The 72,089-nt window shown below is 28.3% G+C and overlaps 2 protein-coding genes and 9 non-coding genes across 11 annotated transcripts; 1 reads left to right on the top strand and 10 right to left on the bottom strand.

Annotated features, from left to right (window-relative positions):
- The first annotated feature begins 4,854 nt into the window (after nt 1-4,854).
- Nucleotides 4,855-6,025, top strand: LOC111683394 (extensin-like). The gene is made up of 2 exons (XM_023445478.2): nt 4,855-4,959; nt 5,033-6,025. Exons 1-2 carry the CDS (start codon nt 4,957-4,959, stop codon nt 5,825-5,827), a joined length of 798 nt encoding a protein of 265 aa, XP_023301246.2. The 5' UTR covers nt 4,855-4,956; the 3' UTR covers nt 5,828-6,025.
- Nucleotides 6,026-15,630: 9,605 nt separating this feature from the next.
- LOC111683393 (protein TonB) lies at nt 15,631-19,112 on the bottom strand. Its single transcript, XM_023445477.2, has 2 exons — nt 18,994-19,112; nt 15,631-16,300 (listed from the first exon to the last, which is right to left on the bottom strand). Exons 1-2 carry the CDS (start codon nt 18,994-18,996, stop codon nt 15,938-15,940), a joined length of 366 nt encoding a protein of 121 aa, XP_023301245.1. The 5' UTR covers nt 18,997-19,112; the 3' UTR covers nt 15,631-15,937.
- Nucleotides 19,113-34,575: 15,463 nt separating this feature from the next.
- On the bottom strand, nt 34,576-34,648 carry Trnaa-agc. The gene has a single exon. It is a non-coding gene; the product is annotated as a tRNA-Ala (tRNA).
- A 297-nt stretch (nt 34,649-34,945) lies between these two features.
- Nucleotides 34,946-35,018, bottom strand: Trnaa-agc. The gene has a single exon. It is a non-coding gene; the product is annotated as a tRNA-Ala (tRNA).
- Nucleotides 35,019-35,334: 316 nt separating this feature from the next.
- Trnaa-agc lies at nt 35,335-35,407 on the bottom strand. Its single transcript has one exon. It is a non-coding gene; the product is annotated as a tRNA-Ala (tRNA).
- Nucleotides 35,408-35,558: 151 nt separating this feature from the next.
- On the bottom strand, nt 35,559-35,631 carry Trnaa-agc. The gene has a single exon. It is a non-coding gene; the product is annotated as a tRNA-Ala (tRNA).
- A 295-nt stretch (nt 35,632-35,926) lies between these two features.
- On the bottom strand, nt 35,927-35,999 carry Trnaa-agc. The gene has a single exon. It is a non-coding gene; the product is annotated as a tRNA-Ala (tRNA).
- A 3,417-nt stretch (nt 36,000-39,416) lies between these two features.
- On the bottom strand, nt 39,417-39,489 carry Trnaa-agc. The gene has a single exon. It is a non-coding gene; the product is annotated as a tRNA-Ala (tRNA).
- Nucleotides 39,490-39,850: 361 nt separating this feature from the next.
- Nucleotides 39,851-39,923, bottom strand: Trnaa-agc. The gene has a single exon. It is a non-coding gene; the product is annotated as a tRNA-Ala (tRNA).
- Nucleotides 39,924-44,427: 4,504 nt separating this feature from the next.
- On the bottom strand, nt 44,428-44,500 carry Trnaa-agc. Its single transcript has one exon. It is a non-coding gene; the product is annotated as a tRNA-Ala (tRNA).
- A 219-nt stretch (nt 44,501-44,719) lies between these two features.
- Trnaa-agc lies at nt 44,720-44,792 on the bottom strand. The gene has a single exon. It is a non-coding gene; the product is annotated as a tRNA-Ala (tRNA).
- Nucleotides 44,793-72,089: the final 27,297 nt, after the last annotated feature.

Genomic DNA, 72,089 nt, shown 5'->3' on the forward strand with positions numbered 1-72,089 from the left:
ACTTTTTCTGCTACTATTTTTAGCACTTTTAATTCAAAAACATATTATTTTCATATATTTAGTGTATTTATATTAAAAATAATTTTTTTTTATAAAATAAAAAAGTACTATTTTCTGAGTTCCATTATTAGCACTTTAATTTAAAAACATATTATTTTGATATATTCAATGAATTTATATTAAAAAAAGGAAATTTTCCATAAATTAAAAAAAGTACTTTTTCTACTACTAATTTTTCAAATGCTATTTTTAGCATTTTTATTTAAAAAATATATTATTTTCATATATTCAGTTCATTAACATAAAAAATAAGAACTTTTGAATAACATAAAAAGTACTTTTTCTACTACTATTTTTAAAAGTTTTGTTATTTTAAACCTTTAAAGAATAAATTATTTTTAAAATAATTTATTACTTTTTAAGGAGTTTAAGGCTTTGACGCCGTAAATTTTAAATAAACATAAAATCGTAACGGAACTAAAAAAGGTACTTAATTCCAAAACTTTTAATCACTTACTTAAACACACATAGAGAGTGTCTCTTATAAACCCCAGGTACAGCTATTGAAAATAAACTTGTTATGTTTACAATTTAAAACTTTTTATAATTTTCGTAAATTATTAACATTAAAACAAAATTAAAAAAGATTTTTATCACAAAAACTAAAACACACCCTCAATTGTCATAAAAAAAGAACAAAACTATAAATGATAATTAATTTTCAAAGAATAAAACACAATTATGAAAGTTATAGATATAAGAGATAACACAAAACTTATCAAATGTTCATTTGATCCGTTATATTTATATTCTCGATTACAAAAAAATCCTTCTTATAATTACAATTTTTATTTAAATTTCTCTGCGAGCTTTTGATTCACTAATTAAGCTAATTTTAGAATTGATCTATTTTTTAATTAATAATTTTTTTTAAAAAAGTGTGTCTCAAAAAAACCAATCTGCATCTGTTAACCTGTTCTAACTTGTATATGATGTCAAATTTAAAACAAAGTGATTGTTTTCACATTTAGTCCAATAACTAATTAGATTTGATTGCTTTAGATTTGTTCATAATGTTTTGGTGATTTTGTCATCATCATTTTATTAATTTGTATTAAATACATACATATATTTAATTGAAACTGATTCATTTACTCACCATTTATATTTTTTTAAGAAATAAGAAAGTAGTTGATGAATAACGAATTCAAATTGTTCTATAGCATTGAGAAAAAATGAAAAATATTTATTTTAAAAACTAAAAAATCGTAATTATTTGCAGAAAACGGATTTGAATTCATCATTAACTTCCTAAAGCTAAGCTTAAGTACATTTACTTCTTCGTTTCCAATTATAATCGGTAATGGATCTTACCATCTGTTGGCGCCCTATTGCATTTAATCGTAATACTTAGAACCGACTTTCGCCTGGAAACTAGTATCTATATGAAAAACGTGACAGTATATTCCGTTAGAGGGTTTTCTTCTTAGATATCCAGACCGGGTTTTTTTACACCCTCACTCACCATTTCTTATCATGAATGAAGATCGAGTACTTCTCAAAATTTTTTTTTATTTATGAGATCGGTGACATATCTGTTCAGCTACAATCGGGTCAATTCTACAAGCAAACGAATAAGGACGAATGTAATATAACAATGAATTGTTGGACATGCATGTTCTCGGGTAAGACCCTGTATCAGCGCTGCAGCGTTGAAAAATTGGAAATTAATGCGATTTTACTCAGAAACGAATCGACGACGAATCGTCTAAGGTTGCTGGAATAAAGCTATATGTATCTTATATGTGTTATTTTAGTCATCAGTGCGTTTGTCCGATGGATGCTTATTTGGATAACCAATTTTACCAGCAGTACTGGCTTAGGGTCTTTGGTGTTTTAGTATAATTGTTGGGGCCTGTTTTGACAGTACTTGCAATTGATGCCCTTCTTATTTGGAAAAGTTCAGCAGAACTTTTTTCTGCCGAGATTGTGGTAACTTCCTCGCTTTTAGGATTTAACTCCTCAACGTTATCAACCGTGACTACTGCTGCTGTAGTCTTAGGTACTTTAGGATCCCTTTTGAAGCTCAGCCCTTCCAATCGCCAGCTTCACTATTTTGCATATGACAGCTTTAAAGGCGAAGTAAGCGCAACCTTTATTCTCGGCAAGACTATTCATAGAGTTCTGGTTGATACCTATTACAAATAATGTTCCCTTAGGATTTTATTCGTTTCTTTAAAAGGCATCGCATTTTTTTCCACTGCCAACTCAGCATTTCGACTTCCAAGAATTTTTAGAAGGTATACGTTTATTAGCCAGTTTACAGACCCGTAAGATCAGTGGTAGATCGCTCTTCTTTGCCAGTCCTAGGGAATAGTGATACTTTCCTTAAGGTGCTAACACATTGGAGAGATGCTCGCCAATGTTGTACTCACAACTCAAGCTATCTATTGTTTGCTTGACCTTTGAAGCGATTGCGTGGTCTACTGTCTTATTATTGATCAGATTTTCTATTTTACTCTTCTGGTCTATTGGAATTTTGCCTTTCGAATTACTGGCATCAAAGCCAGTGTCTTCTTCTGACAACTTTGGCTTAAGTTGACGACTTTTTTCCTTTTCCGCCGTCTAGATTCTCTTTTCTCCTCCGGACACTGAATACTCTTCGCCTAAGTTCGTGTAAGAGGTGCGTCCAATTTGTCCTTTGGAGTGTTGTGGGATTGACTAACTATAATTTCCTAAAGCAGCTTTTTCAACTTCTTTCTCTGTGCTCCAGAAAGTATTTTCTTAGTAAAAGGTAATTTAGCCACGCTATCACTCAAATCTTTCACCAGTTGATCTACTCCATGTTTTTTTTTTGGAGATTTGGTATAATGGTATTGTTATTATCATTTGAAGATTCAGAGTCGTAGACCACAGCTATATTTAAATGCCCTCTTCGAGTACATACTACTGCTACAGTAATATGTTGTACTCTTGACGCACTATCTGCTCGGGGACATGTTACATTGATGAAACATCCCAACTCGGTGTTATTGTAAACCTAGGTCAAAGAGGCGTTAAAAGTACCTCTAGTTTGCCGGGACTATAAACTGGTGATGTTACTTCACATCTCGTTCACTCCTTGGAATGATACTGGCTAGTCAGTTGGATAAGGTTTCTATGGATCCACGTATAGGATGTGGTTTAAACCAAAATGAGGGGTATACGTTTATTGCACCCCGTACACTTAGAATGAGTGGGTCAGATGTATGAGAAGTGTGATGTGTTGAAGGAATGAAGGGTATACGTTTATTGCACCCCGTACACTTAGAATGAGTAGGTCAGATGTATGAGAAGTGTGATGTGTTGAAGGATGATGGATGAAAGACCTGTTAGTTAGTAAGTTAGTTAGTTGGTTAGTTAGTTAGTTAGTTAGTTAGTTAGTTAGTTAGTTAGTTAGTTAGTTAGTTAGTTAGTTAGTTAGTTAGTTAGTTAGTTATGAGTTAGTTAGTTAGTTAGTTAATTAGTTAGTTAGTTAGTTGGTTAGTTAGTTAATTAGTTAGTTAGTTGGTTAGTTAGTTAGTTAGTTAGTTAGTTAGTTAGTTAGTTAATTAGTTAGTTAGTTATTTGGTTGGTTAGTTACTAAGTTACTTAGTTAGTTGGTTATTTGGTTAGTTAGTTATTTGGTTGGTTAGTTACTAAGTTACTTAGTTAGTTGATTAGTTAGTTAGTTAGTTAGTTAGTTAGTAAGTTAGTTAGTTAGTTAGTTAGTTAGTTAGTCATTTGGTTGGTTAGTTACTTAGTTAGATGGTTATTTGATTGGTTAGTTACTAAGTTAGTTAGTTAGTTAGTTAGTTAGTTAGTTAGTTAGTTAGTTAGTTAGTTAGTTAGTTAGTTAGTTAGTTATTTAGTTAGTTAGTTAGTTAGTTGGTTAGTTAGTTAGTTATTTGGTTAGTTACTAAGTTACTTAGTTAGTTGGTTATTTGGTTAGTTAGTTAGTTAGTTAGTTAGTTAGTTAGTTAGTTATTTGGTTGGTTAGTTACTAAGTTAGTTAGTTAGTTAGTTAGTTAGTTAGTTAGTTAGTTAGTAAGTTAGTTAGTTAGTTAGTTAGTTAGTTAGTTAGTTAGTTAGTTAGTTAGTTAGTTAGTTAGTTAGTTAGTTAGTTAGTTAGTTAGTAAGTTGTTTGTTAGTGAGTTAGTTAGTTAGTTATTTAGTTGGTTGGTTAGTTAGTTACTAAGTTACTTAGTTAGTTAGTCAGTTATTTAGTTCGGTAATTACACAACGTATAACAACTTTGTAATAAATATATCAGCCAAACAATTCCATTTACCCCTAATATTATATTGACCCCTAAAATTTACATAACAATTACTTATGCAGCACGAAAAAATTAAATCAAATTAAATTTAAATTCTTGTTAAACTGAAAAATTATGATTCTGAGCATCAAAATAAAAAATTCTTCAACCGCAAAAGAGATATGGGTGAGTTTTAATTAAAAATTGTAGCAAACTGTAAACAAGCTTATTAGCCGGGTTAACAATAATATTAAGTGTCTTTTAGTTATAAACATAAATAAATATTAAAAAATACACACATGCAAAAGACCTGTTATATTTGTATTTATGAAATTATATGATGTGAGTAAATATTATTTATTTAATTTTTTTTTTCAAACTGTTCGAAAATGGTATGGTCTAGTCTCTACAACACTCACATCAGCCTTGTTTAATTGTTTTATTTTTTCTTCTTCTTAAAATATTATAGAAAAAGTTTAAACTAGAGAATTAACAGCAGCAAAAAAAAAAAAACAGAACATATTTAAAAATTGTGTTTAAAGTGTGTATGAACTATAAATAACAATATTCACTCAACAAGAGATATCATTTTGATTTTAACAGTCCAAGACTAAAGTAGTTGTTTTATAAGTGTTAATTTAACTAGAGGGAGAGATAAAGTTATAAAACAAAACATCATAATGGTAAGAATTTGAAAAGAAATTCTTTTTTTCAGATTTAATAATGAATTAATTAAATTAAATATTTTATTTATAGAAATTGATGCTGGTCTTGTTGGCAAGTGCTGCCTTAGTGGCCGCTGATGTGTCACATCTTTTCAACAATGAACTTGATCAGGGTTATCCTCATCACGAACATCATCATGAACATCACGAACATCATCATGAAGAGGAGTCAGCACATGGTTATGGTTATGATTATCCTCACGAAGAGGCATCAGCTCATGGTTATGGTTATGATTATCCCAAGCCAGAGCAACCATTAGAATTGCCCAAACCCACCTACTTGCCACCAGAGACACCTAAGCCTACTTATTTGCCTCCAGAACCACCAAAGCCCACTTACTTGCCTCCCAAGCCAGTGCCCACGTACTTGCCTCCTCCCACAACTACCACAACCACTACAACTACCACCACCACTACTACTACACCTAAACCAACAACCACCACTACTAAAGCTACACCAGCACCCACTTATCTTCCTCCACCACCACCACCATCTCCACAACCCACCTACTTGCCTCCTCCACCACCACCAAAACCCACTTATTTGCCTCCTAAACCTGTAACCACCACAACAACTACCACCACTACTACACCACGTCCTGAAACACCCAAACCCACTTACTTGCCTCCTCCTCCTCCACCACCACCACAACCTACTTATTTGCCTCCTGCTCCTGAGTATTTGCCTCCCGCACCCAAACCCACATTCAAAATACCCATTCCCTCATATGCTGCACCTCTCGAACCAGAGCCTGAACCTGTTCCTGAAACTTTACAAGAAGATGGTTACCACTATGAGGCTCCCGCTGCAAAATTTTTCTTCTAAAATAATTCAGTTATTAAACTGAAGTGAAGACTGAGTATTAGAACAATTTTTTTTAGAATTTGGCTTTTTGAAAAAATCTCTCGAGGATAAAGAAGACGAAGTTAAAAGGAATTTATCACATGTTTAGGTTTAAATGTATATGTTTTTGTAATATTGTTAATTCTACTTAATGAAAAATAAATCGAAAAAATTAAAAAAAAATAATTAAAAATTGTGGTTTTATAATGAGTATGAATCGGTGATTACGACCACTAAACCGTTATGAATTAACTCCAAATGGAAGAGCACGAGAAGTCTTTTTAGAAGGAATAAGTTTGAAGACTGAAACGAATGTAGAACATTTTCTCTGTCATTGTGGGTCAGAATTAGATTCAAACGAATTTAATCAAAAGTAGCACAGAACACTTAACATTAGAAATGCTTGAGAAAGCTTAAATTTTTGTGAAAAGTTTTTAGAAAAAACTTTTTTGATTTCATTAGAATTATATTAATAAAGAAATACTTACATTTTTAAAAAAGCTTTCAGCAACTATTCTTTAATGAAAAGCTTTTTAGGTTTTTTTTCGGATTTTTTTGTATTAATAAAAAGCTTTCAAATGATATTTGGTCTATGTAGAGAAAACATTTAAACAAAGAAAAAATAAAGCTTTAAATACAACCCTTATTTTCTAGAAAGCTTTCTTGTTAAAAGCTGTTTTAGATTAAACAAAATATGTTCTAGAAGCAAATAAAATAAAAAGCTTTTAAAGGATATTTGGTCTTTGGTAAGAAAACATATAAACAAAAAATAAAGCTTTAAATAAAATTCTTCTTATATAGAAAGCTTTTTTTTCGAAAATTTGAATTTCCTAAGTTATTTTTTTACTAGTTAAAAGCTATTTTCGATTAAAAATATGTTCTGGAAGAGAACAAACTTTTGAGAGAATATTTATATAAATTATTTGATAACCGCTTTAAGTTAATAAGTTTTGTTGCAAAAGCTTTTATTTTAAAGAAAAGTAGAAAAGTTTTGTGAAAGTTCTCCAGATCAAGTAAGAAGAATTTGTTTGAAAAGGTTTTCTGAAAAAAAAACTGTTCGTGGTGCAAAGTTTTTGTTTGTAAATAATTAAAATATAAATTTTCATGATGATGGTTATTACAAAAGCTATTTTTTAAGAAAACGTTTCTAAAAGCTTTTTCCAAAAGGTTATTTTGGAAAAAAATTTAAAGAAAACATTTTTATTGGTTTAATAAAAAATACAAATTTTTACAAAAGCAACTAAAAATCTTTATGATGAAAAGCTTTTTGTAAAGAAAGTTTTTTTTGGTAGAAAGTTTTTTTTGGTAGAAAGTTTTTTCATTTAAATATAGTTTTGGCAAAAATTAGGAAGCTTTTAGTCATTTTTTATAAAAAATAGATCCAAAAGTGTTTGTGGGTTAAAAACAATTCATATTTTAAAAGCTTTAACTAGAGAAAATTTCTCTTGAAAAGCAATTTGCTACAAAGACTAACAGCCATTTTATGATAAATATTGTAAAAAAGCTTTTCTTAGTATAAAGTTTTGCTGCAACAAAAGATAACATAAATTTGAAAATAGATGGAAAAATATTTCTTGGTGAAAAGCTTTTTTGTGAAATAGTTTATTAAACAAAACAAATTTTCATACAAAGTTTGTTCTATAAACCTTTGATAAATTTCTATGCTTAAGATTATTGATTTTTAAAAGCTTTTTCCCCAATTAATCTCCCCCCTCTAAAACAAAACTACAGCCAACTCTGCTACAATAGCCTATTATTTACAATAATGCTACCAAAAAATCAAATACACGACAGATGGTATCTCCAAAGAAAACATTTATCGAACAATATTCTTTTGTTTTACACATTTAGTTCCGTAAAAATTACCATCAAAATACAAACTCAAATACAAGAAAAAAATGACAAATCACAAACAAAAGAAACTGTCAAGTAATTGGTTTTTGTCTTCTTTTATTTTTGTGTTTATTTTTTTATTGAATTAATATTTTCATAAAATATTCTTTTCTTAAAGTATTAATCAATATTTTGTTTACAGTTTACAATAGTCCATACATTTGTGTATATATAGGCCAGTTACTTATTTGTTATTGAAAAATTATGAATTTATTTTAAAAAATAATTCTATAAACTAGAGGCCCTTCAGAACTTTGAAGGTTTCATTTATTGTTTTGCGGTTTTTGGGTTAAAGTAATGAAAGTTGTTCTTAAAACTAGCTGTTAATAAATGGAAGGGGAAATATATGGTTTTGTTTGATATTGATTAAAATTTTATAGTTTAATCATATTGTCAATTTATATGAAGGTTATTTTTGGTTATTTTGGTTAGTTTAAAGGGAAAGATAGGTTGGGTACTTATTTCATTTGATTTTATGTGGGTTCTTTTTGTTAATTAAATAGTAAAGAATCTTTAATAAATCTTTTTTTTTTTTTGAGGTTTAGCACAATTTAAATTGGTTTATTTTTTGTAGTTTATTTCTGTTTAGATTCGTTTAATTTGATTAAATCAATCTTGTTCAGAGTTTGAAGTCGGTAATTAATTTTTTTTGGTAATAAATGCGTGTGTCTCTAGTCTTTTGTTTGTATATTTATTAAACAATAATCATTTTGAAGATGTTTATTATGTGGGCCTTTTTGATTTTAGCAAACTGTAAAGTTTAGTTTTATTGTTAGAGTCACATCGGGCAAATATTTGACAAATTTATATTACTATGTATTTTACATAAATGACTATTGACTAGACTATATACCAAACTAAAAACTAGACAATAGATTATACTATAGACCAAACTATAAACTCAAATGTAAACTAGACGATAGACTATAGATTAGACTATAGACTAGACTATAGACTAGACTATAGACTAGACTATAGACTAGACTATAGACTATAGACTAGACTATAGAATAGACTATAGACTAGACTATAGACCAAACTACATAGACTAGACTATAGACTAGACTATAGACTAGACTATAGAATAGACTATAGAATAGACTATAGACTATACTATAGACTAGACTATAGACTAGACTATAGACTAGACTATAGACTAGACTATAGACTAGACTATAGACTAGACTATAGACTAGACTATAGACTAGACTATAGACTAGACTATAGACTAGACTATAGACTAGACTATAGACTCGACTATAGACTAGACTATAGACTCGACCATTCCAATTCTAATATACTCATACTAGAACCAATTTATTTTAAAATATGTTCGTTTCTTAAGTTATTTGTTTTTTAGTAATTATTTCGCTTATTTTCGTATTATCAAAAATTAATATATTATTGAAAAGTTACATTACCATTTGTCACACCTGTATTTGTAGGTGTCATCTACCAGTCGTTTTAAATTTAATTTGCCTATTTAAATAATTTAAAACAAATCGTTATAAAAACATCTTTTGAAAACCTATAGCCACATACATTTCAGCAGAAAAATACCTTTAGGTTTTTGTTAAACGGTTCGAGTTGATTTATATATATTTTAAGATATTATCAATTTATTAACATTTGTTTTGTATTTTTTTTTAAATAGACTATAAAATATTTTTAGTATCTGTGCTAGAGTGTGTGGTGTTTAAAGAGGTGTTAAATAAATGTTGATTAAATATACATAAATTAGAAATTAAATTCGAATTCATAAGAAACAAATATAATTGTTAAAGTTTATATTTTAAGTTAAAAAGAATTAAATGCCTACAAAACTATTATGTTAGATTTGATAGAAACTATATGTAGATGTTACTTTGTATTCGAAAATGGTGAAAAGGAAAGATTAAATGTTCTTATGTGAGTTTAGCTTTGGATTCATGACGAATATTTTACTATAGCTTTTGAGTCCTTATGTGGAACTTAAATTGGTTTCTTATTTCCTTTATTTATAGTCAAGTTTTAATTTTTTCTCAAATACATTTTTAGCTACTTGTGATCAATCTAATACTCATTGTCTAATTTCAAATAATAATAATAAAAAATAAATAATCTAAATAAATTGTTTGAATTAATCATAAGTGAGTCACTTCATCTTAAAATGGTACCACCTACAATATTAATTTTTTTCTTATTTAACTGTCAGATATTTTGACATTAATTCTTTATTGAATACTGTTTTAAATAAACTGTTAAAAATTCATTAAATTTTTTATAAAAAGACCTTGTTTATGATGTTCTTAGATTCTACAAGTAGTTTAAACTTCAAATATAATATTTTTATTAAAAACAATTTTTTATGTGTTTATTTATTTTAGATAATAACCTTATAATAAATGAATAATTAATGATTGCATTTTTTTCTTTTGTTGGAATAGAATTATGTTTAATAAAATATTTATTAAGAATTAATTACTTTAACAACTTAAATAAACAGGGAAATATGTTAAGCTATTTTATATTAAGATGACAAGACTTAAAGCATTTGGTGTTTGCAACCTTTTTATGAATTTAAAGTTTATAAAAATATGCAAATATTTAAAAAAAGAACGATAAAGATTTCTCTTTACTTGAGAATTTTCTATAAATTTTCAATAAATAGAAAATTTAGTCAAAATTTCAAAAACATAAAATTTTTAAAAATTTCCACTTAGAATAGCTAAGCTCTATGTTTTCTCTTTGATTGCCTTTTAAAAATAAATTTTAATTCTTAATAATTTCTTCTAAACTTCCTTCTTATATATTTAAAGACTCTTCATATAACCATGGATTTCTAACTAAATGTCAAACCCAATTTTTTTCTTACTAAACATTTCCTTATTTTCCATACAATTTGCATAAAATATCTTTAAAAACTGTGTTATTAAATATATTAGCTGTAAAGCATTCGTTTAACATTTAACTGCTAATTAATTTATAACACAATTTTGACTTATTTTAACTTTTGTTTTTTTTTATATTTTTTAGGTAAGCTAAAGATGCTTGAAATTTAAACCAAAAAAACAAAAGACTTAAGCAACAAACCTGATCAAGTAAGTTTTTAAATGTAAAGTATATTTTTAAGAGTTTGAATGTTCACCTTTAAAACTATTTGAGTTGTAAGCCTAAAACTATACTTAATTTTGTGCAGTTATGCTGATACAAGTATAACAGTTTGCTGTTACTCAAAAGCCTAAAACTCGATTTAGAGAATAATTAAGATCTGTCTGTGATCAAGCAAAGTTCGTTTGATTTTTTTACGTTTTTAAATTAAAATAGAACATTATACAGTGTAAATAATTTACTAACGGATTCTTTAATATATATATTGAAAATATATTTTCATTTGTACCCAATTTACATCTCTTAAAATAGTTGATCACATTGAGTCATCTATGACTTTTCTTCACGGTAAAAATGATTACATATCATCTGATTATAAACAACACAGTGATACTAAAATAAAAATATGTTTGCTTATGAAATGCACACATATTTCTCTAATTTCTCTAGATTAAGAAATAAAAGCCACAGCTTGTGCTTTCTGAAAATGAAAATCAGTAGAGATTGAACTATGTTACCTACGTATAAGTGCTGCCGTTTTTACCCATATCTTAAGATTTTGGAGGTGTTTGGCATATTTAAGATATTGATTCGTGTTCTATTCGGATCCACCTTTCAGTAAAAATGCATCATTTCCTAGGTATTTACCGAGAGATATGTAGATAGATAGATAGATAGATAGATAGATAGATAGATAGATAGATAGATAGATAGATAGATAGATAGATAGATAGATAGATAGATAGATAGATAGATAGATAGATAGATAGATAGATAGATAGATAGATAGATAGATAGATAGATAGATAGATAAATAGATAGATAGATAGATAGATAGATAGATAGATAGATAGATAGATAGATAGATAGATAGATAGATAGATAGATAGATAGATAGATAGATAGATAGATAGATAGGTAGATAATAGATAGATAGATAGATAGATAGATAGATAGATAGATAGATAGATAGATAGATAGATAGATAGATAGATAGATAGATAGATAGATAGATAGATAGATAGATAGATAGATAGATAGATAGATAGATAGATAGATAGATAGATAGATAGATAGATAGATAGATAGATAGATAGATAGATAGATAGATAGATAGATAGATAGATAGATAGATAGATAGATAGATAGATAGATAGATAGATAGATAGATAGATAGATAGATAGTAGATAGATAGATAGATAGATAGATAGATAGATAGATAGATAGATAGATAGATAAGATAGATAGATAGATAGATAGATAGATAGATAGATAGATAGATAGATAGATAGATAGATAGATAGATAGATAGATAGATAGATAGATAGATAGATAGATAGATAGATAGATAGATAGATAGATAGATAGATAGATAGATAGATAGATAGATAGATAGATAGATAGATAGATAGATAGATAGGTAGATAGATAGATAGATAGATAGATAGATAGATAGATAGATAGATAGATAGATAGATAGATAGATAGATAGATAGATAGATAGATAGTAGATAGATAGTAGATAGATAGATAGATAGATAGATAGATAGATAGATAGATAGATAGATAGATAGATAGATAGATAGATAGATAGATAGATAGATAGATAGATAGATAGATAGATAGATAGATAGATAGATAGATAGATAGATAGATAGATAGATAGATAGATAGATAGATAGATAGATAGATAGATAGATAGATAGATAGATAGATAGATAGATAGATAGATAGATAGATAGATAGATAGATAGATAGATAGATAGATAGATAGATAGATAGATAGATAGATAGATAGATAGATAGATAGATAGATAGATAGATAGATAGAAGATAGATAGATAGATAGATAGATAGATAGATAGATAGATAGATAGATAGATAGATAGATAGATAGATAGATAGATAGATAGATAGATAGATAGATAGATAGATAGATAGATAGATAGATAGATAGATAGATAGATAGATAGATAGATAGATAGATAGATAGATAGATAGATAGATAGATAGATAGATAGATAGATAGATATAGATAGATAGATAGATAGATAGATAGATAGATAGATAGATAGATAGATAGATAGATAGATAGATAGATAGAAGTTAGTTAGTTAGTTAGTTAGTTAGTTAGTTAGTTAGTTAGTTAGTTAGTTAGTTAGTTAGTTAGTTAGTTAGTTAGTTAGTTAGTTAGTTAATTAGTTAGTTAGTTAGTTAGTTAGTTAGTTAATTAGTTAGTTAGTTAGTTAGTTAGTTAGTTAGTTAGTTATTTAGTTAGTTAGTTAATTAGTTTGGTAAGCCTCCAGTAGATGTCCGTTTGTGTTAATATTAAGGTCATATACGATTCCACAAGAAAGTTGTCAATAATTTGTTATACTTATGGGGCATTTCACGTCAAGTGAACCATGTTTTGAAATCGATGTCTTCCGATCTGGATGAAATTTGCACCATAGTTAGTTCTATTGGATAGTAATTTAGACACAATTTTTCAACAAGATCGCTCGTGAACTTTCTAAGTTAGAGGCGGTCAAAATTTGACATTTTGGCTATGCAGGTGTTTTTTCTCATCCATGTAACTTATTACCTATTGTTCTTAGCAAAATCCCAAATAGTGTCCCAAATAGTGTCCCAAATAGTTAAGATATCTATTTATGCAATATTTCGAATATTAATATATGGGGCATTTCACTTGACGTGAAATGCCCCATATATTAAACAACAGTCACCATCTCCCTCAACAATTTAGGTTGTAATTCACAAATAACATTATAAATTATTTCTGAATATGGAGATTAATAAGCACCTGACTTTTATAATTGATTTGACACTCCCTAAACTCAAGCCTAATATTTTCTGTTTATCATTATATATGTATAAACATAAGCTCTATATGCTCTTAATATAAAAATTGACCATGACTAATGTGATAACTCTTATTTTTGTTCAAAATTATTGATTAAATTATACAAATAACTAGCTACTACTCTGTTATTAACATTAGAGGTTAAAGTAACCCTGTTTGAATTTGAAAAATATTAAATAAAAATTAATAACCTAAATGCTACTTATCTTTAAGCTGACCCAAAGATTTTAATTTTCAAAAATCATTAATAAATAATTACAAACAATGCACTAACTAATCCATAAGCTTTTGCTTTTTTTAATAACTTTATTGTAAAGGTTTATCATTTATAAACCTTTTTTTTTTTGGTATGAGCGATTTTTTGACAAGTGAGATTTTGAAGATCCAAACTAAGAGTAACACCAGCAACTGGGTTTAAAAATAAAATTAACAATATTTAATTAGTAATATATTAAAAAGATATACAGATTGCAGTTTTAAATATTAATAATAATAACTATTATTTTCAAAATTATTATAATGACTATATTTTGATAATGAAAATGATCATGATGGAAATTAATCTGATCTTGAGAATAGAAATATGTTTTATAATAAAACTAGCTAAACCCGGTGTGCTTCGAAAATTAATACATAATAAACAAAAAATATTTATTTAGTTATTAAATTATGCAATTTTTCTTAAAGGTTTATCAAAATTTCATTTGATGACAATTATTATTTTACTTAAATTCTAAAATAATACATTAATGTTTTATTTATTTCTTAAATTTAATTTTTAAAAAAATAATTCTTATTCTTAAGCTCTAGTATGAGAGCTCTGTATGAGAGTTGTCAGGCAAATTATTGCAGTTGTCCAATTTCTATCCATCGCCAATTTCTGTCTATCTATGAAAAATGTTATTTATCTAACAATTTTTTAAGGTATGCCAAATTTTTATATAATTCATATATGTGGTACCAAGGCCCCCCCCCCTAGAAAGTCCGGCCGTTATTCTGTAAGTGTTCACATGAATGTCCAAATTATTTATGTAAAATTTGAAGATTTTAACTCTAATAGTTTCTTAGATATACGGAAAATTCGTATACCTGGGGCTTCAAGCTCCCCAGATGAAAGTCTGCCCTTTTGCCTACAAAATGTTCAGGTAAATATTAAAACAATTTGTGCAAAATTTGAAGAATGTAGTTCTATTAGTTTCCTAGTTAAACGATATTTTGTATTAAATTCATATCGGAGGTACCAAGTACCCCATTGGATGTCCGCCCGTTATACTCTAAATGTTATTTCAAAGTTCTTCAAGTAAAATTTAAAGATCTAGCTCTACAAGTTTTTGAAACATACGAATTTTTCTATTTCATTCACATGAGGGCTCCAAGACCCCCTAGAGTAAAGTCTGCTTGTTTCACATATACGAAGTTTTCTATTTTATTCATATGGTGGCTCCAAGACCCCCCGAGAGTTAAGTTGGCTTGTTTTCCTTAAAAATGTTCAGTAATTATTAAAGTTCTTCGTGCAAAATTTTAAGAATTTAGTTGTATTAGTTTCCCAGATTAACGAATTTTTGTATTTAATTAGTATATGGCAGATGCCGCTTCCCTCATGGGTAGTCCGCCAATTTATTACCCAAAATCTTAACATGGATCTTAAAGTTATTCATGCAAAATTTTAAGATTCTAACTGTAATAGTTTCCAAGATAAACGAATTTTTGTATTGAATTTATATGAGAGGTGCCATGCCCCCTAATGCTAGTCCGCCCACTTTTTATGCTAAATAGTCATATTAACACTAAAGCGGCTCCTACAAAATTTGAGGATTTTAACTGTTATATTAATCTTTGTAAAAGGCTTTTCTTATTGTGACCTGTGCAATATTTTTCCTCAGTAATGTAATTTAAATGAAAAACAGATATTTTTTATAAATAATAATATATTTTATTTATTTCGTTTTTTTATGTGCTTTTTTTAACAAGATTTTTTTTAACACATCATTTGTCTCTTTGTACTTTCTAACACTATGATTTTGATACTTTACAAAACAAAAAAAAAAATATTAAACAAAAATATTTAAAACTAAAAACAGGGGGGTTTTAATACAAAAATGACTGTTCCTTTTGAGTTGTTTTTGTCATAATGAAACCTTAATAATACAATGAATTAATCTCTCCTACTAACATCCTTCTTTTTTTTAGTTTGAACCATGATTTATTTTATGTGGGAGTCTTTAAGTCTTCTTGATCCTCTTACTTAATAACGACGACGGTAGACACGTCTGACATAAACGGGACGTCTGTATTGGTAACCGGATTGTCCATGGAAATGACCAGGCAATTGAGGTTGAGCGAATTGGGGTTGCAAGTGTTGGACAAGGGGGGCGGCGAAAGAGGCAGCTTGGACGGGACGTTGTACGGGTCTGGGGGCGGGAACGGCAAAGACTGGTTTTGGTACTGGGGCTGGTTTGGGAGCAGGAGCTGGTTCAGGCAAATCAATATCGATGTATTCTGGTTCAGGTGTGGCAATATCCTGGGGATTAGGGCCCTGAGTGGCACTATCGGGGAGAGTAGCGGCGGCAGCAATGCCAACTAAAGCGAAAGCAATCAAAAGGAATTTCTGAAATAAAATAAAGGAAAGTTTTGTCACTTATGATCAATTTGGTGCAATAGGACTGTAGGTGTTATAATAGACCAGGTTGTTACTTTATCTAATCTGCATAATAGGTCGCGATAAGAATCTGGAAACTAAATCTCGAAAATATGACTATAATTATATACTTGGACCAGCCTTGTATCGATCAAGGCTCTTAACGCCATTGTTATTAACTATCTTCTCAAATGTATTCTATCACTGGCATTGATATGGGTTTTAGTATATATTTGTATCCAGGAAAATGAAATATCTGATGAATACGCAACCAAAGGATCGTGTCTAGGCTTAACTCAAATTGACATTCACATATTCCCCTAGTGCTCTTATAAAAATTTGATAGATGACTAGACTTAGACTGAGATAAAACTTAGGTGGTCGAATATCAGCCCTTGTAGAATATCGAAGCTGTTCTGGTCCACTCTCGAACTCGACTGCTCTATATTGGTAAAGCTCTATTCCATGATCTGGACTATTATATCAGTGATGTGTCACTAGTAAACATGATCGGTATTATTAGAAACGTCGGCTAGTTTTTCCGGAGATCTCAAAAACCAAGTAGTCAATGAAATTAGGGAGGGAAACCATTATCTCAACATAAGACAATGACAATTTTAATTCTAATGGCAATTCACTCGAACTCGCTAACTAGCGAGCAACCCACGTAACCAGAATATACCTAGAAAAGATCTTATTTAAGATCAGTTCAAATATATTCTATGAAGATTAATAATTTATTAAAGAACTGAGTTTTGAAAGTGAAATTCCAGGAATAATTTCAAACTGGAATGTTCTGGAACTATTTGTGGAACTAATACAGTTTTTTTGGGGAACTTGTGACATACAACAAAATAAGGAGAACTTAATTAGAAAAAAAAACTAGAAATATCCTAAAAATGAGCAAGTTTGAGGTTAGTCGGATGGTATATATTCTGAAAAGATATACAGGATTACGAGTACAGCTTGACGTGCGGATTTTGAAAAATGTAAAGCATGTGGAGAGGACAGTGAAGTTCTGGGAGTTATATTATTTCGGAAATAACATTCCTAACGATCATAGCTCGATGTACGGATTTAGACAAATAAAAAGCATATATTGAGGACAGAAAAAGTCTGGAGAATGTTCATTGCCAATGTCAGGCATTGGTTCAAGTTAGATCCACGTATTTTGGGAGTTATATTATTTCGGAAATAACATTCCTAACAAGCACAGCTCGATTTGCGGTTTTCAACAATTATAAGGCATATGGAGAGGGCAGTAAAAGACTGGAGCATGTTTAGTGCCATTATCAGGTATTAGTTCAAGTTAGATTCAAGTATTTTTTGAGTGATATTATTTCGGAAATAATATGCCTCACGAACACTGATTAAAAAATTCTTAGGAATTACGTCAAGAAATCTGAGTTTTCGAATATTGAAAGACAACACATTTACCGTTTTTTTGCTTCCATAAAAAGAAGCTTTCAACAGTCCCGAAAGTAACATATAAGTGTCTTTCTTAGGATATAATCTTGTTTAGGTCTTCCTATCAACCTATCAACCTAGGACAATTCTATCTGAGAAAAGTATTTCACTTTTTAAAATACTTTCATTTCCAGGTAATTACTTACCTAACAACATACTTTTCAATAATTACTACATATCTTCTAGATTACAAAGAAGTAGTTTAATAAGGTCTTACTTACAATGTGTTTTATATAAATGCTTTACAATGCATTAGTTTTCTTGCCTGTGAAGCTAAAACGTCTACTTTTTCTAACTACTTGTAAGCGTTTGTGGTAAGTACTTGCCTCAAATGACATCACCGTGTTAAAATAATGACTTAAAATTTAGCATTTTAAACCTTCACATGGTAATCAAAGTTTTTGCTGGGTTAATAACTGCAATTCAATATGTATTAAAAGACATACATATTAGCAGACATTGAAAAGTGTCAGGGACATGGTCTTTATGTTAATGGACATTATGACATATTATTTTTTAATTCATCCTTGATTCCCTCTATCAACCTAACATAATTTAGGAGCAATTCTTTCCGGGAAAAGTATAGCACTTTCGGAACAACTTAATTAATACATATTTCAAGACTTTTCTATATGTATTAAAAGTGTCATGGACATGGAATTTATGACATTGGACTATATGACTTATTACTGTCTAATCCTTACTTCATTCTATTACTTTGTATACATGATAGTACATGGAATTTTTAAATTCTAAGTTTGACTCCTAATTATTATCCTTTAGTATGGAAAATGTCCAAGATTTGGTTCAAATTCAGGAAAACTTTTTATTGACACATTTTCTTAGTAAACTTATTCCAAGATTCTTTTGTAAAATACATCCAAATTTTGCACTTTTTTCTTAATTTTTTTTTCAAACTTTTTCTTTGTAGAGATCAAACGAATTAATCCAAAATAAAAATTTTATTATTGAAGGACATTTTTATGCACTCAAGGTTGATGGTTAGACTTTTTTTTAATTTTTAATAAATTTATTAATTTTTTTTTATAATATTTTAAAAAATTTCAGTTTTTTTCTAATTTTCTTTAAAAGTTCATGTTTGTGTTAAAGTTTTTTAATTTCTTTAATTTTTACAAAATACACTATTCACTGTATAAGGTTTTATAAAGAATTGTGGTTGTTCTCTCAACACCTACCATTTTGGTATATTAATATTTTTTTTCAAAAAGCACTTAAAATTTTATTAAATTCTTATGAATTTTTTTTTAAATATAAATTTATTTGATATGAATTTTTTCGAAAACACTCTCAAGAAGTTCAAAGCACAAATGATGATGAGCCAACAAGAAACAGTGAAATTTATATAACAAACATAACGTACCAACTAACTGACTAACTGGACTAGACTAGACAAAAAATGTCCAAAAAATATTCACACACATACATAATAATTTAATGACAAATACATAAAAAATATGATAAACTACATAAAATAAGCAAAAAAAAAGAAGATTATTGGTTTCTAAAAATGAGAGAAATACACAAAATGTTGAAAGCACAAAAAAAAAATTAAATCAAAATTTGAATGACCATCAAAAACAATAGATTGTTGGCTGGTTGACTGCTGCTGCTGCTGCCGAAATAATTCTGCTGCCGTTAGAAATATAGAAAAACTATACATATTTTATCACTTCTCTGTTTAGAAAAAATATAAAGAAGCTACTCTTCAAAATTAAAGACTAGAAACAACATATTTTTTTTAAAACACAATCACTTTTTTTTTTAAATGTTTTTTTGTTTTTCTTATTAAAAATTAATAACAAAAATTTAAATATTTCATTTAAGATTATTTAAATCTTAAATGCAGTTTAAAGAAAGGCTGGTCTAAGTAGCCTCTTTAAAATTTCAAGTTCAAGTTTATCTACGCTACCATTTACAATAAAAATTTACCACCAAAAAAAAAAATTCTTTGAATTTTATTTGATTTCTTCTCCATACATGAATGAACTTTTGTTGTTTTTTTCTTCGACAAGTATTTGTTTAATCTTTTGTTTAAATTAATTGCTGATTGTTTGTTTTATAAACGATTATTAATATGTTTTATTAATTTTTTTTGTTAATAATTGCAAATAATTTATCATTATTTTAAAAAGTCAATTTTCTGGTTTTTCTATAGAAATCATTAAAACAAACAAAAGACTTAAGCAGCAAACTTTGTTTGAAAAAAACACACTTAACGCACAACTGAAATCAATATGAATTGGATTATAACTTTATTAAATATATTAAAAATAGAATCAATTTAATTCGTGTTTGACATATCTATATAAAAAGATTTATTTTTAGAAGCTGCGGTCAATTTAATTTAAGAATCTACATAAATTGTATTCATTATGAAGACAGTTTTCATATAAAAAAGTTTCTTCTTAATAAAGATAGTTTTCATATACTTAGAAAAGTGACTTCTTAATGAAAACAGTTTTCATATAGAAAAGAGTCTTCGTAATGAAGACAGTGTTCATATAGAAAAGTGGCTTCTTAATGAAGACAGTTTTCATATAAAAAAGTGTCTTAAGAAGACACTGACTGTTTTCATATAGAAAAGTGTCTTCTAAATGAAGACAGTTTTCATATAGAAAAATGTCTTCCTAATGAAGACAGTTTTCATATAGAAAAGTCTTTTCTTAATAAAGACAGTTTCCATATAGAAAAGTGTCTTCCTAATAGACAGACAGTTTTCATATAGAAAAGTCTTTTCTTAATAAAGACAGTTTTCATATAGAAAAGACTTTTCTTAATAAAGACAGTTTCCATATAGAAAAATGTCTTCCTAATGAAGACAGTTTTCATATAGAAAAGTCTTTTCTTAATAAAGACAGTTTTCATATAGAAAAGTGTCTTCTTTATGAAGACTGTTTTCATATAGAAAAGTGTCTTCTTTATGAAGACTGTTTTCATATAGAAAAGTGTCTTCTTAATGAAGACAGTTTTCATTTAGAAAAGTCTTTTCTTAATAAAGACAGTTTTCATATAGAAAAGTCTTTTCTTAATAAAGACAGTTTCCATATAGAAAAATGTCTTCCTAATGAAGACAGTTTTCATATAGAAAAGTCTTTTCTTAATAAAGACAGTTTTCATATAGAAAAGTGTCTTCTTTATGAAGACAGTTTTCATATAAAAAAGTGTCTTCTTAATGAAGACTGTTTTCATATAGAAAAGTGTCTTCTTAATGAAGACAGTTTTCATATAGAAAAGTCTTTTCTTAATAAAAACAGTTTCCATATAGAAAAACGTCTTCCTAATGAAGACAGTTTTCATATAGAAAAGTCTTTTTTTCATATAGAAAAGTGTCTTCTTAATAAAGACAGTTTTCATATAGAAAAGTGTCTTCTTATCGAAGACAGTTTTCATAAAGAAAAGTGTCTTCTTATTGAAGACAGTTTTCATATAGAAAAGTGTCTTCTTAATGACGACAGTTTTCATATAAAAAAGTGTCTTCTTAATGAAGACAGTTTTCATATAAAAAAGACTCTTCTTAATGAAGACAGTTTTCATATAGAAAAGTGTCCTCTTATTGAAGACAGTTTTCATATAGAAAAGTGTATTCTTAATGAGGACAGTTTTCATATAGAAAAGTGTCTTCTTAATGAGGACAGTTTTCATATAGAAAAGTGTCTTCTTAATGAAGACAGTTTTCATATAGAAAAGTGTCTTCTTAATGAAGACAGTTTTAATATAGACAAGTGTTTTCTTAATGAAGACAGTTTTTATATAGAAAAGTGTCTTCTTAATGAAGAAAGTTTTCATATAGAAAAGAGTCTTCTTTTCATATAGAAAAGTGTCTTCATTATGAAGACAGTTTTCATATAGAAAAGTGTCTTCATTATGAAGACAGTTTTCATATAGAAAAGTGTCTTCATTATGAAGACAGTAAATAAATATTAAAAACAATCAAAGATACTTAACACCGACTGTTTTAACAAATATGAAATATTAACATCCATTATAATAAATTACTTAAAATAATAAAGAAAAAGCATAAATGATAACATTAATAAATAAATGAGAAATTAATCAAAAGTTTATAACTAACGCACTATGGGGCCGTATATTTAAGTTAAAAAAAACATACCGGCAAAACCAAAAGATTTAAACAAAGGTTTTTAAAAAAATCGATTAAACAAAATAAAGAACATTAACAAAAAACATTAATTTTTAAATAAACATATTTAGATCTAATCGAAACTTTTAAAAATTGATCTTTCATTGTTCAAACTAAGCTATTTTAAAAAACTTTTAATAAAAATTAGGAAATAATATTTGTTTTGATATATTTAACTTTTAGAATTTTATGTATTATTTTGGATTAATATTACGTCAATATATTGTTATAATTTAAACAATTTAGAAAACATCTCGTTTTGTAGAGCACTTTTACAAAGCAAAAAAATATGTATTTAACCTTGATATAAAATCTAATTTGTTTAACATGGGTGGTTATTTAAATTAAATGAATGAATGAGATATATGTGGTTGCTTTTGATGAACTACTTCAAACTACAAAAAAAAAACTATTTATTAGAAAACAAAACTATAATAACGACAACAAAAAAACTAAACTGCTCTTGATAATGCCATATTTAAAGAATTTATTAATCATAAAAAAGTGATTGCCTTTTTCCGCTACACGCATATTGTTCCCACAATAAACCGCAATAAAGATGTTTATTTTAAATTTATTGTGTTTAACAAAAAATATTTGCATATCACAGAGGTGATTTATAGATTTTGGAGATATGTGTATTATATTGTTAAACATAAGATTTAATTGTTCAAATAAATAAAGACATCTGTTAAAATAACAAACAAAAAATTCACAAAATTATGTTTATAAGGAACTATTTTTGCATAAAAAACGAAAGACTTAAGCAATAAACTTAAAAAGACTAAATATATTTTTTTTTCAAAAAAAAAAAACTTTCACTTTGGATTTTTCTTCAAATTTAGAAAACTTTTTCATAATGAAGACACTTTTCGTTATGAAATCTGTCTTCATAATAAAGACACTTTTCTGTATGAAAACTGTCTTCATTATGAAGACACTTTTCTGTATGAAAACTGTATTCATAATGAAGACACTTTTCTGTATGAAAACTGTCTTCATAATGAAGACACTTTTCTGTATGAAAACTGTCTTCATAATGAAGACACTTTTCTGTATGAAAACTGTCTTCATAGTGAAGACACTTTTCTGTATAAAAACTGTCTTCATAATGAAGACACTTTTCTGTATGAAAACTGTCTTCATAATGAAGACACTTTTCTGTATGAAAACTGTCTTCATAATGAAGACACTTTTCTGTATGAAAACTGTCTTCATAGTGAAGACACTTTTCTGTATGAAAACTGTCTTCATATTGAAGACACTTTTCTGTATGAAAACTGTCTTCATAATGAACACTTTTCTGTATGAAAACTGTCTTCATATTGAAGACACTTTTCTGTATGAAAACTTTCACTTTGGATTTTTCTTCAAACTTAGAAAACTTTTTCATAATGAAGACACTTTTCTATATGAAAACTGTCTTCATAATGAAGACACTTTTCTGTATGAAATCTGTCTTCATAATAAAGACACTTTTCTGTATGAAAACTGTCTTCATTATGAATACACTTTTCTGTATGAAAACTGTATTCATAATGAAGACACTTTTCTGTATGAAAACTGTATTCATAATGAAGACACTTTTCTGTATGAAAACTGTCTTCATATTGAAGACACTTTTCTGTATGAAAACTGTCTTCATATTGAAGACACTTTTCTGTATGAAAACTGTCTTCATATTGAAGACACTTTTCTGTATGAAAACTGTCTTCATATTGAAGACACTTTTCTGTATGAAAACTGTCTTCGTTATGAAGACACTTTTCTGTATGAAAACTGTCTACATAATAGACACTTTTCTGTATGAAAACTGTCTTCATAATGAAGACAATTTTCTGTATAAAAACTGTCTTCATAATGAAGCTTTCATTTGGCATTTTCTTGATAATGAACACAATTTCCTAAATGCAAACTGTCTTCATAATGAAGACACTTTTCTATATGAAAACTGTCGACATAATGAAGACTCTTTTCTATATGAAAACTGTTTTCATAATGAAGACACTTTTCTATATGAAAACTGTCGACATAATGAAGACACTTTTCTATATGAAAACCGTCTTCGTAATGAAGACACTTTTCTACATTATGAAGACAGTTTTCATTATGAAGACATTTTTCATATAGATAAGTGTCTTCATTATGAAGACAGTTTTCATATAGATAAGTGTCTTCATTATGAAGACAGTTTTCATATAGAAAAGTGTCTTCATTATGATGACAGTTATCATATAGAAAAGTGTCTTCATTATGAAGACAGTTTTCATATAGAAAAGTGTCTTCATTATGAAGGAAGTTTTTATATAGAAAAATGTGAAGACAGTTTTTATATAGAAAAATGTGTTCCTAATGAAAACAGTTTTCATAAAGAAAAATATCTTCCTAATGAAGACAGTTTTTATATAGAAAAATGTCTTCCTAATGAAGACAGTTTTCATATAGAAAAATGTCTTCCTAATGAAGACAGTTTTCATATAGAAAAGTGTCTTCCTAATGAAGACAGTTTTCATATAGAAAAGTGTCTTCCTAATGAAGACAGTTTTCATATAGAAAAGTGTCTTCCTTATGAAGACAGTTTTCATATAGAAAAGTGTCTTCCTTATGAAGACAGTTTTCATATAGAAAAGTGTCTTCCTAATGAAGACAGTTTTCATATAGAAAAGTGTCTTCTTAATGAAAATAGTTTTTATATAGAAAAGTGTCTTCCTAATGAAGACAGTGTTCATATAGAAAAGTGACTTCTTAATGAAGATAGTTTTTATATAGAAAAGTGTCTTTATTACTCATAAAAAGGGAAGTGCGTACGTAAAATATGTATATTTTGTTAATTGAATTTAAAATTTTAAAGGTAAATAAATATTAAAAACAATCAAAGATACTTAACACCGACTGTTTTAACAAATATGAAATATTAACATCCATTATAATAAATTACTTAAAATAATAAAGAAAAAGCATAAATGATAACATTAATAAATAAATGAGAAATTAATCAAAAGTTTATAACTAACGCACTATGGGGCCGTATATTTAAGTTAAAAAAAACATACCGGCAAAACCAAAAGATTTAAACAAAGGTTTTTAAAAAAATCGATTAAACAAAATAAAGAACATTAACAAAAAACATTAATTTTTAAATAAACATATTTAGATCTAATCGAAACTTTTAAAAATTGATCTTTCATTGTTCAAACTAAGCTATTTTAAAAAACTTTTAATAAAAATTAGGAAATAATATTTGTTTTGATATATTTAACTTTTAGAATTTTATGTATTATTTTGGATTAATATTACGTCAATATATTGTTATAATTTAAACAATTTAGAAAACATCTCGTTTTGTAGAGCACTTTTACAAAGCAAAAAAATATGTATTTAACCTTGATATAAAATCTAATTTGTTTAACATGGGTGGTTATTTAAATTAAATGAATGAATGAGATATATGTGGTTGCTTTTGATGAACTACTTCAAACTACAAAAAAAAAACTATTTATTAGAAAACAAAACTATAATAACGACAACAAAAAAACTAAACTGCTCTTGATAATGCCATATTTAAAGAATTTATTAATCATAAAAAAGTGATTGCCTTTTTCCGCTACACGCATATTGTTCCCACAATAAACCGCAATAAAGATGTTTATTTTAAATTTATTGTGTTTAACAAAAAATATTTGCATATCACAGAGGTGATTTATAGATTTTGGAGATATGTGTATTATATTGTTAAACATAAGATTTAATTGTTCAAATAAATAAAGACATCTGTTAAAATAACAAACAAAAAATTCACAAAATTATGTTTATAAGGAACTATTTTTGCATAAAAAACGAAAGACTTAAGCAATAAACTTAAAAAGACTAAATATATTTTTTTTTCAAAAAAAAAAAACTTTCACTTTGGATTTTTCTTCAAATTTAGAAAACTTTTTCATAATGAAGACACTTTTCGTTATGAAATCTGTCTTCATAATAAAGACACTTTTCTGTATGAAAACTGTCTTCATTATGAAGACACTTTTCTGTATGAAAACTGTATTCATAATGAAGACACTTTTCTGTATGAAAACTGTCTTCATAATGAAGACACTTTTCTGTATGAAAACTGTCTTCATAATGAAGACACTTTTCTGTATGAAAACTGTCATTTAATTTACTTAAAAATTATGATTTATTGCAAAATTTTTTATAAAAACTATTAAAACAATATTAATTAATAACTATTTTAATAGAAAACAATTGAATTAACGAAAATCTTTTCCTGAATAATTGGCAATTATTTAAAACAACCCACACTTAATTGGTGATTGGTTTTTAATAGTCACTGAGCTTAATTTATTTAAATATAATAATTAACATAAAACATAATTTAGAAAATAAAAGTGAGAAACCAAGATTTACTAAAACGAATTTGGAATACCCTAAAAATTCTAGAGAAAAATGCAAAATTGCAAAATAAATGAGAATAATTAATTTTGGGGAAATTGTCTTCAATATCAACTGCATTTTTTATTGACAATTTGTTAGATGTTTAAAAACCGCAATAAACTAATTTAAACCATATAAGCTTATTGTATCGACATTGAAACTGACAACACATTAAAAAAAAGAAATTTTTATTTGATAAAAATATAGCAAATTAAACTATAACTATTGCCAAATATAGCCTACTACTACTAAGAATTTGTATTAATAAATTAGAGAATATATAGTCGAAGTGAAGAAAAAAGGTTTTGCTCATCTTTAACACGCGTCTATAATAAGTTAACAAAATCTCTCAAAATAAAACAAACATCCAAGACAGCTAGCTAGACACTGCCTTAATAACAGCTTTATTAAATTTTTAGCATATATTTAATTATGACAAAATGTATAGGATAGAACAGCTAAAGGTCAAACGGAGCGATTAAATGTGCAAAAATATTCTTACAACCACTTAATTATACTTATTAAGATGTGCTAAATTGTGAGTGTAAAGAGTAACGAAAAAGGTCAAAGAACGTCAATGTATGTTTAAATGATAATGATTAGAATGAAGATTTTGAAAATTAAGTTGTTGAGATAAAATGAAAAGTCTTTTCCCTTTTTTGAAAATTGTCTTCATAATGAAGACTATTTTCTATATGAAAACTACCTTCATAATGAAGACACTTTACTATATGAAAACTGACTTCATAACGAAGACACTTTACTATATGAAAACTGTCTTCATAACGAAGACACTTTACTATATGAAAACTGTCTTCATAACGAAGACACTTTACTATATGAAAACTGTCTTCATAATGAAGACACTTTTCTATATGAAAAATGTCTTCATAATGAAGACACTTTTCGATATTTTAGCTGTCTTCATAATGAAGACACTTTTCTGTATGAAAACTGTCTTCATAATGAAGACATTTTTTTATATGATAACCGTCTTCATAACGAAGACACTTTACTATATGAAAACTGTCTTCATAACTGCACTTTTCTGTATGAAAACAGTTTTCATATAGAAAACTGTCTTCATAACTGCACTTTTCTGTATGAAAACAGTTTTCATATAGAAAAGTGTCTTCATTACGAAGACGGTTTTCATATAGAAAAGTGTCTTCATTATGTCGACAGTTTTCATATAGAAAAGTGTCTTCATTATGAAAACAGTTTTCATATAGAAAAGAGTCTTCATTATGTCGACAGTTTTCATATAGAAAAGTGTCTTCATTATGAAGACAGTTTGCATTTAGGAAATTGTGTTCATTATCAAGAAAATGCCAAATGAAAGCTTCATTATGAAGACAGTTTTTATACAGAAAATTGTCTTCATTATGAAGACAGTTTTCATACAGAAAAGTGTCTATTATGTAGACAGTTTTCATACAGAAAAGTGTCTTCATAACGAAGACAGTTTTCATACAGAAAAGTGTCTTCAATATGAAGACAGTTTTCATACAGAAAAGTGTCTTCAATATGAAGACAGTTTTCATACAGAAAAGTGTCTTCAATATGAAGACAGTTTTCATACAGAAAAGTGTCTTCAATATGAAGACAGTTTTCATACAGAAAAGTGTCTTCATTATGAATACAGTTTTCATACAGAAAAGTGTCTTCATTATGAATACAGTTTTCATACAGAAAAGTGTATTCATAATGAAGACAGTTTTCATACAGAAAAGTGTCTTTATTATGAAGACAGATTTCATACAGAAAAGTGTCTTCATTATGAAGACAGTTTTCATATAGAAAAGTGTCTTCATTATGAAAAAGTTTTCTAAGTTTGAAGAAAAATCCAAAGTGAAAGTTTTCATACAGAAAAGTGTCTTCAATATGAAGACAGTTTTCATACAGAAAAGTGTTCATTATGAAGACAGTTTTCATACAGAAAAGTGTCTTCAATATGAAGACAGTTTTCATACAGAAAAGTGTCTTCACTATGAAGACAGTTTTCATACAGAAAAGTGTCTTCATTATGAAGACAGTTTTCATACAGAAAAGTGTCTTCATTATGAAGACAGTTTTCATACAGAAAAGTGTCTTCATTATGAAGACAGTTTTTATACAGAAAAGTGTCTTCACTATGAAGACAGTTTTCATACAGAAAAGTGTCTTCATTATGAAGACAGTTTTCATACAGAAAAGTGTCTTCATTATGAAGACAGTTTTCATACAGAAAAGTGTCTTCATTATGAATACAGTTTTCATACAGAAAAGTGTCTTCATAATGAAGACAGTTTTCATACAGAAAAGTGTCTTTATTATGAAGACAGATTTCATAACGAAAAGTGTCTTCATTATGAAAAAGTTTTCTAAATTTGAAGAAAAATCCAAAGTGAAAGTTTTTTTTTTTGAAAAAAAAATATATTTAGTCTTTTTAAGTTTATTGCTTAAGTCTTTCGTTTTTTATGCAAAAATAGTTCCTTATAAACATAATTTTGTGAATTTTTTGTTTGTTATTTTAACAGATGTCTTTATTTATTTGAACAATTAAATCTTATGTTTTAACAATATAATACACATATCTCCAAAATCTATAAATCACCTCTGTGATATGCAAATATTTTTTGTTAAACACAATAAATTTAAAATAAACATCTTTATTGCGGTTTATTGTGGGAACAATATGCGTGTAGCGGAAAAAGGCAATCACTTTTTTATGATTAATAAATTCTTTAAATATGGCATTATCAAGAGCAGTTTAGTTTTTTTGTTGTCGTTATTATAGTTTTGTTTTCTAATAAATAGTTTTTTTTTTGTAGTTTGAAGTAGTTCATCAAAAGCAACCACATATATCTCATTCATTCATTTAATTTAAATAACCACCCATGTTAAACAAATTAGATTTTATATCAAGGTTAAATACATATTTTTTTGCTTTGTAAAAGTGCTCTACAAAACGAGATGTTTTCTAAATTGTTTAAATTATAACAATATATTGACGTAATATTAATCCAAAATAATACATAAAATTCTAAAAGTTAAATATATCAAAACAAATATTATTTCCTAATTTTTATTAAAAGTTTTTTAAAATAGCTTAGTTTGAACAATGAAAGATCAATTTTTAAAAGTTTCGATTAGATCTAAATATGTTTATTTAAAAATTAATGTTTTTTGTTAATGTTCTTTATTTTGTTTAATCGATTTTTTTAAAACCTTTGTTTAAATCTTTTGGTTTTGCCGGTATGTTTTTTTTAACTTAAATATACGGCCCCATAGTGCGTTAGTTATAAACTTTTGATTAATTTCTCATTTATTTATTAATGTTATCATTTATGCTTTTTCTTTATTATTTTAAGTAATTTATTATAATGGATGTTAATATTTCATATTTGTTAAAACAGTCGGTGTTAAGTATCTTTGATTGTTTTTAATATTTATTTACCTTTAAAATTTTAAATTCAATTAACAAAATATACATATTTTACGTACGCACTTCCCTTTTTATGAGTAATAAAGACACTTTTCTATATAAAAACTATCTTCATTAAGAAGTCACTTTTCTATATGAACACTGTCTTCATTAGGAAGACACTTTTCTATATAAAAACTATTTTCATTAAGAAGACACTTTTCTATATGAAAACTGTCTTCATTAGGAAGACACTTTTCTATATGAAAACTGTCTTCATAAGGAAGACACTTTTCTATATGAAAACTGTCTTCATAAGGAAGACACTTTTCTATATGAAAACTGTCTTCATTAGGAAGACACTTTTCTATATGAAAACTGTCTTCATTAGGAAGACACTTTTCTATATGAAAACTGTCTTCATTAGGAAGACATTTTTCTATATGAAAACTGTCTTCATTAGGAAGACATTTTTCTATATAAAAACTGTCTTCATTAGGAAGATATTTTTCTTTATGAAAACTGTTTTCATTAGGAACACATTTTTCTATATAAAAACTGTCTTCACATTTTTCTATATAAAAACTTCCTTCATAATGAAGACACTTTTCTATATGAAAACTGTCTTCATAATGAAGACACTTTTCTATATGATAACTGTCATCATAATGAAGACACTTTTCTATATGAAAACTGTCTTCATAATGAAGACACTTATCTATATGAAAACTGTCTTCATAATGAAGACACTTATCTATATGAAAAATGTCTTCATAATGAAAACTGTCTTCATAATGAAGACACTTATCTATATGAAAACTGTCTTCATAATGAAGACACTTATCTATATGAAAACTGTCTTCATAATGAAGACACTTTTCTATATGAAAACTGTCTTCATAATGAAGACACTTTTCTATATGAAAACTGTATTCATAATGAAGACACTTTTCTATATGAAAACTGTATTCATAATGAAGACACTTTTCTATATGAAAACTGTCTTCATAATGAAGACACTTTTCTATATGAAAACTGTCTTCATAATGAAGACACTTTTCTATATGAAAACTGTCTTCATAATGAAGACACTTTTCTATATGAAAACTGTCTTCATAATGAAGACACTTTTCTATATGAAAACTGTCTTCATAATGAAGACACTTTTCTATATGAAAACTGTCTTCATAATGAAGACACTTTTTTATATAAACAGTTTTCTATATGAAAACTGTCTTCATTATGAAGACACTTTTCTATATAAAAACTTTCTTCATAATAATGACACATTTCTATATGAAAACTGTCTTCATAATGAAGACACTTTTCTATATGAAAACTGTCTTCATAATGAAGACACTTTTCTATATGAAAACTGTCTTCATAATGAAGACACTTTTTTATATGAAAACTGTCTTCATAATGAAGACACTTTTTTATATGAAAACTGTCTTCATAATGAAGACACTTTTCTATATGAAAACTGTCTTCATAATGAAGACACTTTTCCATATGAAAACTGTCTTCATAATGAAGACACTTTTCTATATGAAAACTGTCTTTATAATGAAGACACTTTTCTATATGAAAACTGTCTTCATAATGAAGACACTTTTCTATATGAAAACTGTCTTCATAATGAAGACACTTTTCTATATGAAAACTGTCTTCATAATGAAGACACTTTTCTATATGAAAACTGTCTTCATAATGAAGACACTTTTTTATATAAACAGTTTTCTATATGAAAACTGTCTTCATTATGAAGACACTTTTCTATATAAAACTTTCTTCATAATAATGACACATTTCTATATGAAAACTGTCTTCATAATGAAGACACTTTTCTATATGAAAACTGTCTTCATAATGAAGACACTTTTCTATATGAAAACTGTCTTCATAATGAAGACACTTTTTTATATGAAAACTGTCTTCATAATGAAGACACTTTTTTATATGAAAACTGTCTTCATAATGAAGACACTTTTCTATATGAAAACTGTCTTCATAATGAAGACACTTTTCCATATGAAAACTGTCTTCATAATGAAGACACTTTTCTATATGAAAACTGTCTTTATAATGAAGACACTTTTCTATATGAAAACTGTCTTCATAATGAAGACACTTTTCTATATGAAAACTGTCTTCATAATGAAGACACTTTTCTATATGAAAACTGTCTTCATAATGAAGACACTTTTCTATATGAAAACTGTCTTCATAATGAAGACACTTTTCTATATGAAAACTGTCTTCATAATGAAGACACTTTTCTATATGAAAACTCTCTTCATAATGAAGACGCTTTTCTATATGAAAACTGTCTTTATAATGAAGTCACTTTTCCATATGAAAACTGTTTTCATAATGAAGACACTTTTCTATATGAAAACTGTCTTTATAATGAAGTCACTTTTCCATGTGAAAACTGTTTTCATAATGAAGACACTTTTCTATATGAAAACTGTCTTCATAATGAAGACACTTTTCTATATGAAAACTGTCTTCATAATGAAGACACTTTTCTATATGAAAACTGTCTTCATAATGAAGACACTTTTCCATAAGAAAACTGTCTTCATAATGAAGACACTTTTCCATAAGAAAACTGTCGTCATATTGAAGACAATTTCATTGTAAAACTGCCTTCATATCCTAAAAGCATCTACTGTTCTTTTGTCATGATTCATGTTTCTACCGTCTCACGTCTCACTAATTCCCTCAGAAACTACATACACTATGTAATAAAGCTTTATTAAATCAAATTGAAACCTCAAAACGATTGTATTCCATTAAAATATGAATGAATATTTTAAGAAATATTTAAAATAATTTATTGGTTTTTGTTATAAAAAAAATTTCCATCACACTTAACGCATGCGCATATTAAAAATCAATAATTTTTAACATAGAAATACAAAATTCATTCATATATTAATATATTTTTTGTTTGATTACAAATTAATTAAGATAGCCGGAAGCAAAATTATTTTGCTTTTCAACTTTTTTTGTATATTTCCACATTTAATACGATTTGCTTTTTTCGAAAAATTAATACAAAATATTGGATTTAATATATTTTTAAACTAAACTTTCAACACCTTTTGCATTTTTATGTTATAAATTTTAATGTTAAATTTGGCTAAAATTTTTAGTAAAAATGCGCACAAATGTCGAACAAGTTATAATAACAAAAAAAAACGGCAAATAAAATAAATGACAAATAAATTTGAATTTTATTTTTTTAATAAGAGATTTGAACTATAAAATAAATTTTGAACGTCATTGTTTTTTTTTTATAATTTGTGCATTTTATTTTATATTTTGTTTTTAGCAAATGATAAATTATTATATTTATCATTTAATTTTTGAGCCATTAAATGTTAAATATTTGTTTATTTTGAGGTTTTATTTTTATAAAATTTCCAAAAATTTTTTTAATTTTTATTTTTTTGCACAAGTTATGTTTTATTATGTTGTTTATGGTTATTTTGATATTTAATACATGTTTAATTTCAACTCTTAATAGATAAAGATTCTTAAGATTATAAAACATTAATAACATCAGTTTAAGATTAAGGCACTTGTTTACGATACTGCCGATCGCTTTTTTATTAGGTTTTAGTTAGTATGATTAATTTATGAACAATAGATTTGACATTTTAGCATTAGAATCTATTAATTTGTTATAATAAATTATAATGAATGATTGTCTTTTTTAGTTGTTTAATAAATACTACTTAGTTTTAAAATAGTGGAAGAACAAATAGAATTAGAAAAATATAGAGAAAAAACAAACTATAATAATTTAAATAAAACTAGAATAATTTGTGGTTTTTTGTATTAATTAAATATGAAGTAAACTACAAAATGAATACGGAATTGTTTGGAAATAAAATTGGAATCAATTGAGGTGTCTGGAAATTTTGTTCGTTTTTGCAAAATTCTAGGTATTTAAACACTCAACTTAAGTAACATTAGGACGTAGCGAGACTTAAGTCGATTTTACAGCTCTCAGTATGTTACTAATATGAGTCCTGGCAATGCAGGATATTGATCTAAGCTATATCATCACTTGAAAATACATGCAAATAGTACTGATCGTCTGCATTTGTATCTTCGACACAACAATCGCAACTGGTTTTTGATTTTAACAAAACACAGTTTCTTTTTTTAATTATGAGCCTAATGGTCATATTCGGGGGGTATGGTTGTATGGGTGATAGTGAAAATAATATACAGATTTCAACCATTTTCATTTGCGAACATGTGCCAAATTTCATCAAATTATCATGAAAATTGCCATCTAAAGCGTGACACGCAGACAGACATGCAGACAGACAGACAAACAGACAGTCCGACAGACAGACAGACAGACAGACAGACAGACAGACAGATATACAGACGCACAAACACATAAGACCCTCCCCACAGTCAGGGCAGGACAGTCCAAAAGACATACAGACAGACAGACACACAGACATACAGACAGACTGACAAACAGACAGACATACAGACAGTCCGACAGACAGACAAACTGACAGAAAGACAGACAGACATACAGACGGACATACAGACACATAAACACCTAAGAACCTCTCCACTAAAGTGGTGTAGGGTATACAAATTATTATAACTTAACTATGAAACATCTTAAAAAAATATCCTGGAGATGCGGGACATCGATCCCCGTACCTCTCACATGCTAAGCGAGCGCTCTACCATCTGAGCTATTATAACTTAACTCTGAAACATCTTAAAAAAATATCCTGGAGATGCGGGGCATCGATCCCCGTACCTCTCACATGCTAAGCGAGCGCTCTACCATCTGAGCTACATCCCCACATGAAACTATAAACATTGCAAACTGAATACGTTATGCGATCATGTAATATATTAAGCTTACTTTTCGTAAACACTGCACGTTAATTGCATACTAATGCAATCTTACTACTGATGGGTATTTAACATACTTTGAACATTTTCTTGGTTTATACAGTCTTTGATTCGAGTCCATAACTATCGTTACTAGTTATTGATTTAAAAATAAGTTGACCAATTCACATTGCTATCATCAGCTCTTCTTCATTGATTTGGTATTGACCTTACAACAATATATCAAAACTAAAAAAAATTATCCTGGAGATGCGGGGCATCGATCCCCGTACCTCTCACATGCTAAGCGAGCGCTCTACCATCTGAGCTACATCCCCATATGAAAAAGTAAAGAATGCATATTGTATGCATTTTTTCTTTAATTAACTAATAGATGTTGCATACTTCTCTTAAACTATGCACGTATGTACCTCATTCACGTATACTATAGAAATCTCTCACTATTGATCAGTATTGAATCTATATATACACAATTATTTCGAAAATCTAGTCAAATTTGGCACCTGTACAGTCCAGTTTGATTACATTTCAAAACTATCCAGACAGTTTGCTTAATTTGGAAATTTGTCTTCCAATAGAAGTCCTTTAAAGTCAACAGATTTCTTTAAAATAATCAATTAAAAAAAAGTAATCTGGAGATGCGGGGCATCGATCCCCGTACCTCTCACATGCTAAGCGAGCGCTCTACCATCTGAGCTACATCCCCATATGAAAAAGTAAAGAGTGCATATTGTATGCATTTTTTTAACAAACAATATATGTTGTATAAATCTATGAACGTTAATATGCATATAGTTCGAAAATCCAGTCAAATTTTTTGAGATATTAACGTTTTTCAAAAGTATAAAAAGGAGTCCTGGAGATGCGGGGCATCGATCCCCGTACCTCTCACATGCTAAGCGAGCGCTCTACCATCTGAGCTACATCCCCTTATATAACGTTTTTAAAAGATTACAATATTTTCAACAATTTCTCAAACAGATATTTTTTATATAAAATATTAAAAAATGCTAATGTTTTTCAGAAGGATAAAAAGAGTCCTGGAGATGCGGGGCATCGATCCCCGCATGCTAAGCGAGCGCTCTACCATCTGAGCTACATCCCCTTATATAACGTTTTTAAAAGATTACAATATTTTCAACAATTTTTCAAAGAGATATTTTTATATAATATAATGTTTTTCAAATGTTTTTATAATGTTTTTCAAAAGTATAAAAAGGAGTCCTGGAGATGCGGGGCATCGATCCCCGTACCTCTCACATGCTAAGCGAGCGCTCTACCATCTGAGCTACATCCCCTTATAAAACTGTAAATTTCTGGGTAATATTTCTTTACATTTTCCACTCTTTAAATCAATAAAACTGCAGTCTAATTATTGTAAACTAATCACGTTCTAAATTACTTCAATACCGTTAATGCAAATGCTGAAGATAATCAAAACTTTATAATGAACGTGTTCAAAATTTTAACTCATATTAAGCCCACGATTTTTACTTTAATAATAAAATCGATTTTTAGAAAATGAAATTGAAAAAAATAGTTAAAAACTATTAATCTATTAATGTGTTATATAAAATTTTCAAAAGTTGTCTCGGATTTTTGCTCATATATCTGTTATTTATGGTTGATATGGCTGATTTTAAATAGAGAAGGCCGGCCAGCGCCGGTTTGTGAACGTGTGATGCGTGTCGGTGTCTCTCCAATCCTGCCTTTGGGAATATCTTAGAATGTAAATTCTAGAGATTTTTCTCTAGTTTCTAGCTCTTCCGAGTGTTAATATCCAGAAAAATTTTATGGCGTTTGCCCTGAGCCCGTGCTTGCCTACGGTTTTCTTTTAGAATGTAATTCTAGAGTTCTTTCTTGACCCTAATTTTCACGAGTGTAAACATCCAGAGAAAATGTCTATCACCTCCGCCCTAATCTTTCTTTAGCAGATGTAAATTCTTTAATGGTTTTGTTTGTCTACTGATTATAAACCTGAGACCTAATCTTAGCCTTACTATGCTTCTTGCTAACCTAGCGCTGCTCACTGTAATTTTTTATCGACACACACGACTTAGCTGTTCATTTGTTTCACCGCAAAAGAGAGTGATTGTTAGTCCTTTTTTATGGTCCTCTGTAACGATAACTTTAGACATTTTGTAGCTATGCTCTTCTCATTGGTTTGCACCGTTGAACTTTTTTGCAGCTTATTATACTCTTCTCCTTCGTGAGAAGCGTATATATAAGTTTGTCATTCCGTTTGTAATTTCTATAATATAATTTTCCGACCCTATAAAGTATCCATATAGGTTGCGGAGTTGATTAAGCTATGTCCGTTTGTCTGTCTGTCCGTCTGTGTGTTTGTTGAAATCAGTTTTTAGAGGACCCAAGATATCGGCGAGATCCAATAATTCTATTAGACATGCTTTTAAGAAGATCGCCATTTAAAATCAGTCCATAAATACCGGCGATATGAGCAAAATTCCGGGACAATCTCTGAAAATTTCATCAAAAATTGAAATTTTTTTAAATGGTCAGACAGAAATTGCAAAAAACAAAATACATAAACATGGAATTAATACTGTTGAGCCCGATGTAAGTGATATAAAAGAGGATTTTTGATACTGACTGTTTTTTTTTAACACGCCATGGTAAAGGATGCATAAGATTCACAACAGCCGAACATAGAACTCTTACTTTTTTTCTAAGTTTTCTACGAAATTTTCAAAGTGTGTCTTTATTTATGAATCGTTTTGTCAGATTTTAAATAGGAAACTTCTTGAAAATCTGCGAGTGAATTACTATATATAAACACTGAAGATATCTAGGTTCTAGACAAAGGACAACCATTTCAAATGTAATGCAGAAATCAGATGATCAGATCATATAAGCAGAATTACTGTAATCTTATGTATTTGTAACCTTTTGTCAGTTTTTAGTAAAGGACAACAAATATATCATATATTATGAGAGCTTGACTGAAAGATAATGCAAGTTGAATTCGCTGCATAACATTTCTAGTGTTTTATTTCAAAATTTTTTTAGAAAATTTGTAACATTTTTTAAATGTTTTAAAAATTTTCTCTTGGAGATGCGGGGCATCGATCCCCGTACCTCTCACATGCTAAGCGTGCGCTCTACCATCTGAGCTACATCCCCAAACAATGAAACCACGGCAGAAGAGTATATTTAATAGTTTTTCAAAGTGTTTAATAATAAAAGGTTTATTATTAAGTATATTTTAAGTTAAATGCGTTAGAATAGAACATTAGCAGTGGTTGGAGAGGCTAAAGATTCTGGGCATATACAAACGTGTTATTGAAAACCCAGTTCAAATTCCAACAAAGGTAAAAAAAATATTTAAAATTTTGATTAACTATTAAAAAATAAATAAAAACGATTTTGGAAATGTATGCATATATGAAAACTCTATAATAAATATCAAAAATAAGACAAAAATAATAAAAAGGATATTTAAGGAATTTAATATAAATTTTCGTAAACACACATTTGTTAAACAGACATCTGTTTAACAGTTATAATAATATGTCTAAAACAGAACTTTTATAAAATATTTGTGTAGATAATTATTTGGTTTATAACAAGTCTCGTATGATATTTGCCTAAAGGACTTAAGGATAGAACAAGCACTTATTGAAGTATTAAATACAAAGCTCTTAAGATGACCCTTCTCTTCGTTACTCTTAAATCGTGTAAATTTTAAAAACATGTAAATGTTTTTAACAATTTTGGTCAAAATTATATTCATGTCATCAACTCTAGCATTAGTATGCAATTCGTGAATGACTTTGTTACGTGATTAGGTTTCATACATATAAACTAAAGTATCCTAATGTATTTACAAATAGGTAAACAATTAGACAAATCGTAAGCATTTAAACAAGGGGATGTAGCTCAGATGGTAGAGCGCTCGCTTAGCATGTGAGAGGTACGGGGATCGATGCCCCGCATCTCCAGGACATTTTATTTTTCCTAATTTTAACATTAATATTTTAGACTTTCAAAATCTGTAAAAATTTTTAACAAAAGTTAAGTAGTTCTATAATTTGTCTGTAGTCCTCTTGAAAAGATAAAGTTCAACATTTCTATTTTAAAAAAGTTATGCATTACACTGAATTTGTTTTTAAATTAAAATGCATTTAATACAAGGGGATGTAGCTCAGATGGTAGAGCGCTCGCTTAGCATGTGAGAGGTACGGGGATCGATGCCCCGCATCTCCAGGATATTATTTTCCTAATTTTATTGTTTTAATGAAATTTAATGACTTCTATTGAAAACTTCATTTTCAATTTAAGCAATAATCATTATCGCTGTGAAATGTTATCGAACTGGACTATGCAGTTCCCAAAAAATTAGACCGGATATTCGAAATACAGATGTGAATATATTCAATATCGATCAGTAGTTAGAGTATTTATATAAAATACATGAATAATGTATTATTAAGCTATAAACGTGCACAGTTTGCGAGAAGTATGCAACATCTAGTAATAAAATGCATTCAACATGCACTCTTTACTCTTTCATATGGGGATGTAGCTCAGATGGTAGAGCGCTCGCTTAGCATGTGAGAGGTACGGGGATCGATGCCCCGCATCTCCAAGACTATTTTTATTTCTGAGTTATATACCCAATTAAAAGTGCTCTGAAATATAGTGTTTTTAAGTTAAAAACAAATGTTAACTAAATTATTATAAACTTAAAAGTATCCTGGAGATGCGGGGCATCGATCCCCGTACCTCTCACATGCTAAGCGAGCGCTCTACCATCTGAGCTACATCCCCTTGTTTTAAATGCATTTTAATTTAAAAATGAACCCAGTGCAAGGCATTGTACCGTTTCAATGGAAAAATTTACGTAAGTTGAGGTTAAATATTATACTAAATTTTATAAAACAGAATAAAATTTCTTAGTTAAAACATAGAGTTTTGACTAGTTATGGAATTATGTAATTTTAATAAACCTACTGCCTTATTCATAAACATTTATCGTAGGTTTATAAATTTACAAATTTTGTATGAAACTTTAATTTATAAACCTTTGAAAAAAGTTTATGAATAAGACCCTAAGGGTCTTGAAATTGAAATTTAAATATTTTAATTTTATTAAAAAAAATTAAGCAAAATAATAAATAAATATAGATCCTGGAGATGCGGGGCATCGATCCCCGTACCTCTCACATGCTAAGCGAGCGCTCTACCATCTGAGCTACATCCCCTTGTTGAAATGCTTACAATTTGTCTACTTATTTGTGGTTTATAATGAAACTAACATAATTACTACAATTACACTACATAAACTAAATTATATACATTATTTTCAACACATTTTAAAGTCATTCATGAACTGCATACTAATGCAGTAGTTAAAGCATTTGTTGGCCTTTATTGTGTCTACTTGTTACGTGCTTCTTTGACATGAAATACTGTTTTATTTGAATTTTTAATTTATACATAATTATTTCAAATTAATTCGTCAAACTTAAGATTATATAATTCAACAATATTGTTTTTAGTTTATTTTTAAACTAGAGTACCCTGAGTGCTACGCTACCCTAATAAAATTTAAATATTTCCAAAATTTTTATTACTTTTATAGAAAATTTTAATTTATTTAATATGTTTATTAATGTTTCCGTTTTTTGTGTTCAATATTATTAAAAATTGTCAAGTGAATGAATTTGCACTTATTAGGGAACATGTATTTTTTATTTTATGCATTTTATGACCACATTATAGAAAAAGTTTGAAAGTACTATTTGAATCAAAAATTATAGAAAATTTAAAAAGTAACATCTAAAGAACGAATAAGTACAAAAATCTCAGATTATAAATGCTCATTTAATAAGGACCGTGTTTTATGTGTTCCAGTTCGAAAAAGTATTATGAATCCATCTGTGCCTTTTAAGAACTAATACAGATAAATCCCTGGTTAGTGGATCGACCAGAAAAACATCTACTATCAAAAATTTTTAATTCTAGGTTTAACCATTTGAATCAGTCAGTAACGCGAACCTTTTACACATAAATATAGATTTAAGGGTAAAATTAATGGTGCAAAATACAAGGCAGAAATAAAGAATTTTTACCAGGAAAGTTATCGGACACTTAACAAATATGTTGTAGTTAATTAAGGCGCCGAAGGAAGTAATCATTGATTGTATTAAACTTTGTCCTTAATTGTCCTTATTGACCTTAGTTAAGTTTTTCATTTCTTTGTTTTTTTTTTTTTTGTTAATCTCACCATTCTAGAAATAGAATTCGAGACTTTTTAGACAAACAGTTTCCGTAAGGAAACTTAGTTAAGTTTTCATATTTTTTTTGTTAATTCCACACGATTTTTACCAGGAAAGTTATCAGACACTTAATAAATATGTTGTAAGTTAAGTATGGCGCTGGAACTAATAATCATGTAAGGTATTAAAACTTTGTCCTTGATGGTCCTCATTTGACCTTAACTAAGTTTTCATTTCATTGTTTTTTGTTAATCTCACATTCTGGAAATAGAATTCGAGACTTTTTAGACAAACCATTTCATTTCTTTGTTTTTTTGTTAATCCCCACACGATTTGGGAAATAGAATTCGAGAGAATTTTTGTTCTAACAGTTCTAAAATCATTAAAGTGCAGATAAACGTATTTCCGTGTCACAGATGCATCTTCATAAATGCTCAGCTTATAATATTTGAGATTTTGTTTCAATTCTGTTGGGGATTGAACTTGGTCTCTTAAATCACTTTTCATTACACATTTCATGAATGATCCAGTGACTCTACTAACAACACCACAACCAACATTTCGTTCTGATGTGCAAAACCGAAAATTAACTTGATAATTAAACTTTATCTCTAGTAATCAAATATGTATTATATATTTACTTTGCAGTTGCTTAAGTGTATGCTGATGTAGCTTAGATGCTAAAGCGCTCGCTTAGCATGTAAAAGGTACGGGGATCGATGCCCTGCATCTGCAAAAGAGAAAATTTTTAAAGATTTTAAAAATATTCTAGAAAAATTATATATAATATTTGAAATGAAATTCTTAAACAAATATTGTATAGTTCCCTCTATGGGCAACATTTATAGAATGATCCAAGGGCCATAATGCAAACTGCCTTTGCGTTAAGAATCGAAGTTATGAAAGATCAGTATTTATTCTAAAATTCAGTTCTATAGAATTGCTTTCTAAGGAGATTATTAAATGTATTTAGAAGATAAGATTAATATAAATTTGTGATCTGGATACATTATAATGTTGCAGATTTCTGGACTACTGGATGTTTATCAATTACAAAAAATATAATGAAATTATTGGAAAATAATACAAATAAAAAAATGTTGTATTCTAATACAAGATTAAAGCATTGTATTTCTTGACGATATTGATATTTACATACAATATAGCGTGAAAGTTTCAAATCTGTTAACATATTAATAAACCCAAAATTTCTGTATTGATGATAATTACGATTAAGTGCAACCACAGAGTCGTGACAATTCCAAAAAAAAAAGTTTCAATTATTTATGCAGAGAGTACGTAACTGTCAAGCTTTTTCAAAACGTGATCTGAAATTTTATATTTTTTTTTGGAAATTCAACCAAATATAATTTTATAAACTTAAACATTTGTATTAACGGCAATAAAATAATTAAAAACGTGATTAGTTTACAATTACAGCTACAATTTAATTATTTAAAGTCTTGAAAAGTAGGAAACCTTCCAAAATTGTATAAGGGGATGTAGCTCAGATGGTAGAGCGCTCGCTTAGCATGTGAGAGGTACGGGGATCGATGCCCCGCATCTCCAGGACTATTTTTCTTTTGCTTATGTTAATCTTTGAAATTTTATATGTATTCAAAATTCTTAAATTAATTATAAATCAAATTTAATGTCTCTGAATATTTTTAATAAAAATTAAATAATTCCGTAACTTGTCTAAGATATTTGCAAATTTTTTTGCAGTCCTTTGGTTTCTCTTATTAGACCTTGAATTATTTTAGCTCATAAATTTAGTTGTCATTTATTAAATTCAATATAAATGCTAGTCTATATAGTTCAATATTTCTATTGGAACTGAGTAATACATTACATTGAATTTGTTTTTGAATTAATATGCATTTATTACAAGGGGATGTAGCTCAGATGGTAGAGCGCTCGCTTAGCATGTGAGAGGTACGGGGATCGATGCCCCGCATCTCCAGGAAGGTTTTTTATCCTTAAATTTATTTTCAAATATTTTATTTTTTAATCTATTTTAATTAATTAGTAACACCTAAAACGATTTATATATTAAGAGTTATATTTCAGATCTTGGGCTTGGCTCCGCCAGTTGTACATATGTTTATTTATATAACCCTTAAGAAAGGGAGTAGTGTCACTGTGTACTATTAAAATTTGTACAATAGATGGCTACGTAGTTTTCCCTCTCAGCTGCTGATCCAATTTTTAACCTAACATCTATATACAGAAGGACTTTTTTAAATTTATAAAATAAATTTTGTATTGAAATTGGTCTTATAAAACTTTGATAAAATAAAACGAAGTACTTTCCAAAGAATAACATTTATCACCACTTCAAAAGTAGCACTAAGTAAATTTGTTTACTTACTTTAGAAGTGATGTTTAATGACTTCCGGCACATTTTTGTATGAAATGTGTCTATGTGTTAAAATTATTTAAGTCAAATTAGTTAAATTATATAAAACTAGAATTTATCTTGTAAATAACTCCAAAGAAAAGAATATAAAAATTAAATTAGGAGAATGACTTTAGAAGTAGTGAATTTGGAATCCGACAAAAAGATCATCCCATCTATGGCAAGCCTGTGTTAAAATCATCATTCCTTCAGGACTTTTTAGCAATTCTATGGAGTTTTTGCTAGACAGTAAAACAGCAGTCATGAATTCTTTGCTTCTTTAAAAATGCACTATTGACAAACATTTTCATATGGGGATGTAGCTCAGATGGTAGAGCGCTCGCTTAGCATGTGAGAGGTAAGGGGATCGATGCCCCGCATCTCCAGGACTTTTCTTAAACTTTATAAATATTATTACTTATTTCTACCTTCTGAATTATTACTTTCATTATTATTAAAAAAAACAACTAAGAAGTTTTAGTCGGGCGAGACCGACCATGTAATATCCTACACCTGTATACGAATAAAATGTGATTTAGTTTTCATAGTAAAAAATTTAACATGAATTGTACCTTGCCTCAGATATACTTAGGCCATTTATTGTTTAATAAAATTGTGGATATTTAAGCAAAATTTTGAGGGGGACTTTTTATAGGGGCTAGGGTCAAATAAGGCCCTATAATTATCAAGTTCATGATGGCTAGTATAAAACTTGGTTTTGCAGCTTTTTGTCGAGATACGATTATGAACTTAAAAGTCCCATATGACGGGTTCAGTTGTATGGGGCCTATGTTAAATAATGGACCGATGTTTACTATTTTCAATAGGCTTTGTCTACGGTACCATAAAAGATCATGTGCCAAATTTTATTGAATTATCCTCAAAATTGCCACTTGTAGTTTGATTACAAGGTTTACATGGACGGACGGACATAGCTAAATCGACTCAGATTCGAAATGATTCTGAGCCGATTGGAATACATTAAAGTGGGTATAGGAACAATAATATTGTTCATTACAAACATCAGCACAAACACAATATATCCTGCCCACTAAAGTGGTATAGGGTATAAATAGTTAAAAAGAGTCCTGGAGATGCGGGGCATCGATCCCCGTACCTCTCACATGCTAAGCGAGCGCTCTACCATCTGAGCTACATCCCCTTGTATTTAATGCATTTTAATTTAAAAAAAATCCAATGCAATAAATTACACAGTTCAATAGATATCTTTTAAATGGACAAGTTATGGAATTTCTTAATTGTTGTTAAAAATATATACAAAAAACATTAAATATGTTTTTTTCTAAATTTATTTGAGAATTTTTAAAATATAAAATAAAAAAACTTGAAAATAAGCAAAATTTAAAGAAAAAAAATATCCTGGAGATGCGGGGCATCGATCCCCGTACCTCTCACATGCTAAGCGAGCGCTCTACCATCTGAGCTACATCCCCTTATATAATTTTGAAAAGGTTTCCTATTTTTCAAGACTTTTAAAAATAAAATTTCAGCCTTATAATTGTAAACTATTCACGTTTTAAGCTAATTTATTACCGTTAATGCAAATGTCTAAGGTTATAAAATTACATTTGGTTCAATTTCCAAAATGTTTTTAAAATTTCAGCTCACGTTTTCAAAAACGTTTGTAGTTAGGCATACTCCGAATTATTAATTGAAACCCTTTATTGGAATTGTTACGACACTGTGGTTGCACTTAAAAGTAATTGCCATCAACGCAGAATATTTGGGTTTATTAAAATGTAAACAGATTTAAACCTTTCACGTTATATTGCATGTAAATTTATTTAGCAATTTTGCTGAAAATATAAATATTATTAGATCATTTTATCGGTAAACAAAAAAAGAAAAAAATATCCATTAATACTCACCAAGAAATACTATCCATTAATCATATTAAATATTTTTTCCAATAATTATTTTTATATTTTTCCAATAATTTCATTATATATTTTTGTAATTGATAAAAATCCAGTGTAAATGCAACATTATAATAATCATAATGAATCAGATGACATATATATAGTAATCTTATCTTCTAAATACATTTAATAATCCTTAAAGAGCAGTTCTATAGAACTGAATTTGAGAACAAATACTGATCTTTCATAACTTCAATTCTTAACGTAAAAGTAATTTGCATTATAGCCCTTGGATCTTTCTATAAATTGTTGCCATAGAGGGGGAACTATACCATATTTGTTTACGAATTTCATTTTAAATATATTATTTTTCGAGAATATTTTTAAATACTTTAGAAATTTTCTCTTTTGCAGATGCCGAGCATCGATCCTTATACCTCTTACGTTCTAAATGAGCGCTCTAGCATCTAAGCTACATCATCATACGCTTAAGCAACTACAAAGTTACTATATAATGCATATTTGATTACTAGAGATAAAGTTTAATTATCAAGTTAATTTTAAGTTTTAGGCATCAGAACAAAATGTTGGTTTTGGTGTAATGAGTAGAGACACTGGATCATTCATGAAATGTGTGTAATGAAAAGTAAATAGAGACCATGTTCAATCCCCAACAGAATTAAAACAAAATCTAAAATATATATATAGCTGAGCATTTATGATTATGCATCATTAATTACAGAAATACATATTTCTGTAATTAATGATTTAGAACTGTTAAAACAATAACAAAAACTAAGTTTTCTTACGTAGGAAACCCTTTGCCTAAAAAGTCTCGTATTCTATTTCCCGGATCGTGTAAGATTAACAAAAAAAAAAAAAATTAAAACAGCCTTATGAATTTGCATCACGCAGCAGTTCGACAAAGATTCAATGCATACGAAAAAGATAGTAATTTCCACTAATTGTACCCACCTGGATGATCGTAATTCGTATGTTTTGGGTCATTCGTCACGAATGCTCCTTTTGTAATCGAGAATGAAGACAGTCGTCACTTTAGTGTCCCCTTTGTAAGCGGGAGCGGAGACAGTCGTCTATTTACTGTCCTCAAGTAACCTAGAGATTATACTCTTAAAAGTTGTTTTTTTTTGTTGTACTTCCGAAAATAATTATTTTACCCATCTTTTGGAGAAATTTTTACTATATAGTATTCTGGAGAGTAGACACTTGAAATTTTTAAATTTTAGTCCCATTAATATCTTACCACCTGGCTGACTCCAATTCGTATGTTTTTGGTCTTTCGTCACAAATAAATCTTTGTAATCGAGAATGAAGACAGTCGTCACTTTAGTGTCCCCTTTGTAAGCGAGAGCGGAGGCAATCGTCTCTTTACTGTCTCTTTGTAGGGTGTAGAGTGACGATTGATTTCCTCGTAGGACAAGCCCATGTTAAAATTGTCAGTCACCTGGATAGTCAGTTGGCTAGGGGCCACCACAAGTGGTAAGTTCGGGTCAGTGGTCAGTTCGGGATTGTCCCGTCGAACTGCTGGGCAGTGATAACAGAAATACATTGCTGCTATATAGTGGTTTTAGAACTGTTAAAATCCTTAAGGGCACTTCACACGATCACACCTAATGAAAATGTAAAATGAAATTCCATCCGCATAACAGAAAAGAGAATAAAAGTCGTATGTATTATACTTTTTCTGTTTACACGATAAGGATAAAACAATAATAAACTAAGATGGAAACAGCTGTTTCACTCGTTTATATGTGTTTACATAAAACTACATCCCTGATCTAATGCGATCTGTTTGTTTTTTGAATCATTTAAAAAAAAAAAACAAGTAAGAGTTCTATATTCGGCTGTGCCGAATCTTATATACCCTTCACAATGATGTGTTTAAAGCTTTTTGTACCTTTTGAAGAACGAAAAAGTACCAAAAAGTCCCCATCTATGGGTCCTCAGTTAATCCGGGCCATACAAACTTAATTACATGTTCCTAGGTTTTGTCATACTCAGTTTCATTTTTTATGCACAGCTATTGTATGGTTTAAAAAATGCGAAATAAATTTTGCGATTTCCTAAAGGTGTTGTTTAGTTTTACAGAATCAGTGAAATTTTTGTAAGAATTTTAAGTATATTTTAACAAATTGTTTATAGATTCAATAAGAAATTTTATTATTATTGCCAAAATACAATAAAAATTTTAACTGTTTCCTTTAATATAATTGCTTGAATTTTATTAAAAATCAGAGATTTTGTTTCAGTATCAAAACATATTTCAGAAGGAACTTTTTTGGATCTCAGAGTACTAAAATATTTTTTTTGCTAAAAGTTTATTATTCGTGAAATTCATTCATCTGTTATTATGGTGAATCTTTGTACGTCCCTCAATGTCTCTCTTGGATATAATTTGATGAAATTTGCAATACAGTTTCTTGTCTAGGAAATAGGTACATGGTATCTCATATCTCCCATATATTTTTTTTGCTAAAAGTTTGTTATTCGTGAAGTTCATTCATATTTATAAATTTTTAAATAGAAGTAGAAAGGGCATTATCTGTTATTATGGTGAATTTTTGTCCGCCCCTCAATGTCTCTCTTGGATATAATTTGATGAAATTTGCAACACAATTACTTGTCTAGGAAATAGGTGCATGGTATCTTATGGCGCTGCGAATTATGGCCCCATGTAAAATGGTCCCAAAATATAAAACGAAAAATTGCCCCAATGTTGGGGTCAAAATTCATTATGAAGTATAACCCTAACATTTTTTTAGAAAAATCACCCCAAAATTAATGAAAAATCTTCCCAAGGTTGAAATGAAAAGTGGCCCCAAATATTGGGTTAATTTTTCGTAATGAACAATTACCCCAAAAACGTAAATGAAATTTAACCCCATTTAATTTTAATTCAAATATAGGTGGCGTGTAATAAAGTTCAGTGTCATATTTTCCATGGGCGTTATGACTCACTAAATTGAGTCTAGTGTCCATGGACGTTACAACAATTTCAAAAGTGTCACAATGCATATGAGCAATATGCATTTGTCCATGGATTTCAAAGAGTCCATTATCAAAAGAAGGCTTAATTAAGCGAAGCCTGTATTCGAAATACCCCAGAGTTTAAAACCACTGCGCCCGGCCGAAGGCCGCCTATCCAGAACATTTTTCAAATGGAAGCCAAAATGCAACATACAAATTTAAGAATGTTCCTTTCTTAAATTCCGTCAATGGACATTATGACACCCCACCTCAAATATATGCTAATATATTTATAAAATTTCATATTTAATAATTTTTGTTGTATTTTCATAAAATGTTTAAAATTAACAAACATTTTATGAAAATACAACAAATATTTATTAAATAAAATATTTTTTATAAAATCGCGTAATAATATTTGTTTTATTTTATGTATAAAATATCGTGCAATTATGTTCTGATTTTTTATAAAATATTAAAAATAGTAATAATGAAAGATCAACCCTAATTATTATATGGTTTTTAGGTCCCTTTTTAATATTTTAATAATCACTTTATTTTACAAAATTTAATAATGAAAATTACTTAGCCCCAAAGGAAAAAAGTTTTGTTTTGGGGTATTTCTTCATTTCACAACATTGGGGTAATTTTTATACCCAGCATCAAAAAAGATGCGGGTATGTTGTTTTTGTTATTCCGTTTGTAACACATTGAAATATTCGTCTTAGACCCATAAAAGTATATATATATTCTAGGTCTTTATTAGATTCTAAGACGATCTAGCCATGTCCGTCCGTCTGTCTGTCGAAAACACGATAGAGTCCACATATACTCGGTCCACAATTTCGCCTAGCCCCCATATAAGGCCCCTTCAGAAAATGACTTTATCGCCCACACATGTTTTATGGAACATAAATGGTCCATAATTGACCCTCCCCCATGTAAAGCCCCCTTCAGAAAATGACTTTATCGCTCATAACTGGCTAAGAGAAACATCAAAAGCGTTGAAATTCGGCACAAACATGTTTTATAAGAATTTAAATATCTTTGTAGAATTTTATAAGGATCGGTCCATAATTGACTCTACCTCCCATATAAAGTTTCCTTCAGAAAATGACTTTATCGCTCATAACTGGTTAAATCTCTTCGTAGAATTTTATAAGGATCGGCCCATTATTGACCCTACCCCACCTATAAGGTCAGCTTCAGAAAATTACTTTATCGCCCATAACTGGCTTAGAGAAGCATCAATATAGGTGAAATTCGGCACAAACATGTTTTATAAGAATCTTAATATCTTCGTAAAATTTTATAAGTCCCCTTCAGAAAATTACTTTAATGCTCATAACTGGCCGGCCTACGGCGTCCGGCCATAGGCCGGCTATTTAGGATGTATTTATTAAGCGAAGCCGTTGTTGGACATACCATAGAGTAGAAAGTCCTTGCGCCCGGCCGCAGGCGGTCTTTTAAGGGAATTTTTATTAAGTGATAAAACTGAAATGTATTAAACATTGAAGTTCTACTCGAAAGTATGAGCGACCTACTTTTTTTAGAAATGTTACTAAAACCGACTTGTTCCATAATTCGTTATTTTTAAATGGGAACTTATTTCATTTTAAAATTACGGATTTGTTTCATATGAAATAAATCCCCAAAAATGGGGTGCTTTTTCATTTTAATTTAGGAAGTTATTTCATTTCATTGGGGCTTTTTTTCATTTTTAAATTGGGGAATTATTTCATAATGAAACAAGTCCCCACATTTGAGGACTTATTTCATTTTTGTTTTGGGGAGTTATTTCATGACGCCTTAATATTGACATATGATTCGGAGCTGTGAATTATGGCCTCAGGTAAAATGGTCCCAAACCGAAATATGGCCCCAACAAAGATACAGGAAACAAAAACACGAATTTTTTTGAGTAATGTGCAAATTTTTATTCCGACTACCGTCTCGTCGGCTAATGGGGTAGGTTATGAGATACTAAATCCGTTAAATAGAACTTCAGAGTGAATTATTTAACTTTTGTAAGCTTAATGGTAAAATAATTCTAGTATGATAGGAAAGAATATAGGAAAAGAACGTTGTATATCCTAGGATTAATGTGTGAAAAATTAATTAATTTGTGTGTATAGTTGTTAACACACTATTACCCCTCCCAACATTGATCATGTACATAGTAGCATAAAAAATAAAAGAAATTTGCAAAAGGAAATTATATAGTTTTCTTTTAAACGGGAGAACATCAAATTTTTTATGCACACTAAAATTTTTAAAATAATAAGATTTGTCGCATTTTGATTTTTTCCTAGTGGGGTTTTAATACGTAGCTGATATTTTATAATACCGTTAGTGTTTTTTATATGATATGATTAAAATTAATTAAATGCGTTTTTCTAATTTTTCATGATTTAATTTGATAAAACTAGTTCATATTTGGTATCAAATTTTACAATTTTTATTTTTTTTCAAATATTATAAAATTTTAGTGATTAATAATATATAAAAGAGAAATCATACATACCCTAAGTTATAGTTAACATTGCACAGTGGGGCAGAATGAAAATTTTTTGGAAATAAATCTGGCATTTCTAAACGGCTGATCCGATCGGGATAAAATTTGGCGTGAGCGTAGCCAAGGAGTATTCGAGTTTAAGTATTGAAGATGAACCCCGCAGATGCCCCAGGGACGGAGCTGTGGCGGCTCAAAGTAGGGTACCTACGACATGTAAAATTTTTAAACTCGTGCCATTTTTTTCACCCAAATACAATTTTTATATTTTCTGAAAGCGCTCGACGAGATCTTGAAAAAACATGCTTGGACATTCTACTTATCTCTTATAATATCCGAGTTATAGGCATTTAAAAATTTAGTGATACAAAATTTACCATACATTGGTCCGCCTTTTTTTGAATACCGGGCGTAATTTTGGACCAAATGGACTCAATTTTTTCTTGTTAGTTAGACAACAAAATTCCTAATAATATACAAAAAATTTCAGATCAATATCATTTACAGATCCAAAAATATACCTTTTTTAATTTAAAAATTCAAAAAATTTTAGATTTTTGCCGTTTTTTTGCCCAAAATGTGTCTTAACTCTTTTATTAATAAAATAAAATTTTCTTTAAGAACATATAACAATTTTATAGTTTTCTAAAAGGTATCTTTACGCAGAATGCTTTGGCGTAAAAAACTTGTCCTAATTTTTGAAAATGTTGCCACTGCGTCCTTCCGAATATGACCTATTTTTTATCAAAACTTCAACTTTGGGCGACATGTTCTAAAATCCCAAAGCTGGGATCAGAAAACTGAAAGCAGTTTTGGAGACCTCAATATGTTTTCTATATACTCCAAAAGTATTTTCCCAGCCCTGAAAGAAATGTGGACCTTATGGGCAAAAATGTAAAAAAATCCAATTTTTGGGATTTTCATTCCTATTTTTGGGAATTGCGGGATGCCCTTTGACTTTTTCAATTTTTTTTTTTTGCATTTTCTTATTTGAAATGACAAATTTAACAAGCGTTGAAGATTTCATTGAGTTTTGTTCATAAATAAAGATTTTGTCATATATTACATATTTGTTAAATTTCTAAAACTATGATTTATATCAAAATTTTAATAGGGTCGCAGATAGCTACAACAATTTAGTCCATATTTATCCCATAATATCTTTTTTTAGTTAGATATGGAAGTTCTCGACCCTTTACAAAAAATTTCAAGCCAATATCTCAATTACATTCAAAAATATGTTCATTTAAACCTGTGTCCTTTAATTTCATCTTTTTTATATTTATATTTTACTTAGTATTAAGTATGACAGAACATACATTTGGTGTTGAATAAAATATTTGGACAATTTTTAAAAATTATTTAGTTAATTATTTTATTAAAGACTATAACATTGTATATACAATAAATAAAATAAAATTTTATTATGAGCCACGCACAACAACACCTAAATCACCCCACACAAACCACCTCTCCCACCCACCGAAATATAAAACACAATTTAATACAATTTCATCAGTTAGTATAATAGCTTTTTTTATTTGAACTGTTTATCTTAAACATAATACAATTAATTCTTACAACCTACTTATATAGTTAATTCCTAACACTACCTTTTTTCTATAAAATAATCTGTCATAACGGTATACATATCCATAATGTAATATAAGTCCTTTAAATCTTCCTCGTTTTGAGATGATAGAGTTTCATAACAAATCCATCTTTTTCGCATAGTTGAAAGAACAGGATCAGAAGATAGAAGTAAACTATTAAAAATATCTTCATTCTGTGATTGCCTGGAGCATTTTCTTAAGCTGAAAAGTTGAACATGCTTAAAATCTCAAATTCCTCGCTTCCTGGGCTTCTTCTGTTAACTCTCCAAGTGGAAGAATATTCGATTCAATTATTATTTGACCATGACACAATACGTTGTGTACTGTTGGTGTTAGTTCCCTCCATGGATACAGAGATACAAGTAATTTAGAAATTTCAGATGTATATTCCCCAAATCGATTTCCATTAATTTTATGTTTACTATTCAGTGCCATTAAAATAGTGTTAACTCTTCGAAGCAACTCCTTGTCGATTCCAGTTATTTTTGAAGTAATTTCAAAATCACGAAAAAACCTTCTCGCCGTATTACCGTAATTTGTACTACCGCAACTTGGAAGTGGTTTGTCGATGTTTAATCCCGTCTGAACTTTAAATTCTTCTTGGATTCTGCTTTTTTCCGCAGCTCTCAGTTCTTTCAATTCTTCATTATTTTTTGTTGATTTAGTAAGATTCTCTGGCACACTTCTATATTTGAGGTCGTATGCTATGTGTAAAAAGTAATCCAAAAATCGTATTCTCGCATGAAGTGGTGAAATTCCGAAAGACAGGACTTCTTCATTAATACTTCTGCTTTTGTTTATATTTGAGAATTGCGACTTTTTCTCATTACATATTGAGCATCTCCAGAAGGAAGAAGTTTCTGTTATGGCATTGCTGACCTTTCCATCAATCATTGTTAAGCTTAGCTGATATGATACGTTAATAGAGAATTCCTTTATTTTTATGCAAATGTGCATTTATTTCATCTTATAAATATTCCACTAAATCTTTTGTTGTTTTCTTTGACTCCTTTATATATTCAAATCCAATGGGTCTACAAAAATTTTTTGAACCCGGAGTTGTATTGATACATATATCTTCAAATGAATTTCCGATGCTTGACGATGATGGATTAAGGGAATATGAACGAATTCGTAATGGCACTAATGATGACATAAATACACTTTTGTAGTCTGCTAATGTCCGACTTCCACAAGCTTGTTTGTATTCTGGAAGTGCTGATAAACCGTCACATCCCCACTTACACATTAAGACAACATCACAGTTATGAATTTTCCTTAGATGGTCCTCTGAAAAGTCTGACACAATTCTTGATGCTGTTAATGATGCTTATATACCAATTCTTGTCATTTCCGATACAAAGTAAAAAATTACGAACTGTCTACCTATTAACATTTTGGACTAATTACTATAACCTGTAATTCATTCATTGATATTTCTTATTAGTGAATGAATCGAAATTATCATTACCTGTATATTCTTACCTACATGATTACCTACAATGATCTGTCGAAAAAATTGAGGTAAAAAATAGTTATAAATTTCTGAAAATTTAAGCATAATAGGACCTTTCAATTATAAGGATAAGTAAACAAATAGAAAATAGGTAAATATAACATTTAAACATGTTCTGTCATATTTAATACTAAAATATGATAAATATGAAATTAAAGGATACAGGTTTAAATAAACATATTTTTGAATGTAATTGAGATATTAGCTTGAAATTTTTTGTAAAGGGCCGAGAATTTCCATATCTAACTAAAAAAAGATATTAAGGGATAAATATGGACTAAATTGTTGTAGCTATCTGCGACCCTATTAAAATTTTGATATAAAGCATAGTTTTAGAAATTTAACAAATATGTAATATATGACAAAATCTTTATTTATGAACAAAACTCAATGAAATCTTCAACGCTTGTTAAATTTGTCATTTCAAATAAGAAAATGCAAAAAAAAAATTAAAAAGGTCAAAGGGCATCCCGCAATTCCCAAAAATAGGAATGAAAATCCCAAAAATGGGATTTTTTACATTTTTGCCCATAGGGTCCACATATCTTTCAGGGCTGGGAAAATACTTTTGGAGTAAATGGAAAACGTTTTGAGGTTTCCAAAACTGCTTTCAGTTTTCTGATCCAGCTTTGGGATTTTAGAACATGTCGCCCAAAGTTGAAGTTTTGATAAAAAATACCTATAAGGATCCAGAATATATATACTTTATAGGGTCGGAAAATTATATTATAGAAATTACAAACGGAATGACAAACTTATATATACCCTTCACACGAAGGTGAAGAGTATAAAAAATTAAGAGAACCACACGACTTTAAAATTTTGCATCTGTATTCTCTCTCAATGTGTGATTATTTCATTACATATTGTGTTTAGACGCTCCTTTCATACTCTTCTACACAAAATTTTGACAGATCATATTACTTGTGTGATCGTGAAAAGGTGGCTTTAGGGAAACCTTTTATCTAAAAAGTCCCGAATTGCATTTCCAGAATGTCAGATTAACGAAAATTAAAGAAATAAAAAATTAAATATGATCAATGAGTTTGACGAATTATTTTAAAATAATTATATATATTAACAATTCAAATAAAAATGTATTTCTTGTCAAAGAAGCACGTAACAAGTCGACACAATATGGGCCAACGCACGCTTTAACTGCTGCATTAGTATGCAGTTCATGAATGTCTTTAAAATGTGTTGAAAATAATATATATAATTTAGTTTATATAGTGTAATAGTAGTAATTATGTTAGTTTCATTATAAACCACAAATAAGTAGACAAAATGTAAGGATTTTAACAAGGGGATGTAGCTCAGATGGTAGAGCGCTCGCTTAGCATGTGAGAGGTACGGGGATCGATGCCCCGCATCTCCAGAATCTCTTTTTTGCTATCAAATGTTTTTAAGTAAACTAATCTTTTTAAAATCTACAGAACTTATAACATTCACAACTTGAGAATAAGGACAAGGGCTTTTTTGTAAAATTTGTTTAACAGTTAAAACAAAATTTAAAATGCTAAAATTAATATAAATTAAAAGTTATCGCAAACCTAAAAATTGCATTATTCATATGAAAAATAACATTCTTAATTTAATCTTAAAAATTTTTTTGTTATCAATTTACATAATTTATAAGATTAAGTTAATTATAGATAACCTTTTTTGTAAGGGGTCATTTCCTCTTTATTTGTAGAATTCCTCAAAAAAAAACTGGTTCTTTGTGTCCCATATTTCTTAATTCCATGTAACGGTATTGAGTTTTTTAAAAACAAATTTAACCGGTTTTTGTTATATGTAACTAATTATGTATCACACTAAGTTGCCCCTGTTTTTGAGGTTCTTTGTGTAAAATTAATAATTTATAATTAATATGCATAGATATTTTTGGATTTTATTGTTTTAAAAAATTTGTTATGGTTTATTATTAAAAGTAAGTTTGAGATTGTAAGATATTTTAAAAGCCAAACACCAGGTGAATGTAATTAAGAAATCATAGATAAATAGTAAACAAATGAATTTCGCAGGTGTTGTCTGGCGGGGTTTGGAATACCTATGTATGTGAAATAGGGATTAGTTAGTTGGTAAGCTAGTTTAATAGATAGATAGATAGATAGATAGATAGATAGATAGATAGATAGATAGATAGAAAGATAGATGGATGGATGGTTAGATAGATAGATAGATAGATAGATAGATAGATAGATAGATAGATAGATAGATAGATAGATAGATAGATAGATAGATAGATAGATAGATAGATAGATAGATAGATAGATGGATGGTTAGATAGATAGATAAGTAGATAGATAGATAGATAGATAGATTAGTTAGTTAGTTAGTTAGTTAGTTAGTTAGTTAGTTAGTTAGTTAGTTAGTTAGTTAGTTAAATAGTTAGTTAGTTAAGTTTGTTAGTTTGTTAGTTAGTTAGTTAGTTTATTTAGTTAGTTAGTTAGTTAGTTAGTTAGTTAGTTAGTTAGTTAGTTAGTTAGTTAGTTAGTAAGGCCCTATAAAAGTTAAATAAATTTCGTTTTGGTCAGATATCTTTTATAAAACTTGTTTTACTATATTTACATGTACATTTTTAAAAGTCATGATGTTTTCCCTATTTAATTTTTATTGTTTCATTGATTCTTAAAAACGTTAATTAATATTATAACAACAACAAAATCTAGTCACCGCTACGTAAACCCTGTTTTAATGAAACTTCCGCGATTGTTTACTTTATTTTATGAATGTTTCTTCTTTTTTGGGTGACAACTTAAAGCCGCTAGTAATTTAAAAAAAAGAAAAATTCATAAAAAATTAAATATAGAAAAATTTAAATTTTATACGCAATTTTTATATTGAATCACTTCCTTTCAAACTAACGTATAATTTCACACACTACAATATCAACGTTTTCGTTTTAGATATATATCGATTTGATTTATCGTTAACTAATTGATTCAAATTGTTTTAAAATATTTTTAAATGTTTTCAAGTTTTTTTTGTTTTCCTTCTCTAAATTCTACCTCATGCTGAGTTATTAAACTTTTATAGATGTCATTTAGTTTAACGATTCACTATTAAAGTGAATAATTAAAAACTAACACTTTCGTACCTATTGGGGAAATAAATGGTAAATGTTTTTAAAATAAAATGTTAATTTTGTTAGTAAATTAATTAGAAAATTAAAAAAAATTTAAAATATATGTATATAAACATATCCTTATAAATTTTGGTAGATGAATTTACCATAAAAATTAGTATTGTCAATTATTGTTCTATAAAACTAATTTTTGCTGATTTTCGTTGACATTATAAAACATTTAACGTGCCTATGAGCCTTAAGGACTGATTCGGGGGGTACGGTTGTATGGGGGCTAAGAGAAATAATGGACCGATTTCAACCATTCGATCGTCCTTGAACCAAAAAAAGAGTATATGCCAAATATCATCAAATTATCTTGAAAATTGCGACCTGTAGCGTGCGCACAAAGTTTACATGGACACACAGACAGACAGACGGACAGACAGACGGACGGACGGACAGACGGACATAGCTAAATCGACTCAGAATGTGATTCTGAGGCGATTGGTATACTTTAAGGTGGGTTTAGGACCAATATTTTTGGGTGTTACAAACTTCAGCACAAACGCATAATACCCTCCCCACTATAGTGGTGTAGGGTATAAATATGTCTCTTTAAAAAAACAGAGCAAAATAAATGTGAATGAAGTGTTAATGTTATTGTTTTTGTTCACAAAAACAAAGCATTAAGTGTTGTTTGTGTATTAATTGTATAAATATTAATAGAGTTGCCAGTATGTAAATAAATTAAACGGTATTAAGCGGTAAATCAACACAGAAAATGATTCTGAGCCGATTGGTATACTTTAAGGTGGGTATAGGACCAATACCATTGTGCGTTACAAACATCAGCTGAAATCCCATCAAAGTGGTAAATGGTATAAAAAGAAGTATAGCAGAGTTTATGTTTAAAATTTTGCGAATTTTGCTATTTTTCGATCAAAAAAATTTTATTTAAAATCGTAAAAAAACGACAAAAAATCTTCCTTAAACAAACTAATAAAAATTTGACTTTTAGAATAGGCCTTAACTAACGTAATAAAAAAATATTTTTAACTACAATAATTAGAAAGAAAAAAATCACGTTTATTTTAATTAATGTTTTGTCTTTTCCTATAGAAATTAATTACTTGTTATCACCAGCTTAAGAATAATAGCTTAATAATTTTTTTTTTTAAACTCGAGAATATTAAATTTAATTTATTGCGTATAATTTCCGTGTGAACACGAAAGATTAAAACACATTTTTATATGTAAAATAACCAGTTTTTCGCAGTAGTTACGCACTATGGGTGAAAAACAAAAGAAAAAATCAATTTCAATTCAAAGAATAATTAATATTTTAGACAAGCTCAAAAAAAATTATAGAATTTTACTACAAAGGACATGTGATTGTAAATAAAAACAAAATTAACTAGTTTTCTAATAATTTAGTCAATATTTTTAAAATTTATTTATTTAATAATTCTACAAAAAAAATCTTTCTTATTTATAGCTGATAGAATTTAAATAATTATTTTTTATGTTTGTTTAATTTTTTTTATTTGTTTATAATAAAGATCAACATCACCTGCAATTTGCATCACAATAGGCACGGAGCTCGTGTGCGGTTGTTGTGTTGTCTAATGAAATGAAAATGTTAAACGATTTTATGTTTAAAACAAAAATATTATTTCAATTTTAAACAAAAGATGTACAAATTATGTTTATTTTTTGACACCACTAAATTTAAACATTTATGGGTAAGTGGTGCTACTTCATAGATTAAGTAGTGTTAGATAAGGTAATCTATGGGAAACTTATAAAACAGTGCTAACTAACTAACTAACTAACTAACTAACTAACTAACTAACTAACTAACCAACTAACTAACTATCCAACTACCTAACTAACTAACTAACTAACTTACTAACTAACTAACTAACTAACTAACTAACTAACTAACTAACTAACTAACTAACTAACTAACTAACTAACTAACTAACTAACTAACTAACTAACTAACTAACTAACTGACTAACTAACTAACCAACTAACTAAAAAATGGTCGGTACATAGGTCCAATATTTGACCTAGACCCCATACATTTGTGTCGAATTTCATTGCTACACTCGTATTTTGAAGCCATTAATGAGCGTTGCAGTCATTTTCTGCATGGGACCTTATATGGGGGGTAGGGTCAATCATGGACCGAACCTCAAACAATTTTTTAAATTTTGACTCGTATGAAACTTACCTATGTCGAATTTTATCTATATACTAGTATTTTTAAGCCAATAATGAGCGTTAAAGTAATTTTTTAAGGGGATGTTATATGGTCAGTTATGGACCGATCCTCATAAAATTTGGCATAGTTGTTTTGGATCATAAGAAGCTTACTTATGTGGAATTTAATCGCTATAAACAAGTTATGACTGTTAAAGCTGCTTTTCGAGGGGCCACTTGTATGGCTATCCAAAAAGTGGACTGATATTATCTATAAGAAATATTTATCTCTATCATGCTTTCAATAGACAGACGGACGGAAAGACGTGGCTAGATAGTCTTAGAATTTAATGAGGACCCAGAATATATATATATATATACTTTTGTGGGTCTTTGACAAATATTTCGATGTGTTACAAACGGAATGACAAAATCATTATTTTTTGATGGTGGATATGAAAATTTTATAACTCAATTTTAATGCTTTGTTTTGATCACACTTAATAATATAATATTTTATATTGATAACTGATGTAGAGTATTATATAGTCGATCTCGCCCGACTGTAACTTCTTGTTTATTTAAGAATTCTATCTCAACCAAAGCCTAAACTTTTGATAAAATTTTCAGAGGTTTTCTGGGATTTTTGCTCCATCTACGGTATCAGATGATATGATTTTTTAGAATTATTAAAGATTACGATCTCACAGATATCTGGGGTCTTTTGAAAACTTATTTCAACGTACATATAAACAATCCAAAGAACATGGCTGAAAGCGACTCCGCTATATGTAAGGATCTAGAATATATATGTATTGTATGTATGGCGACTACATGCAGAGAAAAAACTTGATTGTGGTAACCATGTTCTAAGATCAACATATTATGGTTAAAATTATGATTGTAACAATTTTTAAATATGATATTGTGATTAAATAACAATAATATGTTTTTGATAACAATGCATTGTTACAGTGAACATATGTAGTTTAGTTGTAGTAACCACGTCGAATCATGTGTTTTCTCTGTGTGTAAGTTCGTACTACTAAAGAATTTTGATATATTATTTATGTAAAGATATATACTCGTTGCTATGTGAAAGGTCCTAAACTGAGAGATAAAACGGACCTGGAGATGCGGAAGTAGAAAGATATTACAATCAGAAGCCCGTATAATAATGCCATATAGTAATTAAAAAAGCAACAGAGGAAAATACAGAAATCTGAGTTTTGCTCAAAAAAACACCGATGATGGCCTTGGTTTATTATCTAGAAATATCAACAGCAACAAAATATGTTTATAATGTTGTCTTATCAAAACTATTGTTGTTATGATAAAATCGAGCAAAACCAAAAAATATTTATAATTTTGGACAACCTGCTTAAGTGAAACTAAAGCTAGGAGAGGACATAATATGGTCTAGTCTTGTCTATAGTCTAGTCTATAGTCTATAGTCTATAGTCTAGTCTATAGTCTTGTCTATAGCCTAGTCTATTTTCTAGTCTATAGTTTTGTCTAAAGTCTGGTCATAGTCTAGTCTATAGTGTAGTCTTTAGTCTAGTCTATGGTCTAGTCAAAAGTATAGTCTATAGCCTAGTCTATTGTTTACTCTATGGTCTAGTCTATAGTTTTGTCTAGTCTATAGTCTACTCTATAGTGTAGTCATTAGTCTAATCTATAGTCTAGTCTATAGCCTAGTCTATAGTCTGGTCTATAGTCTAGTCTATAGTCTAGTCTATAGTCTAGTCTATAGTCTAGTCTATAGTCTAGTCTATAGTCTAGTCTATAGTCTAGTCTATAGTCTAGTCTATAGTCTAGTCTATAGTCTAGTCTATAGTCTAGTCTATAGTCTAGTCTATAGTCTAGTCTATAGTCTAGTCTATAGTCTAGTCTATAGTCTAGTCTATAGTCTAGTCTATAGTCTAGTCTATAGTCTAGTCTATAGTCTAGTCTATAGTCTAGTCTATAGTCTAGTCTATAGTCTAGTCTATAGTCTAGACTTTTTATTCGGATTTGATAAAGTAGGTATTCCTCTTTAAATGTCACCTAAATTTGATTACAATCGATGTTAGAGCCATTCAAATTCGTTTTTGCTGATGATAAAATTTAGCAACAGTTGCTATATTAATATGATTTTTAATAGAAACTTATAGTTTTTATTGTTTTTTATTATAAATTTCATAATATACGAGCTACTTGAATAAGTCTAACCTGATCTTTTATAAATAAAAATATACAAGGAAATCGAACAATTTTCCTTTAGTTCTGGTTTATTGTTCATTGTTTTGATTGTTTATTTGATAAATGCGTTTTAAATTCTATAGAAGTTTTTCTTTTTTGACACCAAATTGTCTAAACTTAATTTTTTTTTAAGAATAAACTAGAATTCTGTTAAATAGATGCTTAATAGATGATGGCCTTTAAATGGCTGGTTTTAGACTTAAATAAAGCTTTAATAAAAATATTATAAAAAACTGCATTTAAGACACTTAATGCAGGAGACAGTAGTGACCAATATTTATGCTAATACCTGTTTATTACTCGTTTATAGAATTAATAATTTGTCTTGAGAATTGGGTTATTGATTTTATTAAGGTGTGTCTTTGGTTTTAATAAATTAATTTTTAATTTAACATAAAATCTGGAACTATCTTTATATAATTTTAAAATAATATTCTACACGTTTTGTCTGAATTAAGTAGATTTGAATTGTTGCTAGAAAAACTTCAAACAAATTACTCTATTTTAAACTTTTATATTGATCAAGTATTTAATACTTTAATCTTACAAAAATAAGCACTTGAAATATTCTTTTAATTTATTAATAACGGATGTATTTAGGTAAAACATTTATATAACATAATACTTGACATTAAGTATTAAAATTGTTTACTTAACAGTAGGGTAAAGTGACTCTTGAAAAGTTAATTTTTTTGAAACAATAAACTTGAAAAAGGGAAATTGTTACAACACGAACCTGTTAAAAAAAAATATGCAAAAAATCTTAAAAAGCGGAAATGTTGAAATAATTAAATATTTATGTTAAACTAAACCAAACGTTTAACACACAATTTATTCAAAACTTTTTATTTTTTCACTTCTACCTTAAATTTATTAATTCAACACTTTTAGATTTCCCACACTTTGTGTAAACAAAATATTTTAAAAGTTTTTAATTAATTAAATATTTTTTTCTTCTTCTGCATATCACTTTCAAATATTCATGTCATCACCAACAAAATATATAAAGTAAACATTATCTTAAGAAGGTTATTCATTAGTTATTTTTAATTTAGTTTTTTTTTGCCAATTTTTTCGCTAAAAACTAATATGCTTGACAAATTTTTGCAAATATTTAATTTATTAAAAAGTCATTGATTAATTGTTTTATTAAAAGAGCATTTAATGTTTATTTCTTATGGCTGAAATGGTGTAGAAAAATTAATCAAATAAAACCTTAAACAAATTAGGAATGTATGTCACCCTCAGCAATAGCTCTAGAAATATCAACAGCAACGAAATATGTTTGATAATGTGGTCTTATCAAAACTATTTTTGTTATGATAAAATCGAGCATAACAAAAAAATATTTATAATTTTGGACAACCTGCTCAAGTAAAACTAAAGCTATGAGAGGACATAATATGGTCTAATCGAGTCTACAGTCTATAGTCTAGTCTATAGTCTAGTCTATAGTCTAGTCTATAGTCTAGTCTATAGTCTAGTCTATAGTCTAGTCTATAGTTTAGTCTATAGTTTAGTCTATAGTCTAGTCTATAGTCTAGTCTATAGTCTAGTCTATAGTCTAGTCTATAGTCTAGTCTATAGTCTAGTCTATAGTCTAGTCTATAGTCTAGTCTATAGTCTGGTCTATAGTCTAGTCTATAGTCTAGTCTATGGGCTAGTATATGGTCTAGTCTAGTCCATAGTCTAGTCTAGTGTATGGCCTATAGTCTATAGTCTAGTATATTGTCTAGTCTAGTCTATAATTAAGTATGATCTAGTCTATAGTCTAATCCATGTAATTTGGTCTATAGTCTAGTGTTTATTACAGTCTAGTTTATGGTCTAGTCTATTGTCTAGCTCTTAGGCAAGTCTTTAGTCTAATCAATGTCTATTTGCCTATAGTCTAGTGTTACAGTCTATAATTTTGTCTAGTCTATAGTTTGTTCAATGTAAAATTGTCTATAGCCTAGTGTATATTGCAGTCTAGTCTATGATCTAGTCTATGGTCTTGTCCAAAATCTAGTCAATAATCTAGTCCATAAAATAGTCTATAGTCTTACTCAGTTTAACCTTGTAATAGTAAGTCCATAAATTGGGATATTTGTTAAACATTTACTAAAAGTTGATTGTTTTTCTTTAGGGCGTTTTAATTATACCAACATAAGTAATATTTAATTTCCTAATAAAAAGGCCATGGCTTAAATGAAATCATTAATTCTTAAAATCGTTATCAGCAGCGGGTGTAGATGTTTAATTAAAAAGAAATAAAGTTTTGATATGTTTTCGTAAAACTCCTCAATAAAATCAATAAGTTTTGTAGATTGTAGGCATTAGTCGACTATTTAGCACACTTTAAAAAGAAATCACGTATCGAAATTGTTATCAAATTGTTGTCATCTTTCAGTTAAGGTTATACAACTAATAGAAAATTGCTGTCTTAGAAGATCGTAATTTTTTAAGATATGCTTTTTAACTTTAAAGTGAACGGTATTCGTTGGTAAAATATTTTGAAAAATCATTTATAATAAAATTACGATTAATTGCCTTTATAACTCCTCCGCAAACTTTTTAAAACCAAAAAAAAAAAGTAAAAATAATGATCTTTAAAAATAGAAATAAAACTAGATTAATCTTTATTTCATTCATTATTTTGAATAATGAATTTATTGAGTTTTGTTTTCAGAATATTTAAAATGTATATTAGTCATGATTGAGGTTTTTAAAAAAATACTTAAACACACGCTAGTTTTTTAAAAGCTATTTTTTATATCAAAAAAATTAAAAAGAATTTTAGATTATAAAGTTCTATTTTGATGAGGTGTAAATATTTAATTATGTAAAATTTAATATATTTGATCTTGTAAGAACTTGATTTTGTACGTGATGGTGTGTTTGTTTTTTTATTAATTAACAAATTGTTAATAAACATGTTTGAAGGTTGCGACAAACACTCTTCAAGTGTGTAAAACAAAATGGAATAAATATGCTTCTTTAAATTATTAAATCTTTTGATTCAAAACAACAAATGTTAAAAATTTTGAAATAAAATTTTTGCGTGTGGTCCAACATTTAACAAAAACTAATCTTCTTAAATATTGAAAATAATAGATCAAACCTTTTTGTTTGCTGGGTTTAAAATAATTTTAAACACTAAGAACATTGTAGCTAAAAACTCACAACTCATCACTTCTATTTTTTTTTAACTTCTACTAATTTTGTATTTCTTAACACTTAAATATGTCGATTTTAAAGCCTGCGGTTATAATCACTTCATACCAAGTAGTTGACCAAAAAACTAAAAAACAAAACTATCACTTTAAATAGCAACCAAAAAAACACGAATTCTAGACAAGTGATCATTTAAAACTTTTTATTAAAAAAAATATAAAATTCAAAAAATATTAAAAAAATATTTTAAATAAATTTAATTAAAAATAATATTAAAAAAATCATTTACCTAATGGCACACGACGTACAGTGGTCCTTAGAAAAAAACAAAGAAATTAGGTAAAAATCTAGTAAGCTAAATTTTTCATAAGATCTCTTATATCTCAGTCTATTAATAATTTTCTTAAATATCTTTCTCTATTTCACCATTTTTTTTTTTAAAAAATCTTCTTTTGCTAATTTTAATCATAAAAAAATATAATTTTACTAAACTCGTTTAAAAATTGCATAATATATTTCTAGTTCAAAATTTAATTAATAACGTGCCGGCATTAACTAAAAATTAAAAATTTATTAAAAATCCATAAAAACAAAATGTCAAATAAAAAATGTTTCAAATATTTATATTTGACACACAAGAAATAAACTATTTCTGGAATATTTGCATGCTTAATTGTAGCAAATGTTTATAAATAAATTATATTATGAATATTTCTTCCTATTTTTATTATTTTGTTTTTTTGTTATTATCTATCCCTCTTTATTATTTATACGTCTTATTAACATTTTATTAGAATAAATGAGTATGACTTTTGTCTATCGAATCTTAAGATTTTTAAATTTATAGAAATATTAAGTGATTTATTTAAGGAAGTGCCTGGTTTTAAACATGTTCTTAGTTCAGTTCTTGTTTAGTTCAAGTTTAGTTCTAGTTTAGTTCTAGTTCCGTTCTAGTTCAGTTCTAGTTCAGTTCTAGTTCAGTTCTAGTTCAGTTCTAGTTCAGTTCTAGTTCAGTTCTAGTTCAGTTCTAGTTCAGTTCTAGTTCAGTTCTAGTTCTGTTCTAGTTCAGTTCTAGTTCAGTTCTAGTTCAGTTCTAGTTTAGTTTTTAGTTCAGTTCTAGTTCAGTTCTAGTTCAGTTCTAGTCCAGTTCTAGTTCAGTTCTGGTTCAGTTCTAGTTCGATTCTAGTTCAGTTCTAGGTCAGTTCTAATTCAGTTCTAGTTCAGTTCTAGTTCAGTTCTAGTTCGGTTCTAGTTCAGTTCTAGTTCAGTTCTATTATTATTTCCTCTGTTTTTATTTCCTCTGTGAAATTATACATGTAAAACTCCTTAACAAATGTCCTTTTGTTTGTCTGTGCAATATCAAATCCAAAAGAATCTTTAAAGTGAAAAAGTATCAAAAAAGAGCTTCTCACGTATTTTCTTTCAAAAATAGAAACATATTCAAATGTTGTTACTCATTTCAACATATTTATTTTGAAGAATCTATAATATTACAACCATTTAAAGAATGCTAAATAAAATGCTTAAGCTATTTTTGAAATATGTTTGGCTCCCTCACTTTTCAAATCACATATACAAACCCGTAAACAAGAATTTTACTAATCAAACTACTTTCAAAAAAAAAAAAAAAACAAAAAAAAAAATTAAATAAAACAACAAAATGCCTTCAAAACATTGTTAATCACATACCATATTAATAGTGTTTTAAAATCGCGAACGTTGATCAGTTTAAAGTTAAGATCAAATACATAAGTGAATGTGAATGTTCAATCTCTATGCTTAATAAGCTCTATACAAATTTACAACAAAACAAATTTAAAAGAATTAGAAAGACGCACTCTTCTTATATTAAAATAAATATGAAATTAACATATTTAATATTCAATTTAAAACATACACACTCCATTTGATATTCAAGACAAAAAGATAATAATAAAAATACACAAAACTATGATTTAACACGAGTCTTCTAAGAATTAAATTGGTTGGTCGATGGTTTAGACTGGCAAATTGTTGATGACAGTTAATGGTTTCGATTTTAGACGAAGAAAACATGAGTAAACTATTGAGAAACGAGATCTAACAACGGCAAGATGTTAAAAAAAATAACGATTTAAGAATGTTAAAATATAATAAATAATATATTTTATTTGTTAGTTTTTTCCTTTTTTTTTTTGTTAAAACAACCCGATTATCGTCACCATTATTAATGTTTAGAACATAAAATTATTATTGATGATGATGATGTAGAAAGAAAAGAAGAAACGTTGTGAGAGCTGATAAAAATAACTTGATGCCAAAATGTCTAGTTTTGTTTTATCAATTGGTTGACGGAAGAAAAAAGTTTCGAGAAATTTGTTTAGAAATTTAAATTTAAATATTTGATCAAATGACTTTACACACACGCGCCGGTTAATTATTAGTTTGACAGAAGTGAATGGCGATAGAATATAATCGATCACTTTAAGTAAGCACCCTACACGAGGGAACAAGTAGATTTAGTCAATCCAGATCCAATTGTTTTGAAGACATTGGTTGTAATACAATTATAGTTTCTTTCTTACTGAGTTGTAGTTCAATTCTAGTTCTGATACGAAAATGTCTTGACAACTTAATGTCAAGACAAAAAAAATATATTGGAAAGTTAAGAGAACGATTTTTTATTTTTACGTCAACCAATTCACTATTTTTGTGTTTAGTGACTAAGGCCATGGTCAAATAAATTATATAACATACAACATCTTGCTTTTATTAATTTAGTTTTTGTTGTAGATGATTGTCATCTATTTTTTCTGACTAGTGTTGTTAAGACATTTTTGTCTTTACCTCTGATAATGATGTTTTCTCAAACGTAACATGTTTTATACAAAAAACAAAAAAAAAAAAAAACTTCTTATCACTAGATGTCAGCTTTTGACAGATAATCGTTATAATCAGTCTTATAAAACTGTCACAAAAATTATACCCAACCGACCCAGATTTAATAACACAATAGCACCAAGATTAACTAAAACAAAACCATGTTCAAACATCCAAGTAGTAAAACAAATCAACAAAAACTTATGTGTAAATCATTAGGCCACTTGTTAGAAAAAGAGTACTAATTACTACTACAACTACTTTACTGCTCTTAAGATTGTTTAACTTTAACACAAAGCTTTATGTCATTTATGCCTTTAACCATGGAATATTTGTTTTTTTTTTCATTTTTTTTCAATGATTGAATCTTTCAATCCATTCAAATGTTTTTAATTTCTGCTCCCATTGTTGTCATCTGTCTATTGTAAAAAATAACTTGAATTTGATTCGATTATTGTTGTATCTGTTTTTTCTTTAGACAATAACAGTTCACATCACTATTTAATGATTTTTTAATTTATTTGTTTTATTTAAATTATTTGTTTTTTTTTTTAGTCAAGATTTTTATTTGTATGCATTAAAGGCCATTTATTTTCATGTAAATTTAATCAATTTAGCGCAACTAATCTTTATGAAAAGGAAAACCGTTGTTTTTTTTTTTTGACATACAAAACGGTTTGATTTTATTGTTTCGACAACTGGTTTCAATCTATAGCAACATATGTATGTTATGAATGGAGAAAAAAAGATGTGTAGGCCCAATTAAAAAAAAAAACTTCCTGAACTATAGAAGAACTAGACTAGAACTGAACTAGAACTGAACTAAAACTAAACTAGAACTGAACTAGAACTGAACTAGAACTGAACTAGAACTGAACTAGAACTGAACTAGAACTGAACTAGAACTGAACTAGAACTGAACTAGAACTGAACTAGAACTGAACTAGAACTGAACTAGAACTGAACTAGAACTGAACTAGAACTGATCTAGAACTGATCTAGAACTGATCTAGAACTGAACTAGAACTGAACTAGAACTGAACCAGAACTGAACTAGAACTGAACTAGAACTGTACTAGAACTGATCTAGAACTGAACTAGAACCGAACTGGAACTAAATATTTTTAGTTATATTTAGTACGACAGTATTAAAGCCACATTTGGGAATTTTTGCCTAACGTGTCCACAGGGAGTTACTAATGCGCAGTTTTGGCGACTTAAACTTAAACAATACTAATGATGTGTTATAGTAAATATCAAAATGGTAAATGATATCATTTCCTAATCGATAACTTATATTTTAGTAAGTCTTTTAACCAACTAAGTCTTTTCATAACTAATCAATACTGTTTGTTTCTTAAGTCTTTTGTTTTGTTTACGTATTTTTTTCAGGTGCCTAAAAATAGGTTATGCTTTGTATAAATTTGTTTATAATAGGAAGTTTTCAACATACATTGCATTTAAGTTTTAAAAATTTTATATTGTAAAAAGCTAAAAGCTTAAATTGTAAGCTTTTTAACTAATGTTAAATGTTAAAATTTAATGTTAATTTTTAAAAATATATTATTATAATTTTTAAATTATAATTCGTTTTAGCAATGCATACATTCAAATAATACAATTTAATTGAATGCAAGGCATTTATACAATAGCTAGTGACATTTAACCTTCATAATTGATCAATTACTGACACAAATCAACAGTTTTTTTCTGCAACATAGAAATAATTCAGATGGTTCCATACTAAATAATTCACATACTTGTAATATCCCGTTAACAATAACATCTCTAATTTATACAGTAGGAGGTCATATCATCTAGGAAGTGTTATTTGCAATCGTAGAGTATTTTGACATCTGTCGCCATTAGTTATTTTACAAAACACATTGAGATAAAAACGTCCCTATAGACAAAATGTTATTCATAAATCATGTTTGTTAGACAATGTCATCTTGTACATTTACACTATCTAAATATGTAAAATTAAAAGTTCAATATAAACATGTGAACAAATCGTAAATAGAAAAAAACAAAACATTTTTTTGTTACATAAATGTTAAAGTTTTAAAAAAAGGGGAAGAAGCTAGTGTGAACTTGCATAATGATGATGATGTAAAAATAAACTATAATATTGGAGGAGGGAAAAGGTAGAAATCATTAATTTTTTTTTTAATTTCGCTTTTAAATAGATATCTTTCAACAACACAAAATTTCAGAAAAATTCTCTTTTATATTAAAAAAATTTGGAAAATTAATCAGTTTTATATAAATAATTTTGAAAATTTTAATTTAAGTTTAGAAAATTTCTAAAAATTAACCCCTTTTAATACAAAAATTTCTGAAAATGTTTTCTTTTTATAGAAAATTTTTAAATTATTAAATTATTTACATTATCTGAAAGAACATATTTGAAAAACTTATAATATTTCTATAAAACTTAATTTTTTGTTTAGAAATTTTCTGTTTCTTCCAATAAGTTTTCAAAAAATTCTCTTCTTATAGAAAATTTTCGGAAAACTGCTTTACAAATTTTAAAAAAATTATTTTTATAGAATATTTACAAAAAAATTCAAACTATCAAACTATTCAGTTATCGGACGTGCTGGAAACTTTGAAACGCTGGTCCAAGATAGAATATCTTAATCAAGCGGAACATTAAAGCAAATACCAGCAGAAATCCGTTTTTACACAGATAAATCCAAATTGGGGAACAAGATGGTCCTTGGGCTCTATATTGAAGATCGAGGAACGAAAATATACCATCGTTTACCTAATCATAACAGGGTATCAGATGATATAATTGAATCTAAGACCGTATTGGATTGTAAAAAGCTTTTAGCTGAATATTCTTCCAGATGTAATGTATGGGTACCAGGGCGCTCGAGTGTAGTCGGCAACGAAAAGGCGAATGTAAATGCTTTAAATGATAGGGAGCTCGAGTTGTAGTTAATCTAATGAACGCAAACCCTTCGAAGCAACTAAAGCTGATTTTAAACTGTGGGTGAGAGAATCCCATAAGGCCTCTTAGAATAATGAAATGGTGGCCAAAACCACAAAGATCCTATGGATTGACCGTGATGAGAGCAAGATGAGAAATCTTCTCAAACTGAGCAAGTCTGAGGTTAGTAGACTAGTCTATAGTTAAAACTATGAAATGGTCTATAGTCAGGATTATAGACTGGCCTATAGTCAAGATATAGACTGGTCCATAAGTCAATACTATAGACTAGTCTACGTATTCTAAGTGGACAGGATTACAAACTAATCTATACAAAATTGGACTTGCAGATTCAAGCGAATGTAAAGCATGTGGAAAAAATAATGCCACTGACATTCGTCGAAATTAGATTAAAGTATCGTGGAAGTAATGTTATTCCGGAAAAAACATTCTTCACTTTTCATGAAAAAGAGCGCACTACAGATCCTATAGTAGCTTAAGTATATTTCTTCTTCATTTGATACAATATACATCCTCCTATCAGCCTAAATCCTATAAAGAATTTGATTTAATTTTTTCTAGAATTTTTTTTATCTTTTTAAGTAATATTTCGGCAAATTTCTTTTCATTTGGGGAGAACATTTTCGAGATTTTTTTTTTTTTTTCATTTGGACCACCACTCAGGGTATGACCCCTACTTATGCGAAGCATTGTGCTGGAACTAGGAAAATAGGTTGTGGGAAGGAGGATAAAAGGATTAGTGTTTGTGGAGATTTGATTTAAATCTTCTTATATCGAAAGTGGCAGGGAATACCTCTGCAGAAAGTTTGTTCCACATACGAACAGTGCGGCTAAACAATGAATTTTCCCTATAATGTGTTGTGCGGTCCACTGGCCAATCTACCACAAATGGGTGTGTTCTTGAAGAAAGACGTGTGTTACGCAAGAATATACGGGTATCGGGAAAAAGCTCCCTAATTTCAAAGGAACACATTCCATTGTAGTATCGATAGAAATACACCCAAAAATTTTCATTTTCAGAGAGAATTTTCAAACATTTTATCATTTTATAGAGAATTTTAGAAAAATTCTCTTCTTCGAAATGTTTCTTATTAGGAGGAATGTATCTTTTAATGTGGATTAATAAAATTACTTTCTCTTTTGTTAAAGAAAAATCGAATTACTTAAGAATTTCAATAACAACATTAAGTTTTTACTCCTTTACACTCTGCCTGGCGTTAATATTTTTTCTAAATTATTTATCTACTTATTTGATTATTTGTCTATTTGTTTTTAAAGCGCCAAGTAACTGGTGTTTAAACAAATTAAATTTATTTCAACTAAAACATATTGTATTTAATTGATTGATGCATAAATTATAATGATATGATTTTAATTGTTCAATGGTAATCTTCTATATACATATGTATATATAAAAGAGTAGCGTTACTGACTGATAAACTAATGGTGAAATTTTGACAGTAAATATCTTTTAGTGGAGACATTTAAAGGGGGAAAAATCAATTAACAACAATTTATCATCACTGTGATTACTTCTATTTCGTTGACCAAAAACCGATATTTTGAGTGAAAGCATAAAACTCCGTTTATCTTGAAAACTATAAGACATACAGCAAAAACAAGCAAAATCTGTGATCACATTTATTTCCTACGAAAACCGATATTATGACTGAAAACATAAAGGTCCGTTTTTCTCGAAAACTATAAGAGATACAGTAAAAACAAGTGAAATTTGTGATCATTTTTATTTCC

This window comes from Lucilia cuprina, chromosome 5 (assembly GCF_022045245.1).
Source record: "Lucilia cuprina isolate Lc7/37 chromosome 5, ASM2204524v1, whole genome shotgun sequence".
Lineage (NCBI taxonomy): Eukaryota > Metazoa > Arthropoda > Insecta > Diptera > Calliphoridae > Lucilia > Lucilia cuprina.